This window comes from Juglans microcarpa x Juglans regia, chromosome 8D (genome assembly GCF_004785595.1).
Source record: "Juglans microcarpa x Juglans regia isolate MS1-56 chromosome 8D, Jm3101_v1.0, whole genome shotgun sequence".
NCBI lineage: Eukaryota > Viridiplantae > Streptophyta > Magnoliopsida > Fagales > Juglandaceae > Juglans > Juglans microcarpa x Juglans regia.
Window position 1 is genome coordinate 26022073 of NC_054608.1, and position 60948 is coordinate 26083020.

Here is a 60948-nt window from a genome sequence, read left to right on the forward strand (position 1 = left end):
ATTGTAGATTTAAGTATGAGATTTTTTGTTAATGGGAGGTACTTATGGTTACAAGGCCTTAAGCTACTCGAGAACACTCTAGAGGTAGACCCGAAGTTAACAAGGCTACTCTTGTGGAAGGAAAAGGGATCTAGATACAACTAATGGAGGTTGTCAGCTCCAAAGGAAGGGCACCTGTGGATCCTGCCATACAGACTATTCTGGGTACTTTCCATACAGTGTTTGCTGAACCCACTGGGCTCCCCCCTCCCCCCGGAGTCCTGACCAACAAATCCAGCTCCAAGGGACAGCCAAACCCACTTGTGTAAGGCCATTTTGTTATCCATACTACCAGAAGGAGGAGATTGAGAAATTAGTCAAAGAAATGTTTAAGGCAGGGATCATTCAGCCTAGTCAAAGTCCATATTCTTCATAGTTCTCTTGGTGAGGAAGGCAGATGACAGTTGGCGTATGTGTGTCGATTATCAGGCCTTAAACAAAGACACCATTAAAGATAAGTTCCCTATCCCAAACATAGAATTATTAGATGAATTATATGGTGTTGAATTATTTTCTAAGCTTGATTTACGATCAGGCTATCATCAAATCAGGATGAAACTTGAAGATGTTTCTAAAACTACATTTTGTACACATGAAGGGCATTATGAATTTTTGGTAATGCCTTTTTGGGCTTACTAAAGCACCATCAGTTTTTCAAGGGTTGATGAATGAGATTTTCAGGCCTTACTTAGAAAATTTGTGTTGGTATTTTTTGATGATATTCTCATATATAGCAAGTCAATTGGGGATCATTTAGGTCATCTGAAGGCTGTTCTGGAAGTACTACAGCACCACCAGCTATATGCTAAGGCTTCTAAGTGTGTTTTTGGCTATCGGGAGGTCAAGTACCTGAGTCACATTATTTCCAAGGAAGGAATCAAGGTAGATCCCATGAAGACCTCAACTATGATTGAGTGGCCTATACCTAAAACTACTAAGGCTTTAAGGGATTTTTTAGGCCTTATAGGGTATTACAGAAAGTCTATTAAGGGATATGGGAGTATTGCAGCCCCTTAACTGCCCACCTCAAGAAGAATTCTTTCACTTAAACAGAGGAAGCAAACCAAGCCTTCATAGCTCTCAAAGATGCTATGGTGACACCCCCTGTTCTAGGGCTACCGAACTTTTCCAAGATGTTTGTGGCGAAGTATGATGCATTAGGAAATGGGCTAGGAGTTATTCTGATGCAAGAATGAAGGCCACTGGCTTATTTGAGCCAGGCATTCAAGAGGAAGAATCTATTTCTGTCAATTTATGAAAAAGAATTATTGGCTTTAGTACTGGCTATTTGGAAATGGAGACATTATTTATTGAGGCATAATTTTAAGGTAAGAACAGATCAGCATGCTCTTAAGCACCTGCTAGAGCAGAGAGTAGGAACTCCCTTTCAGTAGAAGTGGCTTGCAAAGCTAGTAGGGTTTGATTTCATAATAGAATATCGGAGTGGAAGGGAAAACAAAGCAGCTAATGCATTATCAAGACTACCCATAGAGAATGAAGAATTACATCAAAAAGCTAGTAAGACTACACTCCCTGACATGGAAGCCAAGGTAGTGACTGCAGTAAAAGCTACTTGGTTGGAAGGGCTCTAGCAAGCTTATGACCAAGATCCCCAATTGCAGCAGCTCATTAACCACTGCCATCAAGGTGATCTTGATCCCCACAAGTATCACTTACGTGATGGTTTATTATTTTATAACGGAAGGTTACACTTGGGAACCCTACCAAAAGCAAGTGCTACAACAATTTCACAATAATCCCCTAGGGGTCACACAGGTACCCAGAAGACATATTCAAGGATTAAGAAATAATTCTTTTGGAATGGAATGTTAAAAGATGTCAAGAAATTCATTAAAGAATGTAAGGTGTACCAAAGAAATAAAACTGAGAATATCAAGCCTACTAGGCTCTTACAACCATTACCAGTTCCAAGCAAGGCATGGGTTCACATTAGTATGAACTTCATAAAGGGGTTGCCTCTGTCTAGGGGATACAATGTAATCATGGTAATAGTTGACAAATTCAGTAAGTATTGTCACTTCTTACCTTGGCTCATCCATATACAGCCACGGGAGTAGCACAATTATTCATGGATATTATATTTAAGCTTCATGGAATACCCCAAAGCATAGTCAATGATTGGAATGCTCCTTTTACTAGCCACTTTTGGAAGGAAATCTTCCACCTGAGTGGTACTAATCTACTACTAAGTTCAGCTTATCATCCATAGATGGACGGCCAAACTGAAGTGATGAACAAGTGGCTAGAAGGATACCTCCGATGCTTCTCAAGCGACAGACCAAAAGACTGGGCTAGGTGGCTTCCATTAGCAGAATGGTCTTACAATACCTCAGTGCACACCTCCGCAGGACTTAGCCCCCCATTGAAATTGTGTATGGCCAACCACCACCACGTCTCCTTCCATATGGGCCTGGATCTACTGCAGTGCAAGTAGTTGAAGAAGAAATGAAGAGTCATGATTTAATCCTCACCCTAGTGTGCGAAAACCTGCAAGAAGCTCAAACAAGGATGAAGTATTATGCCGACAAGAAGAACAGAGAGGGTGTTCAATATTGGGGACTAGGTATATTTAATGCTATGCCCATATCGGCAAATGACAGTGGCCGTGAGGAGAAATTTGAAGCTCTCTCCAAGGTATTATGGGCCCTTTTTTATTATGCAGAAAATTGGGAAGGTCGCTTATAAGCTGGATCTACTGGAGAACTCTAAGATCTATCCAATATTTCATGTCTCATGCCTCAAGAAGAAGCTTGGAGCTCAAGTGGTTTCTAACCCTAAGTTACTGTTGGTCATGGAAGATGGAACCCTAACTCCTAAACCAGAGAAGATATTAGAAAGCCGATTGAAGAGAAGAGAAAACATAGATGTTGCTGAGCTATTAGTCCAGTGGGAGGGATCGACAGAAGAGGATGCGTCATGGGTAGATTTGGAGGAGCTGGGGTGGAAGTTTCCAAACCTTGAGGGAAAGGTCTTTTGAGAGGGAGGTTGTGTTACGAGCCTAAGTCAAGATGGGAATGAATTTAGTAAGGGCTACGTCAGATAGGGCATTTACTGATTTGTTTGGGGTATTTTTGTATTTTCATTTGTAGTGTAGCAGTTGGGTCATTATTTATGTTGAATGGGTCATGGGTTGTTTGTAAGTCATGGGTTATGGGTCTCAGCACTAGTCCGTGCATTTAGGGATTAAGTTAGTTGAAGTTTGTCTATTTATTGTACTGTTTGATGAAATGAATTTCAGTTTTTTAGCCCAATTGATTTTGAGTGAATGTTGGAGGCCTACTGGCTCCTTGAATTGCCAATATACTCTTTATTTTAGTTATAGAGATCATAATAGTTTAGTGATATCCAATGCTACTTTGACGCTTAAGATTTGACCTTAACCAATTCCATTTTGATCCACGATTCCACATTAACTTGTTCCATTGTCCCAAGCAAGCCACCTATAAGCTCTCCAACCTGACAATTCATACACCCAAAGACCAATTGGTGTAATTGAACCCAAAAGCATTTCATAGTATAATGCAAATCAGTGTAGAAACAAGCCCATCAAAGTCTTTAATACAGAAAAGGCAATAATCAAACAACCAACCCTACTTACCTTGTGGAGGTCTTCTTTGTTGTCAAGTTCGATCACAAAAGCATTCGAACCCACACCAGAGAATCACGTAGTCCCCTACAATTGTCAAATATTGTCTATTGTGTTATGCACAGTTTCACTCGAAGTAACTTGATCAAAAACAAGGAACCCAAATAAACAGTATCTTTGTGGGAAGTATTTTCCATTTCCGATGCAGCAATTATCACATCAGAACGCTCCTCTTCAATTAACACCAGATCCTCATGAAGGCAAAAAAGTAAATCATCCATTGTAAACTGCTAACTTCTCATGCTGTGTTTGGTTCCCAAACTCAGCTGAGCTTAGCTGAATTCAGACTAACTTTAACATGAGTCTAACGTCCAAACACTCAACTCTCAAATTTCTAAACTCATCCCAACTCAAAACCTTTTTACACGTGGGACCCACAACCTTTTTCAATTTTCCATAAAAAGTACTAAATTCGTCTTAACATCCAAACACACTTTAAACTCAGTTTATATGGATTCTACATAACTCTCTACACTACTCACCTCACTACTATTTATAAAAAAACTCAACTCAACTAAGTTCAGCTCAACATTCAAATGTAGTTTTAGACTCAAAACCTAGATGACAAGACTTCGCAATTCGTAAAACATACCTCTTACCCGTTCGCACCAAGAGAGAGAGACCATTGCAATAATGGGACGGAGTTGGACTTTGTAGAGTTTATTTTTTTTTATTAAAGGAAATTATCAAAAATTATTTTTTATAGTTAAAGAATGTATAAATGTCGCACTCTTTTTTTAAAAAAGTAAATAAATATAAAATATATAATTAATTAATTTTTTAATAATAAATTCTACTCTTTCTACAAAAGAACGTAACGTTTGTATCTAACCTATCCAGCGTTACTGCGTACAAAAAGCATTAAGGGGATGTTTGAAGAATTATATAAGATGAAAATTCTGTAAATATTAGTGAAATTATTTGTAAATAGTAGTAAAATAATTTGAAATATTATGTTTTATAGGATTTTAAGAAATGAGGGATAGAAAGTTGAATAAAAATATTATAAAGTTATAATATTATTATAATATAATTTTTTAATGTTATTTTTATTTTGAGATTTAAAAAAATGAATTATTTTTGGATGATTCTACTAGGACCGAAGTCTCAACCGATAATCCTGACCGATAAGTGCAATTCCAATTTTTTTTTCTTTCCTTTTAAATATTTATTTTACAAAAATACATAAATTCAATAATATTCACTTCGTTAATTACTAAGAAAAAATTTTAAAAAAAAAAAGCATCGTTCAAAATCATTGGTACTTCATCTGTTCAAAAAGCATTACTCTTTATTTTTGTATTTATTTTTTTGAAAATTTAGAAAATTTATATGATTATGTAATTATTAGATAAAAAAGTTAAATATTTGATTGAAAATTATTTGTATTTGAATTATGTTTAAGAAGAAAATGAAATGAAATAAGATAAGATATAATAGTTTCAAACAAACTGGTCTTTATTTTTACAGATGAAATGAAATAAATTAAGATAAAAATTAAAAGATAAATAAAATATTATTAGAATATATATTTTAAATATTATTTTTTATTTTAAGATTTAAAAAAATTAAATTATTTATTTTATTTTATATAAAAATTTAAGAAAATTATAATTTAAGAAAATTTTAGATCCATTTAGATAATGACCTCATCTCACCTCATCTCATTTCGTATCATTTCAACTAATAATATTAATGATGACTCATCTCATCGACCAGCTTAATCACACCGAAACGTTCGTTTTGGACAGCATATTTAGAGCCCTCCAGGCCGACTGCTCCTCGCTCCAATCGCCCCACGGAACCGCCTCAAGCTGCAATCCCGCCGACAAGACGCTCCCCCACCTTTCCGACGAGCCAATCGGAGTTTAGCCATTAACACCCATAAGTTTGGGCCAACCCAAAGCATCTAAGCGTGAGGTAAATACGTGCGCCAATCGGAAATAATCCTGGTTCCAAATTATAGAAGACGAATTTTGTCTTATGTTCTGTGTATTTTCCTTTAATTCCTTCGTGTCTAAACAGAATGCGTCGAAGAATTTTTGGGTCTGGGTTTTTCGATTAGATCTTTGGTGGAGAGCATTAATTTCTTCTTCTTCTTTTTTTTTTTTTTTTTTTTTTTTTTTTTTTTTTTTTATTGTCCTTGTTTCTAATATCGGTTGCACATATAATAGTTGAAACATGATTACTCTCTTCGTACCCGCTTGTATTACAAATATTCTATAGATATTGAAGTTGTTTTAGGAATGAGATATTTGCAAAATGGATACGCTGATTTGGTTGTTTTGTTAACAATATTAGTGAAAAATTGTGCTAACTTCTTCAGTTATCGTTTTGGTTTCAGGGTATTACAGACCGGCTGGTTTGTGGGTTGAAATTTTTATAACTTAGGGTTTATTTTTGTGGGCTTGTATCGGTTTAACAATGTCGGTGACAGCAGGTGTTAGTGATACTATAATTGCAATTAGGGATAAGCTTAGAGGGAAAATTGGGCAAACAAAAGTTAAAAGATATTGGCCTGGTAGAGCTCCTGAATGGGCTGAGGATGTTCTTGAAGATGGGGATATCCAGTTGGATAGGGTGGCTGCCCTTGAACGAGCGTTCCCAAGTCATGATGACTCACATATTGTTAAGAAGGATGATGCTAGGCTGCGACGTTTGGCTGAGAGTAGGATAGATAATCGTGATGAAGTGAGAGCTGATCATCGGCGCATCCGACAAGCTGAAATTGTTTCAACAATTGAGGAGGAAGCTAGAAGGCAGGAGGGATTAGATCTAGAGGAAGAGGACGCAGATGCTTTAGAGGAAAGGAGAAGAAGAATTAGGGAGAAGTTGCTTCAGAGGGAGCAGGAAGAGGCTGTACTTCCAGAAGAAGAAGAGGAGGAGGTAGAAGAAGAGGAGGAAGAGGAATCTGAGTATGAGACCGATTCGGAGGAAGAACATATGGGAATTGCAATGGTTAAGCCTGTCTTTGTTCCTAAATCGGAGAGGGATACCATTGCTGAACGCGAGCGTCTTGAAGCTGAAGAACAAGCCCTTGAGGAATCAAAGAGGAAGAGACTAGAGGAGAGGAAGGTGGAGACAAAGCAGATCGTGGTTGAGGAAATTCGAAAAGATGAAGAGATTCAAAAGAATATGGAAATGGAGGCAAATATTGCTGATGTTGATACCGATGATGAAGTCAATGAGGCGGAGGAGTATGAAGCTTGGAAGGCAAGGGAGATTGCTAGGATAAAGAGGGATAGGGAGGATCGTGAGGCAATGTTAAAGGAGAAGGAAGAGATTGAAAAGGTGAGAAACATGACAGAGGAAGAGCGAAGGGAGTGGGAGAGGAAGAATCCAAAACCTGCTCCACCTCCAAAGCAGAAATGGAGGTTCATGCAGAAATATTACCACAAGGGTGCATTCTTCCAGTCGGATACTGATGATCGCATTCCAATTGCTGGGACAAATAATATTTATCAGCGTGATTTCTCTGCTCCAACTGGAGAAGATAAGATGGACAAGACAATATTGCCCAAGGTCATGCAGGTCAAGCACTTTGGCCGTAGTGGAAGGACAAAATGGACCCATCTGGTCAATGAGGATACAACTGACTGGAACAATCCGTATGTTCTCTACCTTTTGAATTATTTTTATGCGGATCTCTTTTAGTTATTTTCCTTTTATTTCCCCTTACATAATAATGATATAGGTATGTCAATCTGCTTCTCTGCTGACTCAGAATCGAGTCGTTATTACTCACTTTTAGATTTTAATTGTGTATGAGAAGTCACCATGTTCATACACCAGTTTAGATTTTTACATAGTAACACGTATTTATTTTGGACCCTTAAAATGGTCCAAAATGCGCAGATCAGTTACATCTGAAATTTTATAAATATGGTGTTTCAAAAGAGCTACTTTTTGATGTAGTGTAATCTAGATACTTGAGCTGCACTTTTGTATTATATCATCTAAAAAATATAAAATGTAAGCTTTTCGGCATATTTAAACAGAGGTAACTTAGTTTTCTAGTAAATTTTGAAGAAAACTGTTTTGAGCTTTTGTCTTTTTAGTTGGAGAGATTGCTTTCTTTTCTTTACCCACCCCCACGTTTTTTTTATAGGATTGTATTTTAACGTTTTTAGATGTCATCTGTTGTCTGTATTACTTTTTCCTTTTCCATGGAACTTTAATTCTATTTTTTTTTCTCAGCAAGTAATAAATTCATTCCAAAACAGAAACTGTTCCATACAACAAGAAAACAAAAGAAAAGCAACTAAACCAAACACAGAAAGTTAATAAAACAAAAACAAAAGAAAAACTGTAATTCTATTTGTTTGGGTTGATTGTATTTTACTGAAAATGATACTAAAACTAATGGAATTATATCATTTCTATGTGCTGCTCCAATATCTCTGTCATATAGTATATTCACTTTAGATGTCTCTTGTGCCACATAATTTCATAGAAAAACTAGGAACACCGGAAAACACTGTTATCTCATCTGTACTTTTCTTTTTTTGGAGAAAGGATAGGTCAATGAGATTTCTTGTATGGACCTTTGTTTTCTTAATTAGGAATTAAGGAAAAAGCAAAACAAAAAAACAAAAAGAAAGACAAATGAATCAATCAGGTTCTTAGGCTTTTGCTTATGACTTGAACTTCATGAACTGAAATAGGGAAAATAATACTGTGTTTTGTCTATAGAACATAAAGATGCAATGTATATTTTTTGTAAAAGATGTTCCCCTTGATGTTAGAGAAAGTGGACAAATGACTGTCACTATTAAATTGCAATTGTGCCCCCATTTAAATATCTTGTTTCACTTGAAGGATTCTGAGTTTTTCCATACTCTTGCCATCATCATCTGACCCTCACCATGATCCACCACAGCCCACCTGCTGTTCCACCTCCAGCAACTTCCCCTCCAACACTGGCCACCTCTAAATTCAGTGATTCTAGTTTCAATCACATTGTGGAAGAAAAACAAAATGTGGAAAACAGGACTAAAATTAGCAACCTCTTTCATCTCCTAAAATCTAAACTCCCTCTTTCTCCACCCATCACCTCCTTATTTTGACACACCGATTGCGCATGAAAGAAAAAGGAAACAACTTGTTAAAGTAGGTCTTTAAGCTTTTGTGAAATCTTAATAAACAAAACTGACCATCCATCACAAGCTCCACCTCAAGGGTAAAACTGCTCCCTCCTCACCAACATCATCATGACCATTGTGAGCAATTTACAGTCCAACTAGATTGATTGTAAGTACCATATCCACCCATGAACCAAATGAAGTTCTTTAGATTAGATAACAAGAGTAAAATCCACAATAATTAACATATCTATGGAGCATGTTGTTTCAGCAAGATATTAAAAAAAAAAGAACAGAATGCTAAATTCTTAAAATCTGAAAGAAAAACTAAAAAGGCAACCCACCTTTTTGTTTCTCTTGGTCCCAAAGCGTGTAAAGGTCCAATAATTTTCACTGTAACAAAGCTCAGAGGAGCTTACAACCTGCCAACTTGTATGGTGCTACTGAACCTATGAATTGATCAACAATGGTGAACTAAATGAAGGGGTTTTTGTTGAGCTCATACTCGTACAAGAGTGTGCCTAGCATGGACCCCCTACGACCATATCAGCGTCCTGCTGGCTTTCTTTTATCCTTAAACCTAAAGTCTCTTCTCTCTCTCTCTTTCTCTCTCTCACTCTCATACACGCACTCAAAATCTTCCATTCTATCTATTTTCATTAATCTCTCATTTTCTAGTTAAATCTATCATGTGCATAACTCATGCTATATGTCTATTGATTGGTACTCCAAAGTATAATTGAATTAAATAAATGTGACAAACTAAACCACAGGGAGCTCTTTGTTTTAAGGGCAGACCATAGGGAAGGTAGAGTACATAATTGCCCCTAAAAAATATTGGCATCTTGAAGTTAGTCCGAGGTTGTAGTGTATGAACATCTTGAAGTTAGTCCTAGGTTGTAGTGTTTTTCATTCAATCTACCATGTGCATAACATGCTATATGTCTATTTATTGCTACGCCGAAGTATAATTGAATTAATATATGTGAGAAACTAAACCACAGGGAGCTCTTTGTTTTTAAGGGCAGACCATAGGGAAGGTAAAGTACATAATTGCCCAAAAAAATATATTGGCATCTTGAAGTTAGTCCTAGGTTGCAGCATTTTTCGTACTTGCACTATCGGTCATGGGAAACATGAAGTGTATACAATACTATCTATCTGTACATGTTCCAATTCTCTAATGGCATTTGGGCCAAATTGCTCCTCCACATCCCATAAGAATGATATGCGGAGGTTAGGGTTTGTTGTCCCTTTGCATGCTGCTCCTTCGAATGTGAAACAAAACTTAATCAGCACATTTTGAAGATTTTTCTTTTTTTTTTTTCCTGTTGTTTTGTTTTTGTTTTCTGTCATCTTCCCGCTCAGATTGCTCTCTCATGCAAATTGTGCCATACACATGGCAATCCTTGATCTCAAATGTTTGTTTTATGTTTAGGTGGACATACAATGATCCTCTTCGAGCCAAGTACAATGCAAAAATGGCCGGAATGAATGCGGCTATAGCGAAACCCAAAGGTAGCAAGAAATTGAAGGATTGGGAATCTCATTGATTTTCAAGCGCATATAGAAAGCATTCCAGTCAATTTTAGCAGTCATTATGTTGGGAAAATTGAATGTTTCTTGGTTATTAATTTTGTAGATACACGTATGCTTCTCTGTTATATTGGAAGCAAACTCATGAGACAGCCGAGAATAGGTTGACTTTTGTGGACAGAAAGGCACCTTAAAATATTTAAAGATTTCTATATGGAGGGGGGGATCCCTGCTGCCACCCTACAGTCATTGTTCTTCCCCCCACCCCCCCCCCCCCCCCCCCCCCAGAGGGTCTCTAAAAGTAGTTTTGATAGCTTTTTTTCATATAAAATACCACAAGAGGTCTTTTAGAATCAAAAGTATAATACTGGGGTTTCATAACCTCACTTTCATAAAACCAGAATCTTGAATTTTCCTTAAAATCTTCATTAGTTAATCTCTTCTCTCTCTTCATGACTTTTCATCTTCTATTCTTGACGCTTCTCGTCGGAAATAATTTCTAATCTCTCTTTACTCTTTTCTTTTTCATTTCTATTCCTTTTTTGGAGCATCTTCTATTCCTGACGCTTCTGGAATAATTTCTAATCTCTCTTTACTATTTTCTTTCTCATTTCTATTCCTTTGTTGGAGGATGATGTCGATGGAGAGTAGTTTTTGGATTGAAGCCAAGGTTTTTGTGCTCAGAAGAATAAAGGGGAATCTTTTCTTTATAGTTGAGAAGTGTAATAAATTTACAAAGGCCTTTATCTCAATAGGAAGGTGGTGGTCTAGTTGGCTAAGGTGGTTGAGGGAAGTGTTCTCGAGTAATAGGGCTCCATATCAGACTAAAAGGGATGGAAATAGAATTTTTTTGGTTCAAGTTTGTCAAATTTTGTTTGGCAGGTACGTGAAATTGATGGAGTTGGGCACAGGTAAGGGAAAAGGTATTACTGTTATCCTTGACGGGAGGAATGGAAGTGGATGGGAAAGGTTCGTTAGGAAAACAATGGAGATTGTCAGTTCAAATTCCTTTGTGTCTGCTCTTGGAAACAAAAGTGTACTTAACAAGGGTTCTGCTAAGAGGGGTTCTAGAGGAAAAGGGGAGTTGTTTTCTCGCAAATAGCTCCTTATTTGTCTGCATTGATGAAAGCTATTAATGATAAGCCTGGCCCAGTAACAATCATGGAAAAGGAATTCTCAAAAAAGATGTGGTAGTGTTGAGGGAGAGGAATAAGATTATTGGATCGAAAGAATGGAATCTAAGACATCTTTCCAGTGATGAAGGTGATGGTTGGCATCCTGTGATGTTGCAGAAATTTGGTGAAGTCGAGGGGTCATTTTGGCATGTACGAGCAAAACTTCTTGGTTGGAAGGAAAGGTTGGATTTGATGTCGAGGATGATAGATGAGGGACTGGGTTTAATAATGGGCCTGGTTTCAACTAGGTCATATGAGTTAGATGTGGAAAGGGGGTTTGTGAAAGGCCCATACAAGAAGCCCATTACCATAAGAAGTAGTATGGTGTTGCGCCAGCCCGAGAAGTGAGTTGTGAGTGGGTCGATGGTGACGGGCCTACCTCCTGGAGGTTTCTCGGTGACGAGTACTGCTACATTACCCATGGCGAAAGAGACCCAGAACAAGACGAAATTTTCTAGAGATCAATCTAAGAAGAGGAATGTCTCGACATAGATCCTGACATCACAGAAGAAGTCGACAGGTGCAAGAGACCCTCCCATCAAATTTTCAAAAGATTTGGAGGCTGAGGTGACTCATTCGACAGAGTTGATAGGTGAACCTGTTGTCCAGGAAGTTGTGATGGAGGTAGGAGGCTCTTCAGGGGACTCTTTGGAGTCTAGTTTTGTGCTTGGCGTGGGAGTTGTGATGTCCTCCATATATCACCCAACATGGGAAGTTCAAGAGGTTGAAGATGAAGGATGTGAGGGGGCAAATGGGACTGAGTAATCAATTTCACAAGTTCCATGTACTCAGTTTTTAATTCTGACTTGCAATTGGTGATTCGTGGAGGTGAAGGTTATGAATCTTGCGAATCTGGAGAGTTTTTTGAATCTGATAAAGACCTTGATCATGTTCCTTTATGCTCTATTAACCCAGGCATTGAATGGCCTAGCCATTCTTTTGATTGGGTGTTGAGGAAGGTGGAAGAAATTAGAAATTGTGTTGGCATTTCTTGTGAGGGATTTGAAGAGCAGCTTAGAGCTCTACTTATTGCTATTGAGGTTGGACATCTTGCTTTGGCCTGATTTGTTGCTAAAAAGGAGAGGGAGTTAAAAAGATTAGAATGTACGATTAATTACAAATCCAGGGATGGGAGTACCTTTAGAGAAAAAGGCAAAGAGATGGCTATCAATGGTTTCTCATTAAGCCTAAGATCATTTATTGGAATGTTTGGGGGCTGAATGGGTATAGAAAGCATCTCCGAGTGAAAAATATGATTAGGCAGTGGAAGGCTGAAATTATTTGTTTTCAAGAAACTAAATTGAAGGTCGTTAATCAATCGATGGTTCATAGTTTATGGAGGTACAATTATGTGGGTTAGGTCGAGTTAGTCTCTAATGGAGTTGTGGGAGGCATTATTGTTATGTGGTATAGGTGGGTTGTAGAAGTAGTAGATCATGGGAGAATCTTTGGTGGCTTGTCACTTTAAGAATGTGGATGATGGCGTCAAATGGGTTTTTGCTGGTGTTTATGAGCCAAATTCAGATTCTAAGAGTATATTATGGGAAGAAATGGTGGGTCTTTGCAGTTGGTGGGATCTTCCGTGGTGTTTTGGAAGAGATTTTAATATTACTAGCTTTCCTTGTGAGTGAGTAGGGAACTCGTCAATTACTAAAGCTATGTCTGAATTTTCAGAACTCATTTCTGAGTTGCAGCTGATTGATTTACTTATAGCGGGAGGGGATTTCATGTGGTCAAATTGGAGGGCATGGTTCCGTTTGGATAGATTGTTTCGATCTCTTGGGAAGCATTATTTTCGAAGTCAAGTAAAAAAATGTTACAAAGAATAGTTTCTGACCATTATCCTATTTTGATGGATTGTGGGAGCCTTATTAGTGGGAAAAAACACTTTAAATTTAAAAATATGTGGTTGGAGGATGAAGCTTTTGTTGAAAGAGTAAGAAGGTGGTGGGCCTCTTATCATTTTACTGGTACTCCCAGTTTTATCTTGGGTAGAAAATTTAAGGAGTTCAAAAAAGACTTGAAGAAATAGAATGCGGAGAATTTTGGCAATGTCGAAAACAATAGAAAACTTCTTATGGAACAGTTGCATTGTTTGGAGGGAAATGAGTTGACAGGTTCAATTTCTTTTATGGAAAAGGAGATGAAGAAATGGGTTCTGGCAGAAATTGAAAAATTAATGCTTATGGAGGAAATTTCATGGAAGCAAAAATCCAGAATCCTATGGTTAAAGGAATGAGACAAATGCATGAAATTTTTCCATAAAATGGCAAAAAAAATCTCATAGAAGAAATAATGACATTGAAGTTCTTCATGTAGGTGATAATGTGATTTGTGACAAGGAGAAGATTGAAGATCATATTGTGAATTTTTATGAGAAGCTTTTTCGAGAAGAATTTTCATGGAGACCTAAGCTAGATGGGCTGGTCTTTGATACCATTGATCATCTTACTGCAGATTGGTTCGAGAGATCCTTTTGAGGAAGATGAAGTTCTTGATGTGGTTAGAGGCATGTCTAAGGATAAGGCTTTGGGCTCGAACAGTTTTTTCAAGGCGTTTTTCCAAGCATGTTGGGATATTGTGAATAATGATATTATGAAAGTTTTTGAAGAATTTCATTCCTTCCTAAAATTTGAGAAGAGTTTTAATACAACTTTCATTGCTCTCATCCCTTAAAAGGCGGGTGCTGTAGAAATGGGGGATTTTCGACCTATTAGCTTGATAAATGGGGTGTATAAGATCATATCAAAGGTGTTAGCTAACCGCCTTAGTGTGGTTATGGATAAGATTATAACGAAATCTCAAAATGCATTTGTGAGGGGAAGACAAATTCTTGATTCAATCTTAATTGCTCATGAGTGTTTGGAAAGTAGAAAAACGATGGGACAATATGGAATTTTAATCAAATTGAAAATGGAAAAAGCTTTTGACCATGTCAATTAGGATTTTCTACTCTACTTGCTTGGGAGCTTTGGGTTTGGGGAGAAGTGGTACTCATGGATAAGACATTGCATTTTGACGACCAGATTTTCTATTTGGGTGAATGGTTCTCCAATTGGATTTTTTAACAACACTCGTGGTTTGAGGCAAGAAGACCCTTTATCTTCTTTCCTATTTGTCTTAGTTATGGATGCCTAGAGTCGTATAATTGATGTGGAAGGGGATTTTGTGTCGGGATTCATGGTGGGTGATGTCTCACAGGGCAGCATTACTGTTTCACATTTACTCTTGGCAGATGATACTTTGATTTTCAGTGAGTGATACCAACCAGGATCATCTTCGAGCTTTAAGAGCTTTATTGCTATATTTTGAAGTTGTCTCTGAGCTTAAAATTAATTTAACCAAGTCTGAAATTGTTCCAGTGGGTACAGTCGGAAATATTTGGATCTAGCCAATATTTTAGGATGTAAGATAACTTCGTTACCTATGAAATATCTTGGGTTACCACTGTGGGCACCTCACAAATCAATGTCTATTTGGGATGAAGTGATTGAGAAGATTGAGAGGAGATTGGAAAAAGTTTTATTTGTCAAAAGGGGGTAGAGTCACATTTATTAAAAGTACATTGTCTAATTTACCCATATATTTCCCCTCCCTCTTTCCTTTACCTACGGTGGTAGCTACAAGAATTGAGAGGATTTTTTTAAGTTTCTTATAGGACGATAATGGGGAGGAAAGAAAATATCACTTGGTGAGTTGGAATAAGGTTTGTATCCCGGTGTCATGTGGAGGATTGGGCGTGCAGAATTTAAAGCTTTTCAATAAAGCTCTTCCTGGGAAGTGGCTTTGAAGATACAACAACGAGAGTAATGCATTATGGAGGCAGATTGTGGATGTTAAATATGGGAGGATGTGGGGGGAATTGGTATACTAATGAAGTACAGGGGGTGTATGGGGTGGGTTTGTGGAAGTCCATTCGGTTGGGTTGGGGGAATTTTATCAAAAACATGAATTTCAAAGTGGGAAATAGTACAAATATTTCTTTCTGGCATGATAAGTGATGCAGGGATTTAGCTCTTAAATTCGTGTTTCCTAATCTTTTTAGGATTGCTACAAACAAAGAGGCTACAATGGCTAACTCTTATCGATTATCTAATAATATGTTACATTGGAATGTGGAATTTACCACGGACTTACAAGACTGAGAAGTGTGTGAAGTTGCTGATTTCCTTGTAAAATTATATGATAGGAAGATCGATCAAAATAGGGAGGATAGGCTGTTGTGGGTGCATGATTATAATTCCAGATTCTCAGTGAGATCTTTCTACAAGGTGTTAAATAGTCATGGTGATAAAGTATAGCCCTGGAAATCTATATGGGGAGCAAGGGTGCCTACTAAAGTTGCATTTTTTTGTTGGCTGGTGTCTCTTGAGAAAATATTAATCACGGATAATTTGAGGAAAAGAAAATTATTTGGACTGGTGTTTTATGTGTAAAAAAGATGGCGAATTTGTTAACCATCTTTTTCTTCATTGTGAGGTGGTGACGAAGCTGTGAAATGAGATTTTTGCAAGGGTAGGCATTGCTTGGGTGATGCATTTGCTTGTGGTGGACTTTTTGGCTAACTGGCAAGGTTCAGTGGGATGTGGAGGCAGTGCAGCAATGTGGAGGATGATACCCTCGTGTTTGTTTTGGTGCTTATGGTTAGAGAGAAATGAGAGGTGTTCCGAAAATTGCGAACGAACCATGGGGGAATTCATGAATTTTTTCTTTAGCACCATAAGTTTTTGGATGAAAAACCTTGTATGGGATGGGTATATTTGTAGTGTTTTGCCTTTAGTTCTATTTTGTTATAGCTTGTATCTAGGTGTACTCACTTGTATACATCATATGTACTTGGGTTATGCCTATTTACTTGGAATAAATTATATTATTACCTATAAAAAAATAAAATATTTCAAGATTTCCATTTGGTCACAGGTTTTATTTGCATGTTTTGGTGGTTGGAGATCTGACATGTGCAATTGTCTTGATGGTTTTTGTTCCATGCAAAGCATTAAATGAAACAATAATATGTAGCTCCTACAAAATTACCCACTGGGGTTTTGGATGTTTAGTAAACATCCTCTTTCTTTGGTCTTGCCAGAAAACAAGAAATTTATGAAAATAATTTCTTTTTTTTTTTTTTTTTTTTTGTTTTGGTTGAGTAAAAGTTTATTTATATGTCTGACCTTACTTGAAGAGCATCTGTTCTATAAGTTGTACTACCTTTCCCTGGAGTTCTAAGGAGATAGGAATCCAAATCTGGTTGTTGAGCCATGGCCTAGTGATCAAATCTTGACTCACAGTACAGGTTCATGATCCTCAGGTCATGGAACCAGTAGAGAATCATTCACAAATGTTTATAAAGTTAATGGAGGATCTGAATAGATTGGATTGGATACCATTATTATTAAACTATTTAGACATTTTTGGAGTATAACCATTGTCATCTCCGTACTCAACAACCCTCAAAACTGTTAGAATTTTTGCGCTTTATTACTCATACTTTTCTTTTTCTTTTTCTTTTCTTTTTTATTTGAGAGGAATAAGTATTATTTCTCACTAGGGGTTATTTTGAGTAGAGAAATAATATTTGCAGTCTTATAATATGTAAATTTTGCATTCTCTTTAAAAAAATATGAGTAAATCTAAGATTCACATGAAAAAAATATTTTTTTAATGAACTTCACTTTTTTTAAAAATAGTACGCAAGACTTATGCATCCTAGAACTGTATTTAGTGTCAAATGAATATTATGTGTCAATGCGATTAATACAAAGGAGATAGTATGAGAAATGGAATGAAAGCTTGCCTTCATAGGTGTTGACAAGGTAGAGCCTCCTATAGGAGTCAGGAACACCAAGAAAGATAAATGTAGTGTGTTCATACAAAATGATGATCTTTTTTCACATAGAACCACTCTTTTTATTTAAAGCACTCATTTATGACGGAAGAATATCACGATGACATTTAAAACGAGGTTACACAAAATCCCATATACCAAATATCAAAACCTGATGTTTGGCACAACCCTCGTTATATAATCATCTACAATGTAAATAAGGTAGGCCCAACTTGTCAGGTCTCAGAAGTCCCTTGACTTCACGAGGAAGGTCTTGAATTTCCAAGAGATCGGCCGGTTGGTCCTGAGCTCCAATGTTTGCTAGTCCATCCACCACCTGATTAACTTCATTGTATGCATGATGTACATGAATAACCAGTTGGGTAGCAAAGGACTTAACTTGATCCCATGCGTCCCTCATTGGCCTAATAACCTCAGAATCATTTTGCCACCTTGAACAAATCAGCTTTGAATCAAATTCCACTTCCACCTCATACAGATGAAGTTGCTTGCAAAGGTTCAGACCATTTACTAAAGCAAATACTTCTGCTTCTGAGTTGGACCGAATCCTATATTGTCTATAGAACCCAGCTACAAGCTCACCATTCACATTCGTGATGTAACACCCCGCTCTCCAATAAAGACATTTTTAAAATTTTCAGAAAGCTAGTGTGCTATTAAACTTGACTAAAAATTTTTCTTTTAATGACGCACCGGATGTGAAAGATTTCATAAATAAAATAAACTTTATTAAATACTTAAAATCTAAAATAGAGTATGCAGAAACACTTATTTTTTTAAAAAAAATACTAAAATCCCATGTGTTTATCAAAATTATTTATTTAAACATTAAATCATAAACTAAACATGATATAAATTATCTAGGCCTCTGCCTTGCCTCCCTGGGTCAAATCCTGTCCTACAGTCTCATCCTCATAAATGTCATCACCTGGGGTGGTTTAAAAACATAAAAATATACAAAAAGGAGTCGAAGATTCAATAAGAAATCCATCAACGTAAACATATTAAAGATAAAGTTTTCATAAAAGTTTTCATGCTGAAAGCTTAAATTCATGACTGTTCATACTGATATTTATGTTATGCATGACTAATTTATCTAAATTAACTGACTGATCTGACTGGCAAACACACTTACCCTGTGTGCGAGGTTGTGCGCCGGCCCCATTTCCCTCGGTTGCAAGGGGAGCCGCTGATAGTATTCTGGCATACTATATTGGACCACGCTTGAGTCTGTGACTTGCACATCCACCCTGATCTGAACTGCATTGGTACCATGCATCTAAATGATCATCTGATTAACTGATCTAATCTTATATTACACTTGAACTTAAGATAGTTTACGTGTTTTATGTACATGAGATACATCACATAATACATACATAATTATAATTTCTAAATTTGAACATGATGTGGAATGACATGATCATATGCTATGTTGGATGACATGTTTGCATGAGTGGTACATAAAAATGACTGTCAAAGAACTGGCACTAATAGTAATCTATATAAGCTGAACTATGATGATCCTAATTTATGGTCAAATTACTTACCTCGTAACACTTTCTGATATCTCTATCACAAAATTGATCACCTATAAAATATGCAAGTAATTTTCATAAATCTCTACTTAAACACGACTTTGTAATTATAACCTAAGATACTAAAATAACCTATATTCCCCAAAACCTAAAATTTTAATAACACTAAAATCATCACTCTCCCTATATTCACACGATTAAACCCTAAAAATATTCCCACATCCAAGAGCCTATTTTCTCTTGATTTTCAACACCTTTAAAAATTTGTGCGAACTTTATGACCTTGTCCTGCAACCCGTTACACGTGCATGCCCATGTTAAGTTTAGGCTAAGCCCGTGACCCATAGACATAAAACTATATTGGGGAGAGAGAGAGAGAGAGAGAGAGAGAGAGAGAGAGAGAGCTTGACGTCAGGAGGAGCAGAGGGAGATTACAAGTGTGTTGATGACTTACAGTGCCACTGATGGTGCTGGAGATGGTCGGAAAAACTCCTAATCATGTCCAATCCTCATTTCAAAATGAAATTCTTCTTTCTTCAACTCTCAAGCAGGTGTTTCTTTGGATCACATGGATTAGAGTTTGAATGGCTTTCCACGAGTGTGAGTGGCATGTAGGCCTGATGAGTAGAGGTTGGTCTTGAAGCAAATACTTCCCTTGGAAAAATATGGTCCATAAAGAGTTGCCATGGAGAAACCTCCATGCAGACTTCATAAGCAATGCAGACTTCACGACCTCCAAGTCTGTTAGCCCGAGACCTCCTTCTTTAGTAGGTTTACTTGCTTTCCTCCAAGCCACCCTTCTTTTCTTTCTCTTTTCATCATTAACCCCCTCAGAAAAAATCTACAAACAACCTTCTAAGCCTCTTGGCTCTTAATGATCATACTAGGGACATTAATAACCGACATCAAATGAATAGGCAGACTTGAAAGCATGTGTTTAATCAAGGTTAGCTTCCATATTAAGGTCCTGGACTGCTATCCATTGGAGTGTCTTTTAGAGCCTTAGAGACTTCATTCATGGTAGGTATAAGTCACAACTTAATATTATAGTCCTCTGTTATATTGGGGTGACAAAAGATCTCAGGTCCCCATCAGGTGGCTCTCCATTGGATGTCAAGACCTTCCACAGAAGCATTGTGAATAGCCTCTAGAGTTGTCAAGAGTTCACCATTTTCCAGCACCATGCTCTCCACCATTTTCCTACTTCTCCTTTGTTATAATGTGGCATAAAAAAACTTTGTATTAGCATCCCCTACATTTAGACACTTCACTCAAGCTTTCTGTTTTAATAGAATTTTTTTTTATAGTAGGCACATTTCCAAGTCATCTTTCTTTCTAAGAAAATCCACCTCCACTGCATGGTTGGCCCCCATCCTCACTTCCATCTCAAGTAGCTCATCCTCTAGTTTATGTATATTATTATCAATCCTACCAAACGCCTCTATATTCCACTTTTTGAGAACTTGTTTTAGTCTCTTTAGTTTGGTTGCCAGCTTAATCATCCCAAGTCCATACACAGGTTGAGACCAGCTTTCTGTTATTACTCTGAAGATCCTGGTGAGTGCTTCACATTCGTAAGAATTTGAAGGGTGCAAGGTCTTATGCCTTGAAAATAGGTTTCTCTTAAATAACTATGGGACTATGGTTGGAAAACACATTGGCTAGATATTTTTATAGTAATACCTTGCTCATGGAAACAATGATGGGAGAAACCAGAGTTCTATCTAGTCTGGCCCACACCCTTGTGTTTCCTTCTATACCATTACACCAAGAATACTTTGAACCTTCAAATGGGATATCTATCAGTTCACACCTTTGGATACATGCATTGAAGTCTTCCATGGCCACTCTCGGCTTAGGGATACCACCCAACTTTTCAGCATCACATCTAATTGTATTAAGATCTCCACTAACAACACAGTTTCCATCAGCTGAGAAGAGATTAGTCAAGTCCTCCCATAGGCTTCTCCTCTCCAAATATCACAGCTTGCATACATTACATATAGCACCATTTCACTGTTGTTCAAATTTACCACGCCAGATATCATATGACTAGAGCTTCGAAAAGGATCCAAGGACACAACATCACTCCAAAATATCTAGATTTTCCCATTCCTCTTTTCATTCGAGACATAGCCTGCCATCTTCAATTTACTGAAAATTCTATGAGCCTTTCTAAAAGGTAGAAAAGGTTCAAGCAATGCAATAACCTTTGTATCATAGGACTTGACAGTCTTTCTCAACTTTTCCAAAGATGCCATGTTTCCTACACCCCTAATGTTCCATAGAAGAATTGGAGGGATCATGATTTAGGATTTTTGGGTGCTGTCTCTTTCATTAAAGACATCATATTTTTCTTCCTTGACTTGGTTCGCAATGTTATCAAAGGCCTTTTTGAATCTAACACATAACCTTTTCCTGCACTCATGAATCATGATAGTTTGGAACAAATTTTTCTCATCTCTGTATCTTTGTAGTGAGCCAAAAGAATTAAACGTTGGAGTATTCCACCGCTCTTGAGGCTCACCCTCCTGATTCTCTGCCTTTGAACTAACAGAGACTGAATCATGTAAATTTGTTACCTTAGATTGAATGGAGCTCTTAGCTTCCTGGCCCAACTTACTGTTGTTACCTTGGATTGAATGGGTGGCATCTAGTCCATCACCAGCAATTCATCCTTCCCAGCAAAGTTGGTACCATGTTGACCCTCAATCGATGTGGCTCTTGCCTCTGCAATGGTTTTAGATTCAGGACCCCTTGACCCCCACTAGCTTCCTTGTCTCAACTCCCACTGATTTCTTTCACTGCATACCTCGCTTTATGTGTTTTTCGTCCTTTTCCCTCCTCCATGACAGCTTGTTTATCCTTGTTGACTATTCGACAAACACCTAGGTGATGTCCCTGATGTTTGCATTTGTGACAATATTGGGGGACCTCTTCATAGACCACCTTCTGGCAAAACCCATTAATTTCTTAAACCCCAATCCAAAACCTCTCAACCAAATGTTTCTACACATCTACCTCTACACAAAATCTTGCACAACTTGGGCATGTGAAGGTTTTAGTGGCATTATCAACTCTAAGAAATCTCCCCAGTGATCCTCTAAAAATCTTCAGATAGTCTTTCTCAAAGAACTAAATACGTAGTCTCGACAGATTCGCCCAAATCGAGGCCAATGGTGGTTCATCTCGTCCATTAAACTCCAGAGTCCATTTGAAGACTCTGTACGTGTATCCCTCCATTTCTCTGGCCTCTCTAGCCCAAGCAAGTGTGAAATCTTCCTCCAGTTCCATATGCACCAAAATGTTCCTCGTGTCAAAGATACCAATGGTGGGAATCCGAGACAGTCCCCATCATTTTACTACATGCACTTTGATGGCATCCAAAGAAGGCCTCCCCCTTGGAAACTTTAGAGCTAGAGTCGGTTTAACATTTTGGGCCGTCATTGCCATCTCTTTCTCACAAAAAAAAAAAAAAGGAAGTCAGGGCTCCCCTCAATTTCATTGGGCACACTGTCGGGGTATAGCCAAACCAAAACATTGAGTCCTTTAGCAATCTACGAAACTCTCGGAAGATCCAGCCCTTATAGGGTCCTGCGCCAGCGCCATTATCCCTAGAGAGAATTACGGTTGTATCTTAAAATTTTATCTTATCACATCAAAGCATCTTACTTTATTGATTTATTTTTATGAAATTTGTTTATAATTAAAACATTTTTATAGTTCATAGATTTATTAGCACTCACTTGACTTCATTGACATGATAGACAATTAAATTAAGAAAAATTCTATTTATAAGTCGTGTGGATAATATATCTAGTAAAATGCTTAAATGACATAACTTGATTTAGAGGAAAATATTTTAAAATTTAAATTTTAAAAATCAAATATTATCATGTAAATAAAAGTATTGGTATTGGCTTCATCAAAGCTATCTTTAAAATTTGATAAAAAGTACATATTTTTCATAAATTTAAAACCTCTATATCCATAATCTCACATTGGATTAACTATTGGATTCATCAAAATAATAATATAATATTATTTTTTAATAATATTCTGTTTATTTTTATTTTCATATTTTTAATAATAATAATAATAATATTGGACCATTGGTACTTCCACACGAAAAACAAACAAAAAGACGGTTCATCATTATTCTGTTATTAGGGCATTTAATGTCTTCATATTTCACCCAATGCAGTATACCAAAAGGAGTGTTTTAAACCGGAATTAAAAATACATTTGGTTTGTAAACAGTAGCATTCTAAATATGAAGAAAAAGAGTATTTTACTGTAGTTCAAAGTTTCTAATTTAACTTTTGACTAATCTAATGTAGTTATGTTTAAAAGAAATAAGCTATATTTTACATTTTGTTAGGCTTTTTATAAAACCAATACCAATGCTATAATGTAGATAACATGTTCCAGACATTGGCTTGTAAATAAAATTTTTAAATTAAACATTTTCCATCTTCTTACATTTACAACTTAATTTCAAGCTTATTTTAATAACTTTTTTTATAAATATTTCATAAGTCATTGCACAATTAATTAATATAATTGTACTATTTTATTAAAAAGCAATCTTAATTTTAGGTGATTATCTATAATTTAAATAAATTTATAAAAATATTTTTTTATGTTACGTGTTCACTTTGTCGAAGCATTGGGAAGTCCTCTCAATATTGTTATAAGAGTAATATTTGGTACAAAGAATAATATTATGTAAATTCTATGAGCCCTTTTTAAAAAAAAAAATCTAGTCTTCCATTAAAAAATAAGACTTTTTATGTGAGTATTAGATTTACTCTTTTTTTTTTTTTTAAATGTGTCAGAGTGTTACAGTTATAAAAAAATCATATAAAATAAATTTATAAATTAACATAACTTTATATTATATATTAAATTATTTTATAATAAAAATAATTTTAACCATATTCTACCATGTTAAACTTAGTTACATGAAACCTCACTAAATCATTTCCTCCTAAATCATTTCTTTTATAAAAATTGATTCAAAGAATAAAAGAAAGTTATTTTTATAAAATTAAATTTATTTTAATTAGATTACATAATTTTGTTAGTTAATTGAATTTATTTTCTTGTAAAAATATAATGCTTTGAAATTTTAATCCAAATTTAAAGATAAAAAAGAATAGATAGATAGTAAAATAAAAAATGATAGGATTACTATCTTCTTACTATCTATTTACTAATTTTTTTTGTATTTAATTTTTTTATTTTATTTAATAGTTATGGAAGTGATTATTAGTAAAATTATATATATATATATATATATTAATGATTAAGGATATGAAAAAAAATACTTAAAAAATGATAAAAAAATAAAAAAATTTCAAATATATTTAACTTTTAAGTAGTAAATGGAAAATAATACAGAGGTATAACTACCCATAGTAAAAGAAGGATATTATTACATTTTTTCACAATAATTACTTCCGTAAAGGCGAAGATCTGAAAAGTGGGGCCCAACCTCGAATTTGTCTCTGTTGATTAGCATTTTGGGGACGTTCACCAACCACTCCTGATTAAGTGACGTGTCACAAAGCTAGCGATTTAAAACGAGCAATGCCCGATCACAGGCACCATCGATTAAATATCTTTAATCGTAGGATTCTGCTAACTGTTACTTTCTCTCCGAATTGCATAGAATTTCAGATATCTGATTCCGTCAAGCGGTGGAGAAGAGAGAACACCGAGGAACGGAGAGAGAGAGAGAGAGAGAGCGCGGGGCCATGGAAACTGCCATATGCGGTCGAGTCCCTCTTTCAACCAACCATGTCTTCAACCCTACAAAACCCGGTACCTCTCTCACTCTCACACACAATTTTTGCTTCAATTTTGACTTCTCAATGAAGAGTTCTTCGTGATTTCCTCTTCGTACCTCGATCGAATCGGGTCATTTGTAACATTGTATTAATTGCAACGGAAGCCTTTACACTCGTTTTTATATTTTAAAATTGAAGTTTAAATCGGATTATCGCAGGGGATAAGTACACTGTTTGCAAGCAATGCAAGAACCGGATTATTTTGATGACAGTATCGGCCGCTGGGCTTGGGAAAGGTGGCGGCTTATTGGAGAAGCCTACCGTTGAGAAGACGACGCCTGGCCGTGAGTCCGAGTTTGACTTGAGGTACACACACTATAACCAGTTCTATGGTTTACCTTTTTCTTCCCTCATACGGAGCTTTCCTTGACTAGAGCATCTAATTGACATCATTAATGAATAAATTGTTTGGCACTTTTTTTTAAGTACCCCATTATTAATGAATTTATTATTTTAATTAAGACTTTACGATCTCCATCGTAGATGAATAAATTGTTAGGCAGTCCTGGAAGTGCAAGCCCCGCACACCCCTGTGAAAAAAATGGTTAAATTTGGGATCCTCATGAAAAAATCATTTTTGAATGATAGACCCTACTTTTTGTCAAAAACAAGTTCACCTATTCGCTACCAATCTTATGGTTGTCTCACTCTTATGAGCTTGACATGTAACCAACAGATCAATATATATGAATAACCACAAAAAATAAAAAAATAAAATATAAGTGTGAAAACTAGAGGTGGGAAAAGGGTTTGTTTTAAAGCCCTCCAAACTCTTTTTCCCTAGCTTTAGAAGTTTAACCTAGCCGCGGAGAAGAGTAATAATATTTTTTTGTACCAAGTCCTTCTGATAACATTCATCCTTAGTCTTAATCTCAATTCCAAGGTTGCTGTTTTGCTCCAATTCAAAGTTTTCAAAACGAGAAACTTCTATATACTCTATTATGCTGTACTGATATATCTGTGTACAATAAGCTGATGGCCTGGATTACAAGAGGATGAAGTCAGCATGGTTATGTGCACTGATATTGCATACATGGCTCAACATGTTTGTAAGGTCTGACATTAAATTCCAGGTAGTCTTGCGGATGAATGCCTTTGTGTATTAGCCAGGCTATGACAAGATTTCTTGCGTCTGGATGATGTTGGATGTAATGTACAATAAAAATTTAGAGATAAATATCTATTATCTAATACCAAGCATCTTGTGTAGAGTTTAGGATGACCATCTGTATTTTAGGTTTATACTATTGAAAAAATATAGGGAATTTCTTAAATTACCTGGAGATATTAATTATCAAGATAAATAGCAATGTCATTTATCTTCAATATTGGCTAGATTGGTTCATTCATACTTTAAAAAAATTAAATATTGGTTAGATTGGCGGCGATGATCTCAATCTTCAATCTCGGTTAGATTTGTGTCAGTGGATTCATTGAATACATTTCATTAGTAATATTTTCTTGAAATTAGTGCCTGGAAACTTGGATGGAATTCCTTTCAGGGTTACTTTTGTAGGTGACTTAATGAAGGTAGTGAGGGTTTTTATTTTGAGACAGCATCAGAATTCTGTGACTCAATAGACTTAGGTGAGTGAGGACCTAGATTTGAGAGTTTGTCTTCATGACTTATTTTTTCTAGTTACTACCAAAACTTCATTTTTTTTTATAACTAATAAAAGATTTTGTTGAAAATAACTTTTTTTTTTAATCGGTAAACAAAATTTGATTGATCATAAGAATGGGCAAAAACCATATAGGATATATACAAGAGCATCGCCTAAGCGTGCTAGTTCAATGATACAAGAAATTCATCGAAATCAATTACAACAGACCAATGGTGTAAAGTATTGAAAAACAATTTCCTAAGCTCTTCCATTGATCGCTTTCAAGCTTCGAAGCTTCTATCATTCCTTTCCCTCCCAATGCGCCACCTTAGACATATTGGGACCATCTTCCTTATTGCTGCAATATGAGAGTTATTCCGAAGGCCTCTTCAAGAAGCTAGAAGATGGATTACCCTTCTTGGCATCCCCCAAGTTAGTCCCACCCGAGTGAAGAAATCATTCCATAAGGTCATGGCAATCTCACAATGAAGTAATAAATGATTAATGGACTCCTCACTCTTTTTTCATGTGCAACACCACTCCATGACAATGAATGAGTCTAAAGGTGGAAATATGTAACACGACCCGCTAACCCAGCACGAACACGATACGAAACTAGCGGGTATGGCTTAGGTCAAAACAAGTTGACCCCGTTAAAACACGATTCATTAATGGGTCACTAACGGGTCAACCTGCTTAACCTGTTAGTGACCCATTTAGACCCGTTAAATTTTTTTACTCAAAATTACAATTATATCATTTTTAACCTAAAAACAAAAATACCCTAACCCTATTTCGTATTTCCTAACTCTCTCTTAGGCCCTCACTCTCTCTCAGTTTTCAGTTGAGTCAGTTTTCACGAGTCACAATCGCCTCCCTCACTTCCCTTGGATTGTAATTTTGGACTCGTGGTTAGTTTTATATTTTTGGGAAATATTGTGATTTTAACTTTTATGTGAAATTATGTTAATCAATGGATAAGTTGGGTCAATTCAAACCATTGACATAAACCGGTTGAAATGGGTTGACGTGGGTCAAAACAGGTCGTATCGTGTCGATATATTTTTAATTAATTCATAACAAGATGGGTCGGGTTGTTATTTTAATAGGTCATGTTTGGGTTTGGAGATCTGATCTGTTAAGCTTAACAGGTCGTGTTTAGGATGACCCATATCGTATAATATACATGACTTGACACAACATGAACACAACTCGTTAACACGATTTGCCACCCCCTAAATGAATCTATGTTTCCTTAAATTGTCGAAGTGTGAGGATCTTTCCCCAGGAAGTTGCTCATACAAAGAAGAGTGCCTTTAAGGGTGCCTTCATCTTCTAAATATTCTTCCATAGGAATGGATTTGTATCATGCATGTTCACGGCTTGTAGAAGGAGTGGACGGAGAACTTCCCTTTCTTGGACCACTCCAAGAATAAACTACTCGTCACTCCAAGAAAGGGAAGCTCACCGGACATGGCCTGAACCGTAATACCGGATGTGGCTTACAGGCTGTTGATTGACCATATTTGTTTTCCATCATCTAAGTTCATGCTGAATTCATGCTAAGATAGAGATGACAATCACTTAGATGCTAAGAAAAGATTCAACTATGTTCATTGCTTTGGATTTCAGAAAATCAAGGAAAATGGCCCCACCTTACCGTGTTTTGCTGCACAATGACAACTTCAACAAGCGGGAGTATGTTGTCCAAGTGTTAATGAAGGTCATTCCTGGAATGACCCTTGACAATGCAGTTAACATCATGCAAGAGGCGCATTTTAATGGCCTGGCAGTGGTAATCATCTGTGCTCAAGCTGATGCTGAAGAGCACTGCATGCAATTGAGAGGTAATGGCCTTTTGAGTTCAATTGAGCCTGCCAGTGGCGGGTGCGAATAGTTTCATATTTTTAGAAAAAGAAATGCATGTCTTTGGCAACAGTTTTAATCCGTTTCTAGTAAGGGAATTCTGTTTAAATGTACATAAACTCAAAAAGTCCATATGAAGATGAACCTTTGTTGTGTTTGCCATGTTAAAACACCTCTACTTCTATACATCAGTGTTCGTCCAAATGGACTTTGCTTGCTGTTTGCTGTTTACAGTGTGTGTTTATGGTTGTCAGTGTGCATTGTATCAAAATTTGGATGGCACTGCTACAAATTTTTAAAATTTTGAAGAGTCGTGCTGTTTATCTCACAAATGCTATGGAATAAGTAGGCATCCAAACATGGTTAATTAATTTAGGCCAATCAGTTTATCAAGTGTATGCTACAAAATCATATCAAGTGTTTGCTAAAAAATCATAGCAAAAATTCTTGCAAACCGTCTGAAAGAAGTCCTACCAAAGCTGATTTCCCCAAACCAGACAACTTTCTTCCCTAGAAGAACCATTCAAAAAAATTCCATCACAGCGCAAGCATTTGTCAATATCATGAACAAGAAATATGTTCACTAGGCACTCATAATGGTGAAGCTTGACATGGAAAGGCTTTTGATTTCATGGAATGGTCATTCCTTTTGAGAATGCTCAACAGCCTACGTTTCCACAAAAAATGGATAGTGGATCCAAGAGTGTATAACTACTATTCCTACTCAGTTTTAATTAATGGCAGCTTGAAATGTATCTTAATTAATATGAATATTAATATTAAGTTATTAACATGTTATTATTTATTCTTATATAATATGATATAAATATAAAAGTACATTATATATATATATAATATGTAATTGTAAGTTTTTTAAGCTAAATAGTTGGTAATCAGTTATTCTGTAATCTTTTTTATATACTTTGGAGTTAGATCTTTTACTTTGGTGGTTGCATTTGCAATTGTTTCAATGTATTTTTTTATATTTTTTATTTGATTAATTAGTTATATGTATGGCGTTTTTTAAAATAATGTTTTGGGCTCTTTCAAATTTAGGGTAAAAGAAAATTTCATTTGGATAAAAAAAACCAACTAGCCCAACTAAAAAAGCTCAAAACCGAATTACACATGTAAACCAAATTACGCATGCAAACCGAATTACACATGCAATCTTAGAGTATGCAGTCTCACATTTTTTAAAAAAAAAAAATTGGATAAATATGAGACAAATAAAAAAATTATTTTGTAATAATGAACCCCATTATTTTTTAAAAGTGTTCAGGATATTTACATATCCTAAAATTATATCTAACATGTATTGTTAATTTAATAATGGATAAATGATATATTAAATATAGTATATCCACCTGATTCAGCATATTTTTTTGTTTTACGCCCGTAATTCTTCCTCAGCCGGGCTTGGGCAGAATAGTATAGCAAATATAAGTATATAAGTATTAGTAGAATAGTAAAAATACTCCAATATTTATAATATATAGGACCATAGAACTATTGTACTTCGTTTTCTCTTATTAATGCATCGCAAAAAATAATAATCAACTTTAAAACAACCAGTTTTGTTAATGGAAAAGTTTACTATACCGCCCAAATGTTACCGCTCGGTATTTTTTTTTCTTTTTTTTTACTGAATGATGAAGAAAGTAAATTTAAATGTATTGATGTATTTTTTTATTTTTTAAAAATATTTAAATACATTAAAAAATGTGAATAGAAAAATGAAAAAAAAAAAAAAAAACTAGTTTTACAACAAGCGGTCAAACTGAACAGTGCTACTCGGGCGGCAGAATAGCACCGCTCTTTGTTAATCACATCCCGAGCTGCTAAGAAATTGCAATAACCTCATTAAAAGATAAAATTATCCCAAGAAATTCTAAAACAATTACGATATATCATATTTATTTGGAAATGATTTTTTCAAAAATATATTAAAAATAGTTTACAAGAAATAAAAATGAATTTTTTAATTTTTTGCACTAGAAAGTTATTAAAGTTTTTATTTTTTATATTTCAACGTTTTTAAATATCTTTTTTGTTTTTAAATATTTTTAAAAATTATTTTTTTATTATTTATTATTTTACTTTATTTTACTTTTTGGTTTTTATTTTTTCTTTCCCTGGCAATGGTTTTTATATCAAGTTTTTAATGGAAGAGTACAATTATCAGAATGGATTACAATTATCAGCAGTGGGTTCAGAGGATGATTTCAGATTGTGTAGTAATTTTAAGGATTTGTATAGTTTCTTTTTCCACGATAACTTATACGATATAGCACCACTTCTATTTACAGTGCATATTCTTCTCGCACCGATTACAGTTCCAATTATGCCTGGTTTGGATGCTAAAACAATATTAAATAATCTCATCTCATCATTACAACTTTCTCAAACTTCCAAACAAAATACCATAAACAATTCAATTTTTTTAAATCTCAAAGTAAAAATAATATTCTAACAATATTTTATTCAACTTTCATCTCATCTCAACTCTACTTCCTAGGAATTTGTAAATCCAAAAACTTATTTTCTGTTACCTGATACCATTTCAGCAATTTTACTCACACACACACACACACACAGAGAGAGGGTTCTCGTCTTGTCTTGGTGGTGGGATGGGAAGAAGAGAATGAGAGATGAGAGAGAGCAAGTAATTTGAAAATATATGTAGCGTCGACAGTTAGATCTGAGATAGCTACAGTTGCCAACAGTCGCCACGAAATAAGATATTTGAACACTCCAAATTAAGAACCTAATGGTACAGGATTAGAGAGAGAGAGAGAGAGAGAGAGAGGCTAATTGTTCAGTTTAAATACATACACAAAGCTTTGAACCTTTTGCAGGCCTCAAAAAGTTTTAAGTCTGATGCACACAAGGATCCGGAAGTAAAATCCTGAGAGAAAAAAAGGAGCAAATTAGTGGCCTGAAATAAAGGAAATACACAATGTTTAGAAGGATGCCCTGGAATCACCTACTCATTAATCATGCCAAGGCAAACAAACCTCAGGTTCTCTCCTTTCATGAGGAGGAGGATATCATCTTCTTAAGGGCATTTCCGTTGAATATAAGCAGCCCCATGCTCTTCATACCTGTCAATTGCATACAAAAATTGCTATGAATTACCAAAATTACATTTTGCACTTCCAAAAGTGGAATATTTGCAACCCTGAATTACCAAAACTATCAATTTCCACCCACAAACCACTAAATTTTGGCAAGTTGGATAAAACAATTGTAACAGTTAGATCTTAGTCGAGGTGTATCGCGTCAATTACCAAAATTTAGTGGTTTAGGGTGCAACTTGAAAAAATACTAGTTGTTCATGGATGCAAGACGTAATTTTCCCAAAATTCAAATATTTGATCAATGTTCCACACTATTTGTGTAAGCAAGACTTTAATTTTTCATTCCAATGAATAGGTAAAATACAAACAAAGGTTCCTCTAAACTCTCCAACAGTTAATACAACGTTTAAAGTGCAATCTTGTCAAATAGGTGAAACTTACTCAGATTTGGAGAACCACATCTGCTGGAATGAACCGAGAGAAGCCAATATACTCCCTCCGATCCAAACACTAAAAAAGTACCCATCACCATCAATAGGTTAGACAAAGCAATGGTGCATGATGTGGAATGAAAACAAGCATCTTGCAAAGAAAAATTAAAGAAAGACGTGTGCACAAAGGGGCCAGGGGTTCAATAAAAGTATTCTGGTGCAAACTCCAAAGGCTACAGAACATAGAATAGAAAATGATGACTTAAGTTGGCTGGATTATGCGTGGATAAAAGCAACTCTCCTGTGTATCAGCAAGTGGTCTAGATCTAGGTTGCGCTAGTCAGAAGTAAAATGTGATGCTGAGTTTCTCTATATAGCATTACTTCTAGGAATTTAAACAGCAATCAAGATTACTAAAATTGATTATTAAAGCAGAAAGTTAATTGGATTCAACCCTCCCATGTATCGGCAAGGGGTCTTAGATATAGGTTGCCCTAGTCAGAAGTAAAACGTGATACCGAGTTTTTCTACACGGCATTACTTCTAGGAATTTAAACAGCAACTGAGATTACAGTAATTGAATTCAGTAAATGGTCCTTTTTGTTCATATTAAAAGTTATGTCAACCATAAACAGATTAGGATTTCTTCCCCCACCACATATGAACCAATACTATCATTTCATCTTTCACCATATATACCATTTCTAGTTGTCACCAGTTCACAATGCACAGTATAAAGATGGTTTTTCTTTTTCATCAAAGGGTTACGCAAGCCAGCAAGGAATGTTATAATCATGTTTACTGAAAGTGCTCACAAAAAAGAAAAAAAAAAAGATTACAGAGTCATAATACAAAAGGATGTTTTATTTCCTTTATTTATTTGTTGATGACAATGATATGGTTAACAGAATAACCAACAAGGGAATGCTGTCAAGACCAAATCATTGATTGAAAAATCTGATTGGAAAATAAAAAATATCAACATCATTAATGAAGCCAAATGGCACTGTGACACCTTTATGAGCTTGCATGGGCATGCAGTGCATATCAACAAATACAAATCCAACACTGCGAGTGAGTAAAATAGATCTGACCTGAATCTCCTTTCTGTTGCATTTCCACTCGCCAATACTTTCACTCTAGCAGCTTGAGGAGACTCCTACACATTGAAGGTGATGTTTCAGAAATGCAAAATCTTTTGAGTCGATTTTATTTTCTTCATGATTTTCCTGAAGTGAGGTGTGTGTGATGGTGTGAGAGGAGAAGCGAAGGGGATCCACAACATCAGATAAAATGTTGTGCGATGATATTTCAGTATGCTTAAGTTGAGGGTTTGAATGTTCCATTCAAGATTGTGGGTGCAAAGTTGGATAAAATGATTAGAACTCTAACAATAAGATCACAGAACTTATTTTTAAGTTATTTAACAGTGGAAACACTAACATGGCCCTTTGATAGTTAAAGCATACTGCAAGATGGAAACCACGAGTATCAACCAGGAAGGAAAATCACCAAGAATTTGGGATGAGGGGGACACAAAAGAACAAAACTTTATAAAATACAAAGGCTGTAAATATACTTCTAGCAAGTCTTTCTCAAGGCGTTCCTTTAACTGTTGCATTGATGCCGTGCCACCAGCAAGCTGTACAAAAGAGAAACAGCAAAACCAAGTTAGGTTGAAAATGCTCCAAGTTACAATAACCAAAAAAAGTTGCTTCTATTGGAAATATCAAGTGTTTGTATACGTGTATGTGTCGTTGCAAGAAGAAATTAATCTACTTGCTTAATAGGCTTGTCTCCCAAGCACATAGCAAAGAGTCCATGGAAAATGTTTGTCTTGATATATCTTCCAACCAGTCTCATTAAGAATCTACGAAGTCTGCATACACGAAACATTTATATGATACTTCTATCAATTTTTCAGGCCAGGCTGAATCAGGCCACGACTTGGGATGGGAATGGCTCCACTCACATACATCATTTGATCAAAGCAATTCAGTCCAGTCACCTCCCAAAATGGGATTTACAAATTTCATTAACCACCGAACTTAGTGAGCAGCGCCAAATCTTTAGTAATCGAATATTTTATTAAAAAACATAAAAGAAATAGCCCAAGTGCACGGGACTTAAAGTAGGTTAAACTTCAAGCCTTAAGTACCTAGTAGCATTTTATCATTTAAAACACAAAAAGAAGATATAAGTATATAATAACAGCAAAGGATTTTACCGGGATATTTTTTATAAGTAATGTTACTAAGATACTCGAAAGAAGAAAACTGATAAGGGGAAAAAAAAAATTGATATTATATGACTTTACCAGTATACTACTAAATAGCTCTCTCCGAATGTCCACATCACACTTATTAATGCTCTCTAAGACCTGAATAGATAAAGAAAAGAAATTAGAAACCAGAAGTAATTAAAAAAATAATTAACGCCCAAATACATGCAACTATAGATGCATAATCAAATAAAAGGAGCATACCATTTGTGGCAAACCACGAGCAGAAGAAGCAATCTCCGCATAATTCTCCATACCAGGAATTGTCTGAGGTTTACGTCAATAACAAATTTAAAGCTTGAAAACACAACAAAAGTAATAAAAACAATAATGAATTTCGTAGTAAACTAAATAAGTGCATGAGCCCTTTGAGAACTACTTATTCCGACAATTTACATATGTATATTTATGTGTAGGTAACTGCATATCACACTAATATCAGAAAATTAGATATTTATCTGTGCATGCAGTTGTCCTACATTATCCAATTTCAACTGTCCTGCATTGAAGTGGGTTTTACGTCGGGTATCGGAGTAGAGACGTTCGTAATGGAATGCCCTCCGCCACAGGTGACATAGGAAAGGTCGATAGTCGGTGTTACACCCTTGATCAATGTTCTCTCCGAAGAAACTATGGCACCCACGCCGGAGTTGAAGGAAAATGGTGTAACCGAGGTCAGAGGGAGATGTAGGGTCCGTCGAAGTTTGCACAGAAACGGTTGATGGCGGTGAAGGAACTTGATGTACTGCTGATACTTTTCGCCAAACTAGAAACTCCAATGGTGACCATGGCCTCACCACTCATGACGAAGACAACCAATTTGTCGGGCATCTATTCAGACATCTTGTGACAGCAACAATGGAGCCGTTGAGGAGGTACGGGATTTGAATGTAGGAGGTGGTGGGGGGAAAATATGAGTTTGTCGATGGTGCCTTGTGAGGATGAATTTTTAGGGCCTGGTGTACAGTTGGGAGCTGTGTTTGTGGAAGATGCCATCCCCCTGTTATCTCTTCCTCCGATAAACAATATAGCTAGATCATCATCGGATTGGGTTTTGCAAAAGGTTAATGAGATACAACAGTGTATGGGGATTACATGTGGAGGATTTGACGACCAATACACAGCACTACTCACTACAATTGAGGCGGGTCACTCGCTTGAAACAAAATCAAGATTTAAGAAGAGCAAGGAGTTAAAGCGTATTACTTGGGCAATCAACTATGACGCAAAATGAGGTAGTACAAGTCGAGGGAGGGCATAAAGCCTTCCCCCATCCTCATAGAATCATTCGGATGGACTATTAGTCTTGTGGGAAACAAGGGGACGCGGTAGTTACAGTGACTTGCTTTGCTTTGGGGAGGCGTGTTTTGTCCCAATAGGTTTGGTGTACATTGGATAGGTTTTTTTTTTTTTTTTTTTATATAAGTAAAAATATATTAATATCAATAGGCGTAACCAACTGCACTGAGTGTCTACAAGAGAGAGTATATTGGATAGGTTTTAATTTCTCCCTCTTGGACGGTGTTCATTAGGGGCTCTCTATTATGGGCTAGGTGTTTTCCTTTATATACACCTAGTGTACTTAGTTACACCTATTGATATTAATACATTTTTACTCATCAAAAACAAAGAAATGACCGGTGTCAACTTTGAAAGAGGGATTAACACTTTGAAATTAAATGTCCTTCAGTATAAAGGAAGTTTTGAGATTAATGGCAGCTAACATTTGATCAAAACTAAAGCTTAAGAGTTCAGGAGAATTTCATAATGAAATTATTGCATCAATCAACTGATCAATTAAGAAGAATTTTACAGTCGGAGGAATTTAAGAATTAACAAGTTATTGATAATTGTTTGTTTTGAAACTTGTGAGACCAAAAGTAAAGTGATTAATGCAGATGAATGTCACAGAAATAACTTTTTAGGGGTTTCTTATTCCCAGGTTTCTTATTCCCAGCTTGTCAGGCTTTTGAAGATTTTGCTCAGTTTCTGATAAGGTCATCCCTTCATAAGAGAAAGCTACAAGGACTCTGTGAGTGCTTAGGCCTTTTTTACCCTGCTCCCTCCCCATTTTTTTTTTTTTTGTTTTTGGCTCCAACAAATTTGTGTTTATTCATTCTAAAAATGGCTAAATACAAGTTCAGACTAACTACCAAAGGGATCAAACAACTTTCATGTCTGAAACACAAGGAAATTGATATGCATATTGGGAATAAGCTAAAAGGAAGAAGAAACAGTTGTAGCAAATAACACCTCATGCCAATTACATGGTTATGCAAGTGAGCCATAGAGAAGTATCACTAAAGGGAAAAAAAATAAGAAAAAAATGCCTGCAGCTGCACCATTATTTGTAAAAACTGAAAGCACAATATCTAACCCCAGGTAAACAAAGCAAGCATACAGCTAGCAAGCTATCAGGGACAAATTCAAGATGCTAGCCTCAAACAATGTTTTAAATTTTTTTGATAAGTCAAACAATGTTTTAAATTTCCTGGCATAAATGTCAACAAGTCTGTTTTTGAAGCTCATAAAGGTCTACACAAAACAACAAAGAAAAAATACTTGAGCCACAAACTAATGTGGCTTGATGTGATACGTTAGATTGTAAAGTTATTTTTATCGTAAAGTAGATGTAATGGATCACATGAAGCCACATGACTTTGTGAGTTTACTTTGTAATCCCTTTATGTTTGTAGCACTTCCCAACAACAAAACCGTTTCTCCACCAAAGATGAACATTTCAGTATCACAGGACTAAGACCTCTCCAGGACTTCAAACTACATTCATGGGCAAGAGATTGACAAAGCCACATGTATTTCCTATTATTTGTTTCACTAAACAACTTATCGTTTCATATTCGTAGTAAACAATGTATTATAGAACATAATTTTTTTTATAGGTGTAAACAATGTATTATAGAACATAATTGGTTAAAGGAAGTTCTTTTAATAGAGGTAGAAGCCAATCAGCCAATAAACAAACAAAATGACTGGACTTTTTCAGCCCCACATGCCCATTAAAAAAGTCTCAGCACCATAAAACCATAATCAACAAGGTTCATCTTTAAAGAAAATTATTAAAATTCTAAATTCAATGAAAAAGATAACTAAATGAAATATGCACCCAACATTTCCAATTTATCTGAGAAAATATATAAAAAGCTAAATGAAGCCACCCACCTGAACCAGAGATGGATTAAATAAAACATCAGGAATCTTGAATCTGTCAGCTCCAATTTCAATTGTCCTGCATTATATGGAATGCATTATGAAGTATCAATATGAGAAATGACAATAATGCTAATGTACCAGTATAAAAGTAGGTTGGCTGGTTGGAAGCGGCTATACTTATCAAAAGGACGTAGAATCACCTTAATTAAAAGTACACTTACCAATCTCCCTGCCTACTTTCTTTTTTTATTTCCATTGCCTGCAGGGGTGGCAGATCGGATTGAGAAGTTATTTTGTGCATTTCTGTGGGGTGGAATGGGAGAGGAAACTAAATTCCACCTTGTTAATTGGAATAAAGTTTGTACTCCTATTTCGTTTGGAGCTCTAGGGTTCGTAACTTGAGAATTTTCAATAAGGCTTTGTTGAGGAAATGGCTATGGAGATATCAATCAGAAGGGGCGTCGTTGTGGAGGGAGGTTATTAACCAGAAATTTGGGAGTGATTTCGGGAGGCTGGGGGGGTGGTTGGTGTTCTAAGGAGGCTGGGGGCTTATGGTGTGAGTCTTTGGAAGTTCATTAGGAAAGACTGGGAGAGTTTTGCTAAACATGTCAGCTATATGATGTTGGAAAGGGTTCTAGGATCGGTTTTTGATTTGATGTTTGGTGTGGTTATCGGGCCCTTAATAGGGTGTTCTCGGCTATTTTTCGTATGGTATCTGATCGGCATGCATCTGTTTCTGATTTGTTAGTCCGTTCGAATGGATCCTTGCAGTGGGATGTCTGTTTTACTAGAGCTGTACAGGATTGGGAACTTGCTGATGTTACAGATTTTTCCAGCTTTTATATTCCCTGGGTATTGGAGGTATGAGAGGGATAGAATGTTGTGGAAGAGAAGCGTGGCCTTATTGTTATGGAGTGGTGTTTCATGTGTAAGCATGGGGAATCTGTGGATGATTTACTTTTGCATTGTGAGGTGGCTAAGAGCAATAGCATTGGTTTCTCTATATACAAATGCAAAATCACATGTTTTGGAGATTGTCCTTGCCATTCAAGAAAAACTCACATTGAATTATGCATCTTTAAGTCGGAATAATAATAATAATAAAATCTTTTATTATTATTAATTTTTTTTCCTAAAATTAATTTTTTTATATATAGTTCGCAATTAGCACCCACTACATACATTTGGCATTAATAATACAAATATAATAATAATAATAAATATAATTTTTTTTATATATTATGTTAAAAATATAATAAAATGATAAAAAAAATATAATATATTATAATAATAAAATGAAGGTGAAGGTGAAGGTTCTGTTGTGTTGTGTTGTGTTGTTCATGGAGGGAGAAGAGGAAAAGGTTGTGAGAGAGAGAGAGAGTGGGAGGAGAAAAAAAAAATTAATAAAATAACATTTGAGGAGTGAATAGTCCATCTTCAAAGATGTATTGACACTGTACATAGCTATGGAAATATTTCCATATGAATAATCTAATGTAGTCTATTTAATGGTCTAGTTATGCAAATATGTGTTTGCATTTGCATATAGATAAACCAATGCCAATGCTCGGCTTCGTGGGATGGAGTTTTTAGTAGAATTGGGTTGGCTTGGGTGATGCCTTTGCGTGTTGGAATGAGCAATATGGTTGTTCTCAAGTGGTTGCGGTGTGGAAGATGGTTCCTTTGTGTCTTATGTGGTGCATTTGGTAGAAAATGAACGAGCGGTGTTTTAAAGATAAGGAGAACACCTTGGGAGGATATTCAGAATCTTTTTGTGTACTCTTTATTGCAATGGTTTTCTGCTTTAGTGATTAATGGAGCTTCAGCTCATGACCTTTTGTTGTTGCTTTCTACTTCCTAGAATGTAATTAGGTGTCTTCTTTTGTATATATCCCATGTACATGGGTTTCGCTTATTTTTCATTCGTTCTAATAAAATTGTCCTTACTTATCAAAAAATAAAACTAGGTAACAATATTTCCTTTGAATGCCATGTTGTGCCTCATGAATCCATTAAAGGTCATGAAGACCAGAACTAGGACATTCAAAGATGCAAAGAAATGAGACATGGCATAATCGGATTACTGGTAACAAACAAGTACAGGACTTACTGGCCGTCAGGTAGCTCATATGATGTCATTGGAATGTTTGAATAAGCACTTTCTGTAATGACAAGAATACTCTATCAGATTGCTCAGCATGATCAATGCGTTTAAGGCCTCAATGAGCAAAGCATTTGATAAAACAATGGAGATTTGGTCAGAAAAAAATTAACAAGATTGTCAAGGTTCAACTATAAACATGGATCAAAAGCAGTTCAAGGTGTACATATGGCAGGGATACAAACCATCATATGGAGTATCTGGGGCTCGACAGACGCATTCCTTAATATCACTAGCAATTACCCTCTGTAATAAGAGAAAAATCAGAAAAAAATAAAAGGGACATTCTGATCAAATAAATATAAATGATACAACATCCAAAAAAGAACCGTAATCAGTCACAAACCTGAGAGTAGAGCTTGTAGCTTTCTGTTGTACTTGGATGATCAAGGTCTACCGTCTGTGAGATTCAGAAAGTTAAAAAAGTCCAAAGAATGACATCATAAGGTTATGACTAACAATAGCACCTGACGACTTATACAAACTAGGCAAATGCGAGTGCACGATTAGAAATTCGCAACTGATTTTTCTTTTTCTTTTTTTATAAGTAAGAAAGACACTTCTATTCATCGAATGAAATAGGCGGAACCCATGTACACAGGAAGTATACAAAAAAAAATACCTAATTACATTCTAGAAGCATAAAACAAAAACAAAAACAAAAACTCATAAGCAGACCCTCCATTAAGTACAATAGCAGAAAACCATTGAAGCAAGGAGAAAACAAAAAAATTCCAGATTTCCTCTACAGTATGCTCCTTATTGTTAAAGCACCGCTCGTTCCTCTCCAGCCAAATACACTATACATAATACACAAAGGAATCATCTTCCACGCAGCTGCCACTTGAAAACAACTATGAAGCCTATTCCAACACGCAAGTAAATCCACTACTTTCTTAGGCATTACCCAAGCAGCCCAGCTCTACAAAGCACACCATCCCATAAAGCCTTTGCCACCTCACAATGAAGAAGTAAATGATCCACTGACTCACCATATTTCTTACACATAAAGCACCACTCCATAACAATCAAGCCACACTTCCTCAAATTATCAATCATAAAAATTGTCTCAAACCAGGAAGCAAGCGTATCTTTTTTTTTTTCAGGATAAGTAAACTGAGAAGGATAATTTAACCCTAATCTTAAGCAACCATGAACATTTTTTTGGAATTTAAGGCCTTTGACAAGAAGCAACATATCAGTTTTTTCATGACGTGGGCCCTCAGCAAGGTAGGTACGCCTGGCGAGTAAATCATGGATACACAACCCACAAGCTAGAACCATATACAGAGTAATCCAGGGGAACTCCTAGTGCGAAATTGAACCCAAAATGTCTAAATCTACAACTAATCCTAAGCCCGTCCTTTAATCAAGTGATTAGATTTATTACACATTCTTGTACCAAGAGAATATGCCGTTGATATGAATTCTTAGTAAATTAAGTATTAGCCAAAAAATAAGTCTTATATCAGCCTTCTACTACAAAGCTTGCAAGCAACTTGACCAAAGGGATCATAAAATGTCACAGTTCCATGCATAGTGAAGTCAAGACAAAGGAAATGAGGGAAGACAAGAGATTGAATCATGATATCCATCAAATCCATACCACAAACAAGAGAGAATTGAATGAATTATCTGCCCAAAAGAAACTACCATGGAAATCATTAAATACCTGAAAGTCGCCTGGCCTTATTTCCTTTCTCTTGAAAGAGTACCTGGGTTTTATCTGTTTTTTTATCAATAAATAAGAAGTTTATTAAAATAGGTGAAGCCAAGTACAAGGGAAATATACAAGAGTTTATCTCTAAAAGAATAATAAGAAACATTTATAAAAGAAAAAGAAACGATAAGCCAAGCAACTTGGAATAGTCAATTTGTCTTCCAAGAGAAAATTTTATTGTTCCAAGATAAAATTTTATTGTAGCCACTTACCGTGATACCTTTGCTTTCCAGACTTTTCATTAAGCAATCACTGAGAAATTCTCCTCCAATTGGAGAAGATGCCACAGCCTATTGTTGTAAACACAATAACAAGGCAAAAGAGCCTGTTACAAGCTGAGAAAAGCTTTATTAAAACATTGACATGGTAATTTACCATGTCATTAACAGATTTTTAAGTTGCCCCTTCTTATGCGGACAGTAAATATATGAAGCTTCAGGGACCATGTTAAGAGTGCCGCGTGCAGAAATTCAATATAACTAAGTTTGCTTGTCAAAATGTGAATAGAAATGTGCGCTCAAGTAAAATTATCTACCGAGTCATTCTTGCAGTTGGTTGTAAAGTGAGGAATACCTTCTGAAGAACATAACCATCATGCACTGGGGCAACTGTAGTTGATCCTCCACCACTGAATGAGTAGGTAATTATAGTCAAATATATCACGAAAAACAAAAAAGAGGAATGCAATAGATTAAACGACAAATGAAAAGAAAGCCTCATAACGATTGCACATTGTATACTCATTTACCTACAAATAAGATGAGAACCATCTAACCAACGGATTTCTTATGGGAAAGGGGTGGTGAAGAACAAAAAATCTAAAAAATAATGTCTTTCTTTTTAAAAAAAAAAAAAAATATTGTTAACATTTTACAAAAAGGGAATAAAATATCGATCATCAAGTCTTTCTTAATCTCTGGTATTTTGAGAATCAATTAATTGCCTTTGCAACTTCTGCTGAAACTTTCCAAGAATTGACCAAATTTAGGGTTCGACTTTTCCAAGAAGACCGGAAAAAAAAATGTTGGAGCTCAAGTCATCCTTTCTTAATAGTTTGTACCATTGGATAGTGGTCCACAATAGTGTATTCTTCTATTTCTACCATTATGAATTTCTAGCATATTTTTCCTTATGCTAATTAGGTGGATGTCTTTTATACTTCCTGTACATGGGGGTTTTAACAAATTTTATATTATTAAAAAAAAAAAAAACCCTCTGCAATAGCAAGCATATTGCACATGACAACAAATTACCAAAAAAAGAGAAGGATGATTTTACAACTAATGGGCATGTAAAAAAGTAAGTATACATATCGATATATGTCAATTATCCTAAGGAATTTAAAACATCAATTAATTCGGGAAAAAAAAAAAAAACAGCAATCAGAAATCCATTGAAAGTATATTTATCATCATTGCAGATACAGCAACATGTCGATAGATTTATCACTCCATATTCCAAAATTCTCATTGATAGTTCAGCCTAAATAAACTAACCTTTCATCTTCCACCATTGCTTAAAGCATAGTGAGGAGTGCATTGCTGTGAAACATCCAATACTCATAATCTTTTGAACTAATATATGCATTACAATATCTATCTTTTCTTGTATTTCTTTCTTAGTTCATATATTTTACATGCCTTAGCGCTGTAGCCCAAAATCTTTTTTTTTTTTTTTCCGGTGGGGGGGAAGATAACTAGCCCTACATCTTAAAGCAAATTCAAATGTTTTCCAATCCAGCTGTACAAATTTAAGGAAACAGTGAAAAGAAAGAGTAATTTTGGAAATTGTGTCCACCCAAGGACAAGCCCCAAGCAATGCTAAACAATTCAAGTAATCTTACTCCATAGCAAGAAATGCACAAATTAATCACAGAAATGAAAATATAATATGCAAATTGTCTTACACCATAAATGGAATGTCAAATAATAATGCTTTTGCATGTGGTATAAAGGTCATGCCATTGAAGAAAACTAATACTGATAACAGTACCAGTCAACAACTAATGAGGTAGCACGTCCTGATGCGAAAGATGTGAGAACCTGGTATCAACAAAAACGCCAATCAATTAACATACTAACATTACTTGATGAAAAAAGAGGAAAAAAGCATATTCATATTGATAAGCAAAGTGCTACAAGTGAAATGAGGATAAGGATCCACTAGGGGCATACAGCATTCTTGGCCAAAAATAATGCAGGAACTTTGTACTTTTCGAACATAAGCTCTGCCGTCCTGTTAGATACATGACAATCAAACTCTTTTACTAAACAATTAGTTTTTTTTGTAAGTAAACTAAACATTTAGTTATCCTCAAGAGTAAAATACAAAATCTTAAAACAATAAATTTTGGCGATCGCTAAAAGAATAAAGCTTTATTGAGTGAGGTAGGGTACAATTATTCAGCATAAGTTTTTTAAAAGAAAATATGGAAAGGTAGGACCAAAAAATAAAGGAAATTTATCTTATAAGGAGAAGTAGTTTGCATATATTTTTATAATACAAAAAACTACTAATCATATAATATGCTTTCCATCAATTGGAAATTAGTAGTATATACCTACTTACACATGAAATTATAACTCCCTTTATTAATGATCCAATGTTAAAGGTAAGAAAACAACCTATTGGCATAACAGGACAGTAATTGCGTTCATACTACATAAAGCACAGAACTCTATTCTTGATAGACTCGGCTGAAATGCATTTACAAGTAACCTTAAAGTTCTTTAGAGATCTTTCTGTGAGACCAATATTGTTTTCTAAGTCTTAGTCCTCCCTCCCTAATCCTATAAAAATTCCAATCACCCATATTAACATTATCAACTCCATAGATTTTATGTTCCTTTTTTGTGTCCCGTGTACTTGGCTTCACCTCTTATCAATAAAATCCTTATTTACTGATTAAAAAAAAAAAAAAAAAAAAAAAAAAAAAAGATCTTATGTTCCTTTTCCTTAAGATTACTTCTTAAAAAGCATTTGGAGAAAGATTGTTTATTGATGAGACAATGACTCCTTATAGCAGATACCACCCCTTCTTAAATTGAAAAAAAAAAAAAAAAAATCCACCTGAGGCAGAGAGAGCAAAGGTCTGCTTTTAAAAGGCTTCTTCTAAGCATTATCCGCTATGAACTCAGTAGATGGTGGCTGTTGGGTCATTGAAACTAGAAGTACACATGCTTTTTATTCCAACAACTTTAGTAAGTCAAAAAAGAGAACAGCTATGGAAAATAACTAACAAAGAAGCCACTTGTGTGTATGCTCAGAGGGAAAAAAACACTATCAACACCTGTAAGTCAAACCTCAATGTCTTAAATAAACATCATGTAAGTCATAAAATTTACAAAATCCTGAAGCTGCTCTAAAACAAGTTGATAATAATCACACAGTGTCAGATCACTGATCGCATATATCATCAATTTACAAAATATTAGACAGCACTAGATCACCTTTCTCTTTGTTGTTGAGTATTAGAAGATGGTTCTGCGAGTAGCATTGGATGCTCTTGAGGATCAATCAATAGGCATTCCCTAAAGCAAAATAGCTCCCAGTTATGACATAAGGTAACATAATTTCAAATAAAAAAAAATAATAATAATCAAACAGCTTAAGATGAAAAGGATGTACAAATTGCTGCACTGACAAATGATTTTTTCTTTTGCGTAAATAACAAACACCCCCAATGGATCTTGAACTCACAACTATACCTCCACCCAATGCTCATGAAGAAAGGTAGCATTTGAGCTAGAGCTCGTGGGCTTATGGATGATATATGATTTTGAAATTATAAAGGAAAGAACTACCACATAGTTACATTTAAAAAAGAAGAAGGTTTTCAAGCAGTAGAGATAATGTGGTCGAAAATATAACATTCAATGTGAAAATACATGCACAAGTAAATAGTTGTAAAAACATCTGGAGATCAAGCCCAAAAGGAGATGGCCTTAACAGGCTAGCAAAGAAATATATTTGAGAGAGCAATAACAATGGAATTATTCTGATTCTCCCTCATTTGAGGTGGTACCACTCCATTGGGCACCTGATATCCTGTTTTAAAAATTGGGAAGGTACAACAGGGTCATTCTTCCAGGTCTACAAAATGGATTGACAACAATGGTTGAGAGTCTCTTCAAAGGTATCATCACACTACTCAAAACGCAATATATAGCCTACATTACCATTATTGAAGAATTTTATTTTAAATTATTTATAAGCCAACAAATATTATAGAAAAAAATAACCCTCATGGAACATCTAGCCAAATATAATCCTCAGAAATTACCTTAAAGCATGGTCCCATATGCTGTCAACCATTTCCCAGTCAACAACAACTCCATCCTTTATGGGTGACAGCACCTAATCGACAGCAGAACATATAGTCAAAATCTAGTACATGAAACAATCAGGACATTTTCCATAAAAGACTACTACATTAACAGATAATAACTAACATACTTACCTCCATATGATCCCGGCGAAAACCTAAGGTTTGGGATCCAACATACAACTTGCGTTTTCCCTTGGTTTTGTCAGAATCAAGAGTTCTAGCAGTGTTTTTAGCATCTAAAGCAGATCCAGAGTTATTTTCAGTTTTTTCGGGATCATCAACATCCATTTGATCAATTGCTCCAACAACCTTAACAAGCATAGACATAATGTAAAGAAATTGAACTGCTTTACACACAAGAATGAAGAAAAATCTGCACGATGATTTCCAAGAAATTATATTATACAGGAAAAATTGGAGGGCAGATTACGCGGTAGTGGCATCTTATCATAGAAAATTCTTCATATGAACCAGAACAACTGTTTACAGTCCATTTGAAGGTACAAGCATGCTATCCAGGCGCCATGCATGCTGCTCATAACTGACAGGCACAACACATAGCAATACTTTCCCCACTATCCAAAATCTACATTCGGTCCCTATAAATAACAGCCAAAGCCATACCCCAATATATGCAATAGGTTCATTATTGACCGATACAAATAAATTCAACCACAGGTCCCTTTGTTGTTGATGAATTCAATGCATGAAATTTCAAAGGCTAAAACCTCAACATTAAACTTCCCCACAATGATTGTTAAATATAACTTACCAGACCGGCTACATTTTCTAAGATCTGTCTAAAGTATATGAAAAGGGGAAACTTTTCAACTTTGGGGCACCAGCCTTATCCTTTTCCTTTTCCTAGTTACTAAACCCCACACAAAAAAATCTCGACTAAAATTAGTGTCAGTATCATAATACCCTATTTAATCGCTGAACCAATAATTGTTCCATCTTTCAAATTTTAAAGCATAGTCTACATGCCACAAACGCAGGGTAAAACAAATTACATCCTATTTCAACGTATATTGAAAAAAGAAACAGAGAAATACAGCTCCGGAAGTAATATTCATACTGAACAGCCATCAATTTTATAAGATTATAACAGAGGCCTCAAAATTGTGAACCCTGATAGCCAAGACTACCTGCGCAGAAGACTTGGAACGATTCACATTGTGAAAGATGGAATTCTTTTGTTCAAGAAGTATAATACGGTTTAAAAAAATGGAAAAAAAACTTTTTTGTGAGTGAGTGAGTGAACACCTTCACTCAAAAATTTGACTCGGACGCAAAAACACTTACAGAAGGAAACACAGCTTTGGGCGCATCTTCGCCGGCGTAACCTGCTTTGCAGGTGTGAGTACCTAGGTCTATTACAATTGCCGATACCTCATCTGTACAATTCACAAACAACAACAACAACAAAAAAAAAATTACAAAACAAAGCAAAATGAATAAAATCCATTAGCGAAAAATTCAAACATAGAAAGAGAAACAAATGCGAAAATTCATGCACTCACCGCCTCCATACATGACTGCAAATTTGATTTTTAGGGAGTCTCGCCAGTAGGCCGATTAGGGTTTTAGCAGACGTCGGACCGCGGGAGCGAGAGGAAGCTCAAAAAAAGCCTTTGACCCGTACAGAGTTCACTGGGTTTCTTCGAGTTCGGGTTCGGGTTAGACTGACACCTCACTCGTTTTAAGCTGGGCAGCAATGCTAAAACCATCGAAAAAGGATTTCGAAAGTGTGTCCGAAGCTGGTTTTTTTTTTTTTTAAATTAATGATTAAGTAAGTATTTTTTAATGATAATATAAATTTTTTATTTTTTTAAGAAATATTTGTAATGATTAAAAAGTAAAATATATTATTTATATCATTTAAATAATAAAATTGATTAGTTAGATTTAAATTTTAAAATCTATTTTTTAAATCAAATTATTTGTAAAATATATTATTTATATCATTTAAATAATAAAATTGATTAGTTAGATTTAAATTTTAAAATCTATTTTTTAAATCAAATTATTTCATATAAGTATTTTACTAAATTTATTTTACATACCGATTTAGAATAAAATTTTTCATAAATTTTAATCTATTAAATATAAAATAAAATTAAAAAATCACTTCATTTATACAGTTTTATATAAAAGTGGTTTGATGTTTCAATTAATTTTATTTTAAATTAATTTTTTTAATTAAGAGTTACCATCGTATAATATACCTTTTATTAAAAAAATAAAAAAAATGTGTACGCATAATAGTTCTCTAAAAATAATATTGTAGGCATTCGTTAAAAGAAAAAGCTACTCTTCTCCTGGCTAGCTCCGGCTGAGTTTTTTTCTTTCTTTTACTTAATGATTAAATTGGTATTTTTTAATAATATTGTGTATTTTTTAAAAAAAATATTATTTAAAAATGTTAAAAAAATACATATAAAAAAGAAAAAAAAAACGAAACAAAATAAACCACCGAGAGCTTCCAACGGTGACCGTAGAGCCACCCTTCTTTAAAATCTCAAACCATGACAAATCTCATTTTGCACCCTTAGTTATTGTTTTTTTATAAATTGCACCTTAAATAATTAAGTTTCTTAATTTGCATCACAAGCCACCACATTTTCTCAATTTGCATCTAAAAGTTTAACAAAACCCTTACCTTACATGTTAAACTGCAACATCATTCAATTTATAGTTGCACACTACACTTTCAAAATGCACTTGTTGAAATCTTTAGGCAATGTTTGGGTGTTGAAGTCATCTCAATATATCTGAAATTAATTATTGATAGAACTCATTACTTTTTTAATTTTTCATAAGAAGTTAAATATATCTCAATATATTTTATATATTCAAACACATTTTTATGAGACTCATAAAATATTACTATTCATAAATTATTTGAGATCATTTCACCTCCAAACGCAGCCTAAAATTAATAGTGATTACCGTTACGATAATAAACCGGCCACCAACGATTGTTACTAATTATTTTTTTTTTTTTGGGATAAAACAAGAATGGCCCAGTTCATGGGACCAAGCAAGAAAGCAGAAGGTAAAACTTGCCAAGAGAGTAAGTGTATATTTAAATAATGAGATGAGATAATAAATAATTTTTTATAATTTTCTTTTGAAATATTACTAAACACAAAATAAGTTTTAATTTTAAATCTTTAATTTTTTTCATCTAAATATTAAAAATTTTACAAACTTTAAAATAAAATATAAAAATCAATATAACTTTTTAAAACTTCAAAATAAAAATAATATAAAAAATAACTTTTAAATAATTTTTTAATTTTATAATATTTTTATTTAATTTTTTTTTATATTTTTTAAAATCAAATTAAACATATTAATATAAATTATTTTATTATTATTTATAAATTATTTTATTACTATCCACAAAATTTCGATATATTCCTGACGTCTAATCGAGCCCAATTGCAAAAAAATAAAAGATCAAAGTGATGCTACATGCAAAAATGTGAAGGAAAATACTGTATTTATTTACTTAATGAATAAGTAAGTGAAATGAAAAAGTGGGTTACAGCTAAAAAGGTGATTTTAGGCATAAACCAAAAGAAATAATTTCTGAGGGAAGACTTCTACGGACTACTGCTCTCTCTCCAGATTTTTACCGTAATAACATTTTCTTCAACCTTTTCTTTTTAACTCTTATTTTCACCATTATATTGAGATTAAAAAAAAATTACGAGAGATTATCAAATTATCAAATATAATAAATTACTAATACTAAATATAATTTTAGGATGTACAAGTTCTGTCCACTCCCTTTAAAAAAATACGAGGTACACTATCAAAAAAATTATTATTTTTCATATAGATCCCAAAGTTATCCACGTATTTAAAATGAAGTATGTGAGTCTTACACACTCTAAGATTGCAAATATTATTTTTTTATAGTGAATCTCATCCTATAAAAGCTCATGGATATAGTTTTATTGCCAAACCATGTAAATCTTTGTGTATATGCCTTTCTTTATATTTTATGTGCTTTATTATTTAGTCCATGGATAAGCATCTAAGTACTGTACCTCCGTTCATGCACTACCGTAGGCCATTCGATCGTACTGCTGGCTTCTGGCGTTAATGGAAAATTACATCAACAAATAGCACTGTCTATTAGAATTAAGATTATCACTCTACAAAGAAAAAGTATACCCAATGTGAGGGGATTTTTTCACGACCCATGACTTTTCCTAGGCCCAGCCAATGGGTAGGGAACTCACTAGAAGACATAATATGAGAGATGGAGTGGGGGACAAGAAGAGAATAAGAAATGGAAGTGTAGGAGGCATGTGAAAGTAATGTTAGGAGAGGAAAATGTGAGACTTGGCATAAAGCAAGGAAAATCAATGTCAAGAGAGAAAAAGTAGGGAAATGACTTAAAGTAAATGGAGAGCAGGTGATAAAAGGCGAGGGAAACCTACGGATTCGGGACTTTTTCAAACACTTTTTTTTGGGGCAACTTCGACTTCTTTGGACTGGGGGACTTCTTCTTCAACCAGAGAACTCCAAAGAGAACTTCTTCTCCATAACATAACTTTACAGCTTCCATTGTACAAAGGGAAATAGGAGACCATGAGAGATTGTAAACATGCTTATTATGTGGAATCTCTTCTCCCCAAACCTCTGTGGAAGTAGACCTAGTGCCGAACCACATAAATCTGTGTGATCTCTTTATTTTCTGTATTTAAATATTATTCATCACTAAGGATGTACGAATCGACACCGTACAGCTGCACCAGACAATTACTGGGGGCTCACACAGTATCGATCGAGACCCAGCTCTAAAGACCTGAGTTGCTAGGGCCTGGCCCAAGAGCGTGCGAAACACGACGTTAACAGTGGCGTTGTCTGTGGGATCGTAGTAGATTTTGCGTGTCCTTTGTATGCATGCAACAACCCTTTCCAGGCGACTTGGAAGAGACACTGAGTAAGTCATGGAGGCAAGGTTGAAAATCATGGAGGAATGGGTGACGAAGTTGACCAATGAAGTGCAAACGCCTTGTAAAGAAAACGAGGGGCTCATATCGAAGGAGCAAATAAAGATTCTCCAAATAAGTATATTCGACTTTTCCACTTTTATTTTTATGAAAAGCGCTATTGCTGGGAAGAGGCGATTAAAAGCGCACTGCATTTGAATCTTTTTTATATATCTAGCATGTAGGGCCAAGGTCCCAAAATCCCTAGCGACGTGAACTTAAATGCACACTGGGCGCATACGCACAACGGGCAGACATTGTGCACTTAAGTGCACAGTGCCCGCACGGACTTCAAGTCCCGACTGTGCATGGCATGCACAGTGCCATGCACAATACGGGTTACGCAAGGCAGTGCAACGGGTAGCTTATGGCAGCCCATCGTGAGCTCGCAGGACACACTGGCGGCCACCTTTAGGTCTATCGGCGCTCTCTACCCCTAACGGTAAGGACACCCTAAGCCGACAAATGTCACATGAACTCTGCAGTCACGCACGACAACGCATAGCAACAACAACAACTGTAAGCTACGGAACCTCACCATTCAAGGTGAGAACCTCACCATGCGGATCCCATGCCCATAGTCACGCGTGGCAATTTCTCTTCTCAACCTAGCCCGACTGTGGCACAGCGAGGACGACAGCGGCTCCACCTTGACCCATCGGCGTATAAACTCTAAAGACGCCACTAGGTTGGCCTCCGACCACTCCTAGCCAACAGCACCTTTATCGTGAGCTACGGATACACGACCTTAACAGACTCTCCTTGGTCGCATGCAGCAGTGGGCAGAGCCACTAAGCGGCCTAGCATCACGGCCACTAAACTCCACGACCAAAAGCTCCGCAACCTCCACTCATCGACCTCCACTTGTCGGTCTCCACTACACGTCGACCCCTCTCCACAGCCATACAGTGGTGGGAGAACTACTCCTCGGCCAGTACTCCTCCTCCACCAGCAACTCCACGACATCATCTTCAAAGGCTACATGGCCTTAATTCCACGACAACAACTTCAAAGGATGCACGGCCTTAACTCCTCGACAACAACTTCAAAGACTCTCCACGGCCATGTAATGCAGCCAAGCATAGCGGCCACTCTACGTGGCCTCCATATAGTGCGGTCAAAAGAACTTCACGGCCTTAGCAACCTCTTCACGGCCACTAAGCTCCATGGCTTAAGCTCCACAGTCACTACATGTGCGCCATGCACTATGGCCATATACAAAGCAAACAGCACTTTACGGCCAAAGGCTGCGCGGCCATTACATGTGCACCATGCATTGCGGCGATCTATTTATTTGCTCGGACTCTTACGAGTTGCAAAAAAAAATGGAAGCAGGAATAAAAAGGAAGAGCAAGGAAGAAAAGAACGACAAAACAACTGTAGGCAATTTCGGTCAATCAACAGCGAGCAAAAATCAGGCGTGGCAACTACACGCTCCAGTTTGTCTTCTTTAAAACTTATGTAAATTCTATTTTACTAACGTGATTATTTCCTCTGGTGTGAATTTTGTTTTGTACGACCCGACATTGCAACAACAAAATCAACCAAGTTCCATCAGCAAGTCAACTCCACTAAACAAGAACTCCATTAACAACTTACCTCTTCACAAGACAAAAAAGGAAAGGTATGCCTAAAAGGTTGCCTTGTCTCTCTTACGGAGGAGTGTCAGTCGGTCCTTGGCCACCCAAAGACAAATTTTACCTTCCTTGTAAGCGTCAACAGGTGGGAGTTGGTTCAGTAACAGATTGCCTGAACAACTTACCTCCCCATGAAAGATGATAGGTGAGCAGGTGGCTCAACCTCCTCGTCCGGGAGAGTGGGATCAGCAGCGAGGCAGCCCAAATAACTAACTCTGAGCTCCACTGTGACAAAGTGTGGGATCAGCGCCAGCCTGATCCAAACCTACCATTTCCTATGATGTCAACAGGCGGGAGCGAGTCCAGTCACAGACTGCCCGAACAACATACCTCCCTACAAAGGATGATAGGTGAGCAAGCGGCTCAGCCTCTTCCTCCGGGAGAGACGGACCAGCCTCAAGCGACCCGAATAATTTGCCCCGACCCCCTTCATGGTGAAGGAGAAGTCAGCCAACTGTTCTCCGAACTTACCTCCCCACAGAATGTCATAGGGAAAGATAGGTTTTAAGGTTGCCTTATCCCTCCCGCGACGAAGTGCGGACTAGTCCTCAACTACCCGAAGAAAAATGTTTAACTTCTATATCGACGTCAACGGGCGGGAGCAGGTTCAATAGTAGACTGCCCGAACGACTTATCTCCTTGCGGGATACCATAGGGAAAGGTAGGCCTTAAGGTTGCATTATCCCTCCCGCAGCGGAAAGCGGGATCAGCCTTATGGATATCCGAATAACTTACCCCAGCCCCTGTTATGATGAAGTATGGATCAACACCAGCCTAACCCAAACTCATTCTGTCCTGCGGTGTCAATGGGTGGGAGCAGGTCCAATAACAGACTGTCCGAACGACTTACCTCATTGTGGGATACCATAGGGAAAGGTAGGCCTAAAAGTTGCCTTATCCCTCCCACTGTGGAGAGCGGGACTAGCCCCACGGCTGCCCGAATACTTACCCTGAACCCCACCGCAGTGAAAGAGTGGACCAGCCACATCACTATCCGAATTACCTTCTGGGGGGACAAAGAAGCGAGATGGCATGAGGCATTCCGACCTCTCCCCAACAGAGAGCGGGATGAGTCTATAGACGGCCTGAATAATGAAGAGAAAGACACGGACATCATCAACATAATCTACATCAAAGGGATCACCATCAGCAGCTTACCTCTCATCGAGGAGAAAAAGGAAATGTGTGCCTTAAAGGTTGCCTTGTCCTTCTTATAGAGGACTGCGGGTTGGCCCTTGGCCACCCGAAGACAGAAATCTCCTCCAACAGACTTTACTTCAACAAAAGAATCTCAAACAATAGAATCGCCACTAAAGGAAATTCCACCAGCTCCAACCTACCCCCCGCGAGGCAAAAGGAACGAGTCATGCCAGAGGCGGCTCTATCCCTCTTGCAGGGGAGTGTAAGTCGGCTTTCGGCCACCCGTCATGTTTATCAACAGAACCTCTATCGACTGAATCTCCCCAACGAAATCCCCAACAGTGGAATGTCATCTCTAGCAATAGAATGCCAAATGGATAGCGCCTCAGACCTTCATCGCATCCAAGCAAAATAGCTCAGGTTTTCGAATTCACTAACAGGTTTGACTTGTGCAGCATCTCCTACTTACCTTCCCAAGGAGATCAATAGGCAGGACCCTTAAGGCAGCCCAGGCAGCCTCAAAGAGAAGTACGGGTTCAATCTTTCGACTGCCCGACATTACTTTCAAGACGGCATAGCACAACCAGACATCTCCAACTTACCTTCTCATGAGGATTTATAGGCGGGACCAGCCTTAAGGCGGCTCGGCCTGCCTCATGGCGAAGTGTGGATTCAATCTTTTGACTGCCCCGACATTACTTTTGAGATGGCATAACACAGTCGAAATTCTCCTACTTACCTTCCCGTGAGGATTGACAGGCGAGTCTAGCCTTAAGGCGGCCCAACTTGCCTCACGGTGAAGTGCGGGTTCAGTTTTTTTAACTGCCCAATATTACTTATTCAGGCAGCATCTCCACCAGCAAACGCTGGGTGTTCGCACTCATGCCATAATCGCAGCTAGCATTAGGGCTGGGCTCCGACTCCGACGGAGTCGGAGTGCTCGTTTCTGACCTCCGACTACGACTCCGAATTGGAGTCGGAGTCCGACTCCGATCTGAGGTCGGAGCTCCGACATAAGATCGGAGCTCGACATGCGCTCGACGTGGCGCTCGAGCGGAACTCTTTCAGAGAGGTTCGCTCGACTTCCGCTCGACATGTCGATCGAGCCAATGTTCAATACAACGTGTGCTCGACTTGAGCTCGACACCTCGCTCGAGCGCAAGTGTACAGTAAAAAAAATTTCGGAGTCGGAATCGGAGCTTCTTGGAGCTCCGACTCTGACTCCGACTCCGACTTTGAATTCCGATGACTCCGACGAAGTCGAAGTTGGAGTCGAAGTGGAAGTCGGACGGAGTCGGAATTTTCAGAATTTTGCACACCCCTAGCTAGCATGTTACCTTCGGGAATGCACATTCGAAGTTAACGTCCCTTCGGGAATGCACATTCTGGGTCCACAATTGGCTGAAGTGGACCCAGAGGGTTGACAGGCACCCTGACCACTGCACGTAGGTTACAACCAACACACTCTAACATTAACCGCAATCCACATTAGAAAATGAAAGTTCACAAACGTCGTCAAAAACGAAGACACCGGAGGAAAGTATGCCTTTCGACAAGACTTAGGGCGAGTCCAGTCTTACAAACCACTCACTCCCCCCCCCTACAATTTTTATAAAAGTCAACAAGCGGGAAAGGTCACTCCTAGGCGTCCAAATAGGCGGGCAAGTCGCTTGACTGCCTGGCGAACTTCTGTACATGCTCCATGCGGTCAAACCTACCTCCCAGCAAGGCCAAAGGGACCAGTCACGACAAAAATGGTTCTATCCCTCTCGCAGAGGAGCGCTGGTTGGCCGAATTGGCCTTCGGCCACCTGACATATTTATCAGGAGGATCTTCATCTACAAAATATTAGTAGTGGAAAATATTTATCAGCGGGAAATATTCATCGGCGGGATCTCCATCTACAAAATATTTATCAGTGGGATCTCCACCAACAAAATTTTTATAATCCTGAAATATTTTTCAGCAGAAATATTCATCGGCGAAATCTCCATCTACAAAATATTTATCGACAAAATCTCCATCAACAGGAAATATTTATCAGCGGGAAATATTCATCGGCAGAATCTCCATCTACAAAATATTTATCGACGGAATCTTCATCTACAAAATATTTATCAGCGGAATCTCTATCTACAAAATATTTATCAACCAAATCTCCACCAACAAAATATTTATCGGTGGGAAATATTTATCAGTTGGAAATATTCATCGGCGGAATCTCCATCTACAAAATATTTATCGGCAAAATCCCCATCTATAAAATATTTATCAGCAAGAAATATTCATTGGCGGAATCTCCATCTATAAAATATTTATCGGCAGAATCTCCATCTACAAAATATTTATCAGCCGGATCTCCACCAACAAAATATTTATCAGTGGGATCTTCATCAACAGAATTTTCAATAATGGAATCTCCATTAAATGAATCTTCGCAAATAGAAACTAACATTCTTATAATGCAAGAATGAGCAAACGGGAAGAAAAGCTAAGGAAAAGTAGCGAGACAAAGTGAAAGCAAAATAAAAGGAAAGGAATGAGCAAACGGAAAGAAAAGTTAATGAAAAGCGGCGGGACAAAGCGAAAAAAAAAAGGGGGGAAGGAAAAAAAAAGAGGGCTCGACGGGGTTAAGCAGTAGGAGCAAACTGAAGTGGCTAAAGGAAACAGAGCTAAAGGAAATAAGGGCGAAAGCAAAGGCAGCTAAGGAAATATAAGTGAAAGGAATGAAGCTAAAGAAAATAAGGGTGAAAGGGAGTTAAAGGAATTTGAAAGGACATAGTGACGACATAAAGGCTCGGTGGGGTAGAACTCCACGTATAGACCGACAAGCAGAAGAACTGACAGCCCAACAGAATGAAGCAAGGAAAATGGAAAACAGAATATAAAATTTCCATCAGACAAGTCCGATAGGAATTGGCGGGATAATGTAAGGTGAGTTTTCCCTGGCCCATGGATTTTTCTAGGCCTAACCAATGGGAAGGGGACTCACTAGAAGACACAATTTAAGAGATGGAGTGGGGGACAAGAAGTGACTAAGAAATGGAAGTGTTAGGACTCAGGAGGCATGTGAAAGTAATGTCAGAAGAGGAAAATGGGAGACTTGGCATGAAGCAAGGTGTCAAGAGAGAAAAAGTAGGGAAGTGACTTAAAGTAAGTGGGGAGCAAGCGATAAAAGGCAAGGGAAACCTATGGATTCGGGACTTTTTTGCACACTCTTTTTGGGGGCTACTTCGACTTCTTCAGACTGGGGGACTTCCTCTTCAGCCAAAGAGCTCCAAAGAGAAATGGGAGGCCATGAGAGACTCTAAATAAGCTTATTAGAGTGGAATCTCTCATTCCCAAACCCCCGTGGACGTAGGCCTAATGCCGAACCACGTAAATCTTTGTGTTCATATCTCTTTATTTTTTGCATTTAAATACTGTTCATCGCCAAGGATGTACGAACCGACACCGTATAGCCACACCGGACAACTTTCGAGGGCTCACACACAGCATCGATCGAGATCCAACTCTGAAGATTTGAGTTACCAGGGCCTAGCCCAAGGGCGTGTGAAACACGACATTAACACCCAATACCAAGAGGCCCCCAACAAATAAGTCAATATATTACTTATTCGTCTAAATTTGGCCTACGCAATTTAGTATTAAATCCAAGTTGTTTCTCACCAACATGTTGGTCCACCGTGTATGGTGGTGCATTGTGTCATACACCCAAGAAAACGAAATTTGAAAGCCATGCAAGCATGAGCATGCCAACCTCCTATCCTAAGCGAGCATTCCCAATGGACTCCGTGTCCATGGGTGTGGAATGCTCCCGGCCCATTGATGCCCGAATATTTGATTGGCGGTGATAGGCAATTTGGTCTCTCCTCACATCCTAGCACAAAAGGGTGCCCACAAACTTTGATGCCGAAGGGCATCGCCCACTGACTTAGCTATGAAGTTCACCAAGTATGGAAAAAGTTTGTGGAATGGACTACTTGCAACCTTGGTGAGTTGGTCTTGTGGCAAGCACATCCCGCCAAACTACATGGCAAGCAACATCCTACCACATGATTCCAAACTTCCCACAGTAACCGTGACTACCACGTGACATACATCAAGCTCACCAAAGCTTTGCTCACCTTCTCCCCTTCCTGCCCATGGAGTCCTCATGCTCGCCTCCACTTCTACTACCAATGAAGCGCAACTCCCCCAGTGAAGGAGATCATCTCGCCTAGTTACTATGCTCGCCAACTTCACGCCCGCTACTACAACTTCTCACCATCATGACCAGTAGTATCTCGTCCAGCTCGAAGACACCCAACATCGAATACTAGAACATCTCGCCTAGTCATTACAGTATCCAACCAACATGGTGACCAAGGGAAGCTCAACTACTATGCCCACCATCATGACCTTGTCTGCGTGATTGGAGCCACTTACTCATCACCCACAAGCAACTCGCCCAAGGATCGCAACTCGACATTCCCCATAGAAACTTCTATCAACTCTCCCACCTGTCTTAAAAACTTGTGTGTTTCTCGCAACCAAGCTATCTCACTTTGATCGCCACCATGCCAAAATAGCCAGCGCACACCCTACTAGCACCAAGCTCGATTGCGCTAGGCGAGCGCAAGGCCCAGATCACCATAAGCAAGACAGTGTGGGCAAGCTCATGCCTGCCTATATCTTGCCACTACAACCGACAACTAGCCGACATGTTCTTGAACATCATTTAGACATCCTTTCATAACGTCAAGCATAAACATCATCATTTCATTTCAAGGAACATAAAGGCAGTAAATATTACATATAACAATCATTCACATGCATACAGCTATTCTTGAGGTGCATAAAAATGGGCCTATCAAAGAAGGTTATTACATACATATACCTTAAACCATTAATATTTTAACATACTTTCATAAACCATCTTTTCATTTCTAAGAAAACATTCCATCTTCATTTTCATATCATTTAGAAAACTCTAGAAGAGTATGAACATAATATTTATCTGGATTCCATGCTATTTTTATTTCATAACATAACGTCATTTCTTTTTCAAGTATATAAGCAACTTAAACTTAAAACATGCATAAAACTACCATTTACTTAAACTTCCTTCATTTAGACCCATTCAATTATCTAACCCATCTTCCATGCATTCTTTTATCATCGTTCTCTAAATTCTCAAAATCATAACTTAGGACCCATTTAATGTCACCTTCTCCATTGGCTGCAGTGGTTATAGCTTTGGGTAAAATAGATGGTGGGTGCTGAAGGCTTGAGGTGTTGGTGCCTTTTCTTCACAGAGATTATGGTGGTGGTGGACTGCAGCTATTAGACTTTCGTGGTGGAGGTTTATGTGAAAGTGGAAGGTGCTGGTGCTAGTTCTGGGTAGAGGCGACATCACGTGGTGAAGGAGTGGTTTGCAGCGGTGTTGTGGGCCTGTGGAGATCGTGAGTGAAAGGGAGAAATCTAGAGAGATAGGTTTGCTAAGGGGGACACCGATGGCTAGGGGTTTTCTTGGAAGCTACTGCAGCGTGAATGGGGGGATGTGCTCACGGTGACCTAAGGTGGTTGGTGGTTGGGCGTGGATGTTTAGTGCAGACAAAGGAGGTCGAAAGAGAGAGAGATATATGTGGGATGAGGGTGAGGCTGAGAAGGAGGAGGGGCTAGTCGCCGGCGTGGCACGACAACGTGCTTATGGTGGCCAAGGTGGCTGCTCATAGTGGTGCCCAGCGGCTTGGCACAGGGGAGGGCGAGATAGGGACGGTGCTAGGGGAAGAAATGGAAAGAAAAAGAAAAGAGGAAAGAGAAAGGGGAGAGAACTAAGGTTTTGGGTAACAAATCCTAGCCCTACATCTTGGGGTTCCTAACTTAAATCCAACAATGTAGATAAACTCAAGGGAAATAAAGGAGGACTAATAGAAAATAAGGAGTAGAAAATAAATGGAAGGGAAATACACTAAGTGTTAAAACCAAACTTTGTATTCTTGATCTAAAAATAATAATTTTTATCATAAAATGAAATGATGATCTTAATAAATATTTCTAAGGAAATAAAATCATATAAATAAATGAATTACTAAAAATCTATTTAATTTTCAAGACTCCAAAAATTAAAGAAGCTTACTTTAAAAATTAGGATTGGTTCGATGATACTAAAAATACACCATTTAAAATAATTTCGGAATTTTAAATATTTGGAGGATTTTAAAACACTCGGCTCAATTTAAAAATTATTTGCCAAATTTAAAATAAATATTGAAGATTTTAAACATTTAGGGCTCGTTTGGATAGTGAGATGAGATGAGATGATATGGTTTTAGATGAGTTAAATAAAATATTGTTAGAATATTATTTTTTAATAATTATTATTTTGATATTTGAAAAAGTTGAATTTTTTTATTATATTTTGTATGAAAATTTGGAAAAATTATAATGATGAGATGAGTTAAAAGTGTTTCTATATCTAAACGGAGCCTTAGGCGAGGCTCGTGACCAATCTGAAAGGAAAATGAGTGGTTGGGTCACAATCTCTTATCCTTATAAAAATTCCGTCCTCAGAATTTGCCTATGCATCATTCAAATTTGTTCATGCTCATCATCACATCATCTTCATGCCTTCATACACTTTCATTGCTTCAATCACTTCTTGCATAACACCTTGCATCCCTGCGTCTTGTCAATGCTCCATTGACATGCTCAAATCATTTCCAGGCACTTAATTCGATCCATCATGTAGCACTTGTACCTTCAATACTACAATCCTTACTAAAATGCTTTGAAGTCATCATCTTATCCTCTATCTTGATTCCAACTTAACTCATGGTCATTCATATACTTCGTGTCTATCTCAATCCATCTATCGTTCCTAATCCATTCTTCGCATAAACATGTAACTATTCCTATGCATTCCATAGCCCATTCCTTCTCTTCTAACTACCTCCATTCCTTATAACGTCTTTCAGTTCATGCACTTAACATCACTTCTTCTAGTAGGTGCCATTCTGACATGCATGCATTGACAATTTTGTACTTTTGAACATCATAACTTTAAAACATAAACCTTTCATATATTTACTACAGAACAAGACAAGCCTCAAGAAGACTTCAGCCTTGGTTTTCCTTGAATTTTCTATTTTCATTTCAAAAGTTTTCATTCTTCATAAAAAAATTTCTCTCTTTCATTTTGAAAAGTTTACAGAATCTTTCATAACTTGGGTTTTGTTCTGATACCACCATGTAACATTCGTCCTTGTAGTGAGACTTTAATAAATAGTTTTAGAAAATGAGGCAGGAATTATTGAACTTTTTAAAATTTTTTATCTTCCTCCCCAGGGTATAAAAGATTCTATAGTTAAAATTAAAACCAACTTTGTAAATCAAAAAGAGTTTACAATGGTACTCATTAGATTAAACATACAAAGTCATTTTACAGAATATGCTTTTATAAATTGCATAAAATGAGCCTAAACTTTTATCACTTATCATTTGAACCATGTATGTCCTGACGCTTCGTCCTCATTTTGTTCCTGGGAAGGGGAGGAACATACATGCAATAAAAATGAGTTGAATACTTAGTAAACATTACTTCATAATGTAAAAATATACTAACATAGATTTTCATTCATCATTCATCTACATATTTTACATGAAACATTTATTTCCTTTGAAAAACATTACAAGGTGTGGTTTTTCTTTAAAAATGTCTTCATTCCTCGTAAAACATTTTACACACCTTATACATTCATTGATAAAGAAACTAAAGCATTCATACATTCAATTAACTGTTAT

At 36.6% G+C, this 60948-nt stretch overlaps 3 protein-coding genes across 3 annotated transcripts; 2 read left to right on the top strand and 1 right to left on the bottom strand.

Moving 5' to 3' along the window:
• Positions 1-5437: 5437 nt before the first annotated feature.
• Positions 5438-10589, top strand: LOC121243658 (microfibrillar-associated protein 1-like). Its single transcript, XM_041141782.1, has 3 exons — positions 5438-5626; positions 6051-7314; positions 10226-10589. Exons 2-3 carry the CDS (start codon positions 6131-6133, stop codon positions 10338-10340), a joined length of 1299 nt encoding a protein of 432 aa, XP_040997716.1. The 5' UTR covers positions 5438-5626; positions 6051-6130; the 3' UTR covers positions 10341-10589.
• Positions 10590-24485: 13896 nt separating this feature from the next.
• Positions 24486-28389, top strand: LOC121243660 (ATP-dependent Clp protease adapter protein CLPS1, chloroplastic-like). The gene is made up of 3 exons (XM_041141783.1): positions 24486-24707; positions 24892-25039; positions 27970-28389. Exons 1-3 carry the CDS (start codon positions 24641-24643, stop codon positions 28232-28234), a joined length of 480 nt encoding a protein of 159 aa, XP_040997717.1. The 5' UTR covers positions 24486-24640; the 3' UTR covers positions 28235-28389.
• Positions 28390-30855: 2466 nt separating this feature from the next.
• LOC121243657 (actin-related protein 4-like) lies at positions 30856-47104 on the bottom strand. The gene is made up of 21 exons (XM_041141781.1): positions 46898-47104; positions 46680-46771; positions 45507-45683; positions 45330-45403; positions 44497-44577; positions 43222-43282; positions 43040-43089; positions 41621-41675; positions 41260-41337; positions 41000-41053; positions 39674-39727; positions 39513-39573; positions 39277-39328; positions 37176-37242; positions 34200-34262; positions 34032-34094; positions 33294-33356; positions 32809-32873; positions 31725-31793; positions 31221-31307; positions 30856-31111 (listed from the first exon to the last, which is right to left on the bottom strand). Exons 1-20 carry the CDS (start codon positions 46908-46910, stop codon positions 31262-31264), a joined length of 1338 nt encoding a protein of 445 aa, XP_040997715.1. The 5' UTR covers positions 46911-47104; the 3' UTR covers positions 30856-31111; positions 31221-31261.
• Positions 47105-60948: the final 13844 nt, after the last annotated feature.

Bases quoted from the DNA above. Each gene is read 5' to 3' on its own strand.
- LOC121243657 (XM_041141781.1), bottom strand. The intron at 41,676-43,039 runs GTACTGTTATCA...CTACTCATTCAG, and splicing joins ACCTCATTAGTTGTTGACTG to TGGTGGAGGATCAACTACAG. The intron at 39,574-39,673 runs GTTTGTGACTGA...CTCTTATTACAG, and splicing joins GCTACAAGCTCTACTCTCAG to AGGGTAATTGCTAGTGATAT.
- LOC121243660 (XM_041141783.1), top strand. From the start codon at position 24,641: ATGGAAACTGCCATATGCGGTCGAGTCCCTCTTTCAACCAACCATGTC. The intron at 24,708-24,891 runs GTACCTCTCTCA...GGATTATCGCAG, and splicing joins CTTCAACCCTACAAAACCCG to GGGATAAGTACACTGTTTGC. The intron at 25,040-27,969 runs GTACACACACTA...TTTGGATTTCAG, and splicing joins GAGTCCGAGTTTGACTTGAG to AAAATCAAGGAAAATGGCCC.
- LOC121243658 (XM_041141782.1), top strand. From the start codon at position 6,131: ATGTCGGTGACAGCAGGTGTTAGTGATACTATAATTGCAATTAGGGAT. The intron at 7,315-10,225 runs GTATGTTCTCTA...TTTTATGTTTAG, and splicing joins ACAACTGACTGGAACAATCC to GTGGACATACAATGATCCTC.